The sequence below is a fragment of the Zootoca vivipara genome, chromosome 3 (genome assembly GCF_963506605.1).
Source record: "Zootoca vivipara chromosome 3, rZooViv1.1, whole genome shotgun sequence".
NCBI lineage: Eukaryota > Metazoa > Chordata > Lepidosauria > Squamata > Lacertidae > Zootoca > Zootoca vivipara.
In genome coordinates this window covers 58,308,513-58,379,866 of record NC_083278.1, presented here as the reverse complement: position 1 = coordinate 58,379,866, position 71,354 = coordinate 58,308,513, and the positions used below count along the sequence as shown (strand labels likewise).

Here is a 71,354-nt window from a genome sequence, read left to right as displayed (position 1 = left end):
CAATGTGGTGCCCTCCAGACAATTATTGGAGTACAATTCCCATCATCCTTGACAATTGGCCGTGGGAGTTTGAGTCCAACAACATATGGAGGATGCCATGTTAGCTTTTCCATGTTGGTTATAAATAGGTGAGGCCAGATATACTCCCTCCAATTAGGATTTTAGTTTAGGAGTGAGCCAAAGCTGATACAAGGGTCAGAACATCTCTATCCACATCAGCAGATTCATCAGCCAACAGCATCTGCATCTTACCCAGATTGCTTTTCCATTTATTTGTCCTCATCTACACCACAAGTGCCACCAGACACTAATTCAGGGTTTCCACAGCTTCCATAGAATCAAGAGTATGGAAACGAGCTATGTGTGATCAGAATACCAGTGACACTTCAGCACAAACTTCTGCATGAATTCCCCCAGCTGTTTCATTATAGGCATTGAAGTGCATGTGGGACAAGGTGAAACCCTCTGACACCCAGTAAACCAAATGCCATGGGATAGAGGACTAGTCCTCCTCCTACAAGGAACAACCTTCCTGATCAAGTTTGCAGATGACACCAAATTGGGAGGGGTGGCTAATACCCCAGAGGACAGGATCACACTTCAAAATGACCTTAACAGATTAGACAACTGGGCCAAAGCAAACAAGATGAATTTTAACAGGGAGAAATGTAAAGTACTATACTTGGGCAAAAAAAATGAAAGGCACAAATACAGGATGGGTGACACCTGGCTTGATAGCAGTACATGTGAAAAGGATCTAGGAGTCTTGGTAGACCACAAACTTGACATGAGTCAACAGTGTGATGCAGCAGCTAAAAAAGCCAATGGAATTCTCGGCTGCATCAATAGGAGTATAGCATCTAGATCAGGCATCCCCAAACTGCGGCCCTCCAGATGTTTTGGCCTATAACTCCCATGATACCTAGCTAGGAGGACCAGTGGTCGGGGATGATGGGAATTATAGCCCAAAACATCTGGAGGGCCGAAGTTTGGGGATGCCTGATCTAGATCAAGGGAAGTAATAGTACCACTGTATTCTGCTCTGGTCAGACCTCACCTGGAGTACTGTGTCCAGTTGTGGGCACCACAGTTCAAGAAGGATACTGAAAAGCTGGAACGTGTCCAGAGGAGGGCAACCAAAATGGTCAAAGGCCTGGAAACGATGCCTTATGAGGAACTGCTTAGGGAGCTGGGTATGTTTAGCCTGGAGAAGAGAAGGTTAAGGGGTGATATGATAGCCATGTTCAAATATATAAAAGGGTGTCATATAGAGGAGGGAGAAAGGTTGTTTTCTGCTGCTCTAGAGAAGCGGACATGGAGCAATGGATTCAAACTACAAGAAAGAAGATTCCACTAAACATTAGGAAAAACTTCCTGACAGTAAGAGCTGTTCGGCAATGGAATTTGCTGCCAAGGAGTGTGGTGGAGTCTCCTTCTTTGGAGGTCTTTAAGCAGAGGCTTAACAGCCATCTTTCAGGAATGCTTTGATGGTATTTCCTGCTTGTCAGGGGGTTGGAGTGGATGGCCCCTGTGGTCTCTTCCAACTCTGATTCTACATTGAGGAACCAATGCCACCATAAAACAATACTCCCAGCCCAACCTTGGGAAGGTTTTGGTAGTACTGAATGCTGTTTAGGGGTCCATAAGTAACAATGGGGTCACACATCTACTAGGGTGAGCAGGGTCCGCCCCCCGCCCCCCCGTTTTGGAATCAGGTTGGAATATAGAGTGGAATGGATCTAGTTAATTGGTTTCATCCTGTTAAGCTGTAGTTTAATACATGAAATTGAGATGCCACTGAATGCATATAACATGCATTTCTTAGAATACCAGATGTTTGTAAAAGACTGGGGGCTGTCATTTGTTCAAGTCAAGTTTAGAGGACTGAAGTCACAATAGCTTGTTCCCTTGTGTACTGTAACATTGCATTTCAGACTCCTCTGCATGCTTAATATTCTAGGTCTCTAGAGTTGCTGGTGGTGATGTTCTCATTTCATTTCTCTTTTTTTCCTTTACACAAAATCTCTCGTCATCTTCAGGTTTTGAAAGTAAATAGTCTAGCGTGCCATCATGCTATGTATCGGAGAGAGCTGAGCAGTAGCCAAGATCTGGATGCTCGTTTGGAAGGCATTGTTAACTATTAATTTGACATTGTGGACACTGAAGACAGAAATAACACTTCACATAAACACCATACTGATGTGGCTGTAATCAAAGGCACAGCACCTCCTTTCATGCTAGCAAACTGGGACTCCAATTATGTTCACTGCTCTGAAGCTGAATAGAGCTGCTTTGCCACACTTTCCAAATTGAGAGTGGAGATGCAGCAGCAGTCTCTTCTAAGGCACTGTTCCAAATAACAATTAAGGAGAGAAATCAGATAAAAGGCCCAACATGAAGATTTATGGAGCTGAAAACATTCTCTTTAAAACAGTGTTGTTGCTATTGTCATTACAAACAAAAGCATAGGTTTTATTTGCATTCCCCTTCCTTTCCACACATGGGAGTTAAAGTTTTCTACTGCTTTGCATTCTTAGGTGCGGAATTAATAGCTATCCGCCTTTCTTTGTTAAGCAAAGTGCACAGATATGTATTCAACAAAATGGTGCACAAGTGATTTTCTAATGCCTAGCATTAATATCTAATCTCTCTCAATATGAATAAGTATCAGCACATCACAAAACTATTTTGCATTTTGCATCATTATTCTCTTTGCAGAATTCTAACCATCAAACCATACAAAATCTTCTGTTACCTTTTCAGAGAGGATTTCCCCCAATAAAAATTATATGTAGTGGGGGGTGTCTTTTGTTCAAGGATGTGGAGAAAAGTTCATTTATGGATCTGAAAAGTGTTCATTGGTGGAATGGGTTTCTCCCTGTCAACAGGGAGTGTGTATGTGGTGAGGGTGGAATCAACTGAGTAGATTGATATTGGAACTGAATCCGAGAATCTCTTTGGTTGCAACTTTGGTTGCAACAGCTTCTGCCCTCACCTGTTGAAGCTTGAAGCACAAATGCCTATCTGAATGTGGTCTTTATCTGCACCCTGCAGCATGTTGTGCAACTGCACACATGCACACATACATGCTAAATTCTTAAGAATTGGGTCGTTGTATTTTCTCAAACTTGGCTTCATCTTAATTGGTACCACTTCAATTCTGCACAATTTCTTAGCTGCCACTCAAAATCTTCCTCCCTCCACCCTTAATAGGAACATCCACATATGTGGAAGACACATTTCTAGTTGCCACCTCATATCCCATCTGGATCACATATAAGAAAATTGTTCTATTTATTGGAAGCTCACTTGGATACTTTTATAAAATGGTTCTGTTGAAAGAAAAAATGTTTTATTCCAAAGCAAACGCCTTTGTGTTGTTGTTTTATTGCGGTTGCAAAGTTAATTGAAAAATAATAATAATTTGGCATTGCATGATTTATTGGGCAAAACTTTCCTGGCTGGAGAGGGTTTCCTAAAAAGTCTCCATATAACTCAAGTTATATTACAAGAATTAATTTTGAAGTGAAGAAGGCTAAGCTATATGGGCACAACACCAACCAGGAAGTTTCAAACATGAGTTCTATTAAAACAATGGAGCTCTGGAAGAACCTGCTGCAAGCTTTTGTGCATTTAGGGGATTTAGATACTGGGCATGATCTGTCGTCGGTTTTCCTTTACTTTAAGTTATAGCCCATCTTTTTGAAAAATCAAAATAGCTTTTAAAGTCTGTTTGCTCCTCGTTTAACATGTATAAATAGTTCAGCAGAGGCACAGTGAACAGCATACAGACAAACCATTGAAAGGAAAAGAAGATGACACAAGTTGCCCTTGCCAGCTCCCACAACCATCATGTTGCATTTGGGTTTTGCCTTAAAGTCTTTTTAAGAAACAGACATCACGAATCAGAGCAGTGTACTTGTAGCATCACTTAATTCAAAAGGCAAAAGGGGATCACAATCAAACAAGGGCTAATGAGAACACAGAGGAACATGACAATTGAGAGTCTCCGTTGACTAGCGAACTAAGTCTGCCGGCTGGACCCAATTGTCTACCAAAGAATTGAATGTCAGGATCATTTAGGGTTAACAATGGTCCAACACAAGAAAAAGCAGACAGCTATGAAAAATAGCCGGCATGGTAGCCATTCTGCAGAGACCAGGGATACAAACTTGATAATGAGGCAGTGCATTCACTGCATCCTTCTGCTCCAATTACTAAGGTGAATAGGAAATACTTAATCGAAGACGGGAAGAGGATAAAGAAGGGGGACAAAACACTTGTTTTGTAAACACAAATAGGAGGAATATTATTTAAAGAAACCTTTTCTACTATATGTGAAATAGTAGCCACAACTCTGCAGTAACTGCAGCATACATTAGCAGGTGCTGTTTATGAAACACTTGTAGTAAGTAACCAAATTCTTTTTGTAGAAGGGGAACTGTTCAGTAGGTGGTTTTTAAGTAAGCAGATATAATTCTGAAATCCTAATGTGTATTCTATGGAACTGTTTTGTTTGTTTGTTTTAAAAAAAGAAAATAGCTTGCCTCTAATAATAAATACACTTTCATCATTTAAAAAAATAAATGAATCAACATTGTACAGTACAGGCAAAAAAGTAGAATTTGTGTGTTAGAACAAAGATTGGCAAAACATGGATGGGTGCTGTGTCTTAAAGTATTTTGGTCATAAAATATATCGTTTGGTAGCTCTGAAGGGAAACAATAGCTGGTGGTTAAAAAAACTTTCTAGTTCAATTATTTCCTCTACAATGATTTGAAAATGATAATTATAAATGTTCCACATCAATTCAAAGTTCCTTTGGGTTTCAGCTATTAAAGTATACATTTAGAAATGAACTATGTAGCATGCAGGAAGTATGACTGAGAAACATCTATACAAGAAAGAGAGCTCACTCTGTTTTGAGGGATAAGCAGAAAAGTGACAAGAAACCAGAGCATTGTAGTTTGTGGGATAACTTCCTTTCACAAGGATGGGAAGTTTTAGCCTTGTCCTCTGCTTGAGGTAACCCTTTTACTTTTCAACTCTTTCCCTTATTCTGAGGTAAATATGCGGCATTTCTTAACATACATTTTGTGTATCTGGGTTCTTCTTTTGGCACTCTTTTGCCATTGCTATTACAGGATAATGTCAGACGCTAATAGGACTGGGCATTCCTCCTTTTGCTAAAGATTGATCAGGAATACTCAGTTTTGTGACTGCCATTCAGCTGCTACTGTTGTTATTTCAAGGACCTGCAGTTAAGTGGAGAAAACCTACTAAGAATACTTTTCCAGTGTATGAAGAAAACACACTAATCAGGGTCTTGATCAAATGGCCTACATCAAATGACACCTGAGCAAATAATATCATCACCATTTGTTCAAATGTTTAATGACTCATTTTTATTGCATTTGTGGTACATTTCACAGGTCTGAACAGAACGAAGATGGAAGACAACTTTAGGACACTACACTGCCTTGAGTCCAATGGAAGAAATTTGATATATGAACAAAATAAATTATCTAACCAACAGCCAACATCCCTATTAACTGCTCTCTGGGGACTCCATTTGAGGCAATACAGACCTCCATATTATTCTGAGATAACTGTCCTGTCCAAGACTACAACTCACCCTGTACTGACTGGGGCTGATGGGAGTTTGAGTCCAGCAACTTTTGGAGGAACACAGCAACGCCAGATTTAGAGTGGTGCAGGCAGTCTCCCCCCCCCCCCACAGGGTACTAAGCTGAGGGGATGCAAAACTGAAACCCATAACTGAAAATATCCAGTGGGGGGAGGGGATTTAGGCCTCACACAGGGCCCCATATTACAAAAGTTTACCCAAGTTCACTCCTAACACATGTTCCCTATCCCTATTGTAGGCCAAGGTTGTGGTTACGAATTAAAAGCAGAGCTATTGTGGAGGTGAAGGGAGCAATATCTGCGGCTCCAGGCAGCTTTGGGAAATCTTGGTTGGATATATTGGCCTAGCTGAAAGACCAGTCAGCTTTTTGAAATTTTCAAGCTCAAACTGCAAAAAAGGAACAGGTTATTTCTTAAGGTTCTTTTCTAATTTTATACCTGCTAATAACCTGTTGGTGATATCAATGCAGGTTGCTACTTTTTATATTCTTTTTCTTCTTTAATTAAAAATGTGTTGGTTTAGCATGTTGATACAGTAGTTGCTCTTTGCATAACACCAGTCAGCTGACCAGGGTTATAAGGGTTAGCTGGTAACAGATGATGCAGGTGGTCTTAAAATATAAGGCAGTGTAGAATTGCCCTCCCTAAATGACTGCTCCTGGCTAAAAGGCTTAGGGTAAATGGGAACGGAGGCAAACCCATTTAGCCTAATGCTTGAGCAGGTTTTTAGTGTTCAGAGCCAACTGGCAAGGCTCACCGTTCACTAGACCCTCCTCCGAAGCAAAATCTGGCCTGGTACTCTGACCTATCAATGCCAACTAGTCATGAGGCTTCATCCAGGACACGGGGCAGCATGTCACTAAATAGCAATTGCTGAGAAACGAGAGCAGGAGAGGGCTATTGGCCTTGTGTCCTGCTTGTTCTGCTTTCTGGTGCAAATGTGCAAAACAAGATGCTAGTCTTAATAATAATAATAACAACAACAAAACATTATTCCAACAAAACATTAAAATACAGTAATCCATCAAACATTAAAAGCTTCCCTAAACAGGGCTGCCTTCAGATGTCTTCTAAAAGTCTGGTAGTTGTTCTCTCTGACATCTGGTGGGAGGGCGTTCCACGGGGCAGGTGCCACTACCGAGAAGGCCCTCTACCTGGTCCCCTGTAACTTGGCTTTTCACAGTGAGGGAACCGCCAGAAGGCCCTCAGCGCTGGACCTGTGTCCGGGTAGAATGATGGGGGTGGAGATGCTCCTTCAGGTATACTGGACCGAGGCCGTTTAAGGCTTTAAAGGTCAGCACCAACACTTTGAATTGTGCTGACCTTTAAAGCCCTAAACGTCCTCGTTCCAATAGGCTTTTGGTCTGACCCAGCAAGACTCTCATCTTTTTATGGGCAGAGCCTCATGGTGGAGCCTCGCTGTCATTTTAACTTCCCAAATGCACCCAAAGGAACGAGAGTGTAGGGCACTGTGTGGCCACTCAGTACTCCGCAGGGCACTACTGCTTCCCAACATGACTGCCAGGTCAGGCCACCTGGTCCCACCAACAGAGGACAGTGAGCACCTTTGCTCACTTTGCTCAGGCCTTCATTGTGATAGCCTGTGGCACTCAGTTGGTTGCAGCTTTGCACCTCAAAGGAGTTATTTTCCTTCTTCCCTAGTCTAGCTGTATTTATGTGCTGTGAATATCCCCCTCGAGTGAGGAAAGTTAAAATAACAACAACGGCAGTGTATTCAACTGAAGCAGCATTTTCACTGTCATTGTCTCGGGGGCTGACCAATTCCCTTTTCATTTCCTTGATGCCAATACTTTTCTTTTTTAGCTTGCAAATGCTTCTTTTAATGGAACAATGTATCTTAACAGTAAAGACATACATGAATGCATGAAAAAAAGCAGGCCAATTTTTAGTTACACTTCTATAGTTACACAGGCTGGAAGCGCAGAAAGCTAGCTGCAGCAGCTGTAACTTTTCTGAGGATTTATCTAACCACAAATACAATGAAATGGGGAAATGGGGCTATATTAAACTGTGCAAGAGAAGCTGCTGGAACTCAGCCATTTCTGCAACATCCTGTAATTAATTTATTATGACAGGTCTGGCAAACTGAAACACCCAATTCACTTGCGACAGACTTGCGACAATATAGATATTTCAAACTCTGTAATAATCACATAAAGGGCAGGTACGTCTGACCAAATGTGGCAGTCTGGGGTAAGGACAAGACTGTAAAATGAACTGAACAAGTTGCTTCTCCAAGATGGCTGCTACCAAGACACTTTTTTGCTGTTTGAAGCAGTGCCCAAGTGGTACCTGCCCCCCAACTTGGGCCAACACTTTTCCTATCCCTGCTTTCATTTATCCCTCCCTCATGGTGTTGCCTAAAGGAAGTCCCTTGGCCTTGCAGAATCAACAGGGCCTCCTCTGTCCTTCCGACCTTAGAAAAAAAGAAAGCCTATCTGATGAAGAGTGCATTCTTCTTTCAGGGTGAATTTCAGTATAGATTTCACAATGCCCCAGTGTTTGTCACCCTCAACTTCAAGTTATGTTATTATACCACATCAAGTTATGTAAAGAAGATGAAGAGTTTCCATTATTTATCTGGAACATCCAGAAATGCAGACAAATAATATTCCTTCAGCTCAGCAGGATGAGGAAAACGAAACTGCATTTTTGAGGGTTTGAACACAAAACAAAAGTAATTCGGCAACATTCTGAAAAACATTAAACAAAATGGCTGTGCTTATGTCACAGCTGACATAGGAAGCCTAGACTATTGTGTTCAAAATCCTCTGTCACTCAAAAATGAGCCACGTGGTATATTCAGACACACACACATAATTACTCTGCAATGTCAGCGGGGTGGGGGGGTGGGTTATGTATACAATTTAAGAAATGTTTTCCCTATATTTGTTTACAGTGTTTTGGATATGCCAATGGGAAACTAGAGCGGAAATCCATCATAGCTTACCTTGTAGTTCTTCACCTCTAGAGGCAGAATATACCATTCTAAAGCCATTCCTAAAAACAGAGCAGCCCATGAAGTAGCATAGTTCAGGCTTTGATGATCAAATCTCTTTAAAATATGCCATAAATATAGAACAGGAGGAGCAAAACAAGGCATGGAGGTAGGGCGAGTAAGTTCTGTAAATGTCCAAATGTTTTGTTTTGATACTTCAACACTCCCCATTTGTATCTATCTGCTTAGGGATTTGCAGAGCTAGCATGAGTCACTACAAATGAAACAGGAGCAGAAAAAAGGTGCAATAATAATAATAATAATAATAATAATAATAATAATAATAATAATAAACACTTACTACCCGTGTTTAAATATTTATCTTCATAGAGGTGGCAAGGTTCATTAGATCCCATAAGTACAAGGGCATTATATTGGATGTCATGCATTTATTTAACTGGAAGACTTTCAGCCATTCATACAAACTGTTCTGCGTGCCGTCTAGAGAATTTTAATAAGAAGCTTTAATTTTGTATTTGGGGCTTATTGTTGTATGTGTGGAAGGAGTTACTCTAACCTGTCCTGTCACAACACACAATTGTGTGCCTATGATGATTGTGAATGACATCAGCCTCTAAAAATGCTTCCTATAGCTGAGTTATAGCAATGTGCATAAGCCTTTAATAGGCTTATGAAAGACGGGGAAGGGAAACAGGGGGTTAATCCTCATTATGGTTTAGTAATATGACATAATGAGAAAGTGACATTTGAAAAGTACACACAATGAAGAACAAATGGATCAAGAGTGTGCCATGGGCGCTAGAAGAGCCACTCCCAATCCTCTCTCGTTAGCAAGTACATGCTGAAGGCATCCCTCGGCATCTGCAGGATTTAACTGGTGGCAGCTCAGTTTCTGGGCCAGTCTATACACAAGCTGCTGGTTCCTCTCTGTTCAGTCCCTCCTATGCACATGGGTGCATGACGAAACCTCAGTGTGCATCATGGTTTAGGCTCCTATAGCCCAAAGGCATACCAATCATCACAGTGGTCTTCCGATTTCCTGCAGCTTGTACTTGTGTAGAATCTGACTCGGGGCTTATCCACACTTAACCTTTGCTCCGCTCTTTCCAGGCACGGTCTGCGATTTAAAGAGCCGTGTTCAAGCAGCTTATTTTTATTTTTTTTATTTTGCTTCAGAGCTTTCCCCATGAAAACTCAGTCTTTAAAGCTCAATCGGAGCACATGTCAATCTGTGGACAACCTGAGTTAGTGTTTGCTCCAATTTAACTTTAAAGTGTGGGTTTTCACTGGGAAATCTTGGGGCAAGAAAACACCCTCCGCCCATACTCTTGACATTGAACATTAGAGCGTGGCCCTCCCTGCAAAGAGCAGGCTTTAAAGGCAAGTATGGCTAAGCCCTTATTCTGAGGTTCCTCTGTGATAGTCCCAATTGCAATACACTTGAGCTGAAATGTGAGAATTGTCTTTTTTCAGTCTGTTTAAAAATTGTTGGAGACTTTCAGGGGTGGATAATATCCAGCAGACTTTCCACCCTGCTTTTTCACAAAAGGATTGATAATTTTGCATCACATATGGCTCCAATCCAAGTTGATATTGTTGAAGAGATCAAGGGGTGGCGGCTCCTCCTCCCTCTCTTTACCCATTGCTTGTTCCACTCACCAGTATGTTCAAACAATCTAGGTCCTTTCGGCTGAGATTTTTCAGAAGGTAAATGGGGATTTTTGTTTTCATGCTTCTGCTAACTGTTTGGAAAATATTCAGCAGAAACCCCTGCCCCTTTTTGACACTCACAAAAAGGGTAGATCAAAAAGGCACCAGGCAAGCCACTGTGGACCAGGCATTCCATAAAAAACGGGGTGGCGACACTGGAAAAGTGCTTCCTCTGGTTGCTATTTAAGCTATATTACTTTGTAAAGCGCCATGCTTTGATTCTACTAGTACCATATAAAATTAATAAAATAATGATGATAAACCAATAAAAAGCATGGCTACTCTGTGAAGCAATTCCTGACATAACTGGGGGGGGGGGACCCTAGTTTTACAAAGATGGAAAAAACTATCTCAATCACAGCAAACACTGCAGCTGTTGTTGAGCCTGTGGTAGCCACTGGTGGCAATGCTAGTACCGTAAATCTAGCCCTTTTTCTCTGGCACTCTCTCCAGAGCTATGGGCAGCAACATAGGTGCAGCACTGTGCATAAGAGCAGAAGAGCATTCTATAGCCATGACCTTATGATGTAAACGTTAGAGGGCATGCGCTTTCAGGAAAGGAAGTGCTAAAGAAACTGAGGAAGTTCATAAAAGGATGGAATCTGGTTCCTATGTGTAGAAGAGATTCCTGTTTGATCAGCAGCCTAAAATTTAATAAATAATAGGAAGCATGTTCTGCAGTGCTGGACTTTATCTTCCAACATCAGGCAACCAACCTCGGCTAAGCATCCACGGCCTCTGCATCAGCATTTCCATGCTTCTTTACTTGGCTGTATGTTTTCAGTCTGCATGTAAAAGAGCAGGCCATGAATTACTAAGCAATGGTATGCTCAGATGCAGCTTGACGTGGCAGGCTGGGCACCTTATCCTCAAGAGCATAAGAGGCCTGCCCACCTAGGCCAGTACTGTACACTGTTCTCACAACTAACTAGAAGTTCATGGGAAACTCAGAAGCAGGACTTGGCCGCAGCTGCATTCTCTCCACTTGTGATTCCCAGCAACTGCTGTTCAGATGGATCTACGCACATGTAAACATTCACAGATAACTTGTGGGAGACTCTGCCCCAGGTACCTAACTGGGCACAGTGACTCTAGTTTGAAACAGATTCTAGAAAGGGAGAGAAATGTTGCAAGACAGGATTTCGATGGTAACATTAGGTGACCCTGGAAACACCAGCCTCTAATTACGCTCAGCTTAGTTTAAGTCAAGAAACTTTTGCCTTTTAGGGTTTTTTTGTTTTTTTGTTTTGAATATCTCTCTCTCTCTTTCTCACGGCAACTATTGTCTTTCCCCTTAAGAGCTGGGCCCTCTTTGCTGAGGTGGAGCATGGCCAGAACAGCTGAAAGCCTTGCAGTCTTTGTTCTCTTGGAAAGGGGAAAGGCTCTCTTCCCCCCCTAGGCTTTATAGTACTCTTAAATGAAGATATAATTATGATCCAGAGATAAGAGGTACATGTTGGAGGTACTGGAATGAAGAAAGAAAGGCAGCCCCACCTCCGCAGTCATCACGAAATGAGAGTGTTTGTCTATGGGATGGGATGGAGTTAAGTCAGGAAAAACACTTGCCTCACAAGTTGTATAACCCACTCCCTTGCATGAATCATTAAAGCAGTAATAAACATTTCCCCGGTTTTGTTTGTTCCTCCGTCCTCCGGTTTCTCTCTAGCAAGGAACTGGGGAAGGGGTCACCAACCTTGGGGACCTGTGGGCAGTGCTTTCTTCTTCTTCTTCTAGAAAAATAGGTGCTGGTACTCACCATGAAGTTGTTAGAGTAAGTGCCACAGTTTATAACAAAGCAGAGAAACTGTTGTGGATACACGCACATATGCACACACACCACAATCTGTTTTATTGGCTATGCTTCTGTAAACTATTTCAGCTGGGGAAGTAGATCCCATGGGCATCAGGGAAGGCTTTGGCTGGGCCATGTGCACCTGTGGGCACCATGATGGCAACTTATGAAACAGAACAAGACATGGTGGTCCAAGACCTTACCAAATGTTGCAGCTCTGCATTGTGAGTTGGTGCCAGCAAGTTGCAGTCTTTCAGGTTATGGACAACAAGCACATTGACCAAATATGAGGCAGCTTCCTCAGACTGCAAACCCGTACACCATGTGTGGGGAACCTTTGGCCCTCCAGATGTTGCTGGCCCATAACTACCAGCATCCCCAGCAAGCGTAGCTGATGGCCAGGGATGCTGGGAATTGCAAGTCTGCAAAAGCTGGAGGGGCAGGGCTCCTGCTTCCCTAAGATCTGTATGGAAGAGTTCATTGGAGCAAATGTAGTTTGTCATGCTTGTCCTTCCACTCCCAACTTTCAAAGGCACAGGAGCTCTGCTCACTTTCGTATCCAACCACTCTAGTGTGTTCATATGTTGCAACAGCACCAATCCTTGTGACACTTCATAGAACAAAAGGTGGTCGCTGCCCTGGGAAATGACTTCTGACAGTGAGTGAGACCAATTTGCATCCTTAACATTTTTTGTTCATTTCTTAACAGTGAAAGTCATATTGAGCAAACAGGTGCTTAAGATCTAATCACAGGCAATAGTTTTGCCATTGCAGGGCAAAACAGAGCTTTCCTGTTGCACAGGTCCTTATTTGTTAACTTCCCCATATATAAAACATTGACTGAATAATGAGACACAATGCTCAACAGCAAGAGAGAACACGGGAAGGAACGAGAGTTATGTGCAGCCCTAGTTTGTCATTTGTTAGGAACTACCTATGTTGGGCTGACAGCACCTATTGTTCTGATACAATTGAAGGGTGTCCAAGTTCTTTGCATCATTAGATTATCACCATGGTGCTAAAGCTTCAGTTCCTGCACAATCTAGGAGTTTCAAGGCATCGTGAAGCTTTTATCTGTCTCTCTGATCTAATCTCTGAATGAAGGAGCAAAGCATTTTTTTTTCAACCTGAATGGAATCTTGGCCACACCTGTATATGCAAAATGACCCTGACTTATAATCACAAGAGGGAATGGCATGATAAGTTCCTGTTTTCCTATATAATAGTCAATGTCATGTAAGTAACGAAAACAACTTGTTCAGATAGAAAAGATATTGAGAAATTATGGTAATGTGAAATGTAAAACCAGACAGTTCAAATAAAAGGGTGCTTTGGATAGTAACAGCAAGACTGTTGTTACTCTTTATCTGCACAGTAGTTACTAAGATTTATACTCTGTCCTTCACATACATCATCAGGGTGAATATATTCTTTCCTGACTGTATGAGAATGCTATTATTTTCTGAAATGCCTGCTCAGTTTATGGTTCCTAGAGGGTGTATTAAAAGGCTACAGATTAATTCATGTGCACTACAACTTTCATCACTCCCAGCCTCTTGTAGGCAATAACCAAGGATGTTGGGAATTGCAGTCGGAATATATGGAGGATTCCATGTTAGCCAACCCTAACGTTTATAACCTGGTCCACACACACACACACAAATATATGTTAGCCTTCATATCACTACACATCGGAGGACAGCTCCCACACAATGTATCTAATTTGGCATTTCTACTGACCCACATCAACACCAAATGCTCCAAAAGTCACAAATTTGTCAGATTGGGCTTTTTAAAAGGTCTTGTCATGCATGTTCTGAGACCTCTGGAGCATAACATGACAACTCATTACATCATGGATTGCTGTGCCACCCTCAGCCATAATGGTTTCTGTACATCTGTGGTGAGATATACTGTGTCCTCAAAGTATTTTAACACCTTAAAAGACCTGTAATCTCCCTGGTATATATCACAATTCTGTGATGAGTGGGACTGAGGTTTCAGTACCAAATTACACTGCTGCAATCCTATACATACTGAGCTGGGAGAGTAAGCTCCACTGAAAACAGTAAGATACACCTCTGAATAGACATGTATAGGATTGCACTATAAATCACTTATGTACTCTGTGTAGCAAAAATATCAGCATAGTTTATAGGCAAAAAAGCGTGAATCAATCCTGAACAAAACTATTTACTTGCCAATAAACCTTAATGAAATAATAGGGAAACACTACTAACTAATTCTAATTCTGTTGAGGACTCTAGTGTTAGAAATTAAAGCCACAACAATCCTGAAGTTCATACATAAATAAGTGGAAATTATGTATCTTTGGACTGAAGAATCTAGGAACTTCACATATGCACAGTCATCACTAGTTAACAGCAGTATGAAGTAGCCACGTAGGGTAGCTTTCTCTTAAGATCTGCCTTTGAAGTCCTAAGGTCCAGTTTAAAGATGAAGACACATAAGGAGGGAGAGCAGCAGGGGCCTTGAAGTTGCCCATGAAGAGTTGGCACTTGGGCAGGAGCCTGACTGAGCAGCAGACACATGGAGGCAAAATATGTACTTAGAACTACTCGTGTGGGGGGTTTAAAAATAGACAGGAAGTGAAGCTGCAGGCCTGAAGTCATGGATAGCAAATGTGGTACCTTTCAGATGTTGGCCTACAACTCCCATCAGCCCCAGCCAGCATGGCCAGTAGTTTATAAGAGTTGCAGTCTAACCATATTTGCTACCCTTACCTTAAATTGCAGAGGCCTGTCTTAAATAATCTCCCAGACACAAAAGCAGTGCAGCCATCTGAAAAGCAATGGCTTTTAGCAACCAGCTGTGAGTCATGGTAGACCTGTGCAGAGAGCCTGCGTGCCAGGGGAAGTCAACATACAACAGGAAGCAGGTTTGGCCTTTCGGCTCTGCACCTAGGCGCAACACATAGACCCCCCCCCACCCTGTACACATTAAAGCTGCAGACATTGTCATCTGTACCTTAAAAATCTTGAGTATTTCAGATTCTTTGGGGGTGACTTACTATATACATTAGGAATGGGCCAGATAGAGGGGTCAGAGGGGAGCTGCATTTGGCCCCCAAGGCTTTGGTTCCCCACCCCCAACTTACACAAAGACACACAGTTTCTATAGAAGACATCATTCTGTGGATGTTAAGAACATAAAAAGAGCCTGTTGCATCAAGCCAACCATACATACATAATTTTATTTGTATGCCACCTTTCCACAGTTCAAACCATGCTCAAGGTGGCTTACTGCATGGGGAAAATCATAGTCATAAACAACAGAACATTGAAAATATGCAACCAAACTGAGCAATTGCCACACAAATCACAAGATCTAAAATGAAGATGCAGAAAACCAACAGCAACGATGGCAAACTCCCTGCCACAACAAAAAAAAACCCCTAACAACACCCCAGCCCTAGAGTCTGTTCACCAGCCTCAGCTTTTGTAGCTGGAGTCAGTCATGGTCCTGCCCTCCCAGGCCTGTGGAAAACTAGCAAACACAATCCTAGCACAATAGGTTCAGAGCAGGGCCAGAAGGTGCAATAATGCCTCCATGCTGCTTATCTGAGGCATTAAGGCCATCAGCATAAAGCTGAATAGCAGCATAACCAGGGGGTGAGTAATCGACTATTGCACATGTGTTCTGGAAAAACTGTCACCCCATTTTTCTCGTCATGCTCACGCAATTTCACACTGCAACCTTTCCTCCACCACCACCCCCAAAAGTACTTTGTCCTGAATCCCTGGCCTACCTAGTGTCAAGTCAGTATGTCAAGTCCCCAGTTGAGGGTCAATCCACATGTCCAAAGTCCAAACTGAAGGACAGTGCTGCAGAGATCCTGGCGCATCCAGGGTGAGGCCCATCAACATGGGCAGTTGAGCAGACACAGCACCTCAGCTCTGCTGCCCTTTTATAATGTGAACAATCACAGGCAACATGGAGCTAATAATGTTCTGACAAAATATTTGTAACATACATTATTTCACAATTCTTAAAAAAAACTGTTTAAGAATTGTGAAATAATACATGTTACAAATATTTTGTTAGAACATTATTAGCCGTATGTTGCCTGTGATTGTTCAGAGTTCTGTTTTGCAACACAGCGGATTTCCTTTGTTGTAGCCCTTTTATACTGTAGCATCTGGGCTTGACGAGACATGTGACCCTCACCTGTTCTGAGCCTACTCCAGCTGAGGAATCACACACCTCCTCCCAGAGCTAACAAGCCCCACCTGACAAGCTGGTGAGCTGGACTGTGGGCCCTTGCCTGCCTCAGCCTCCTAGACCAGCCACCCCACTGATCCCTACATCTCAGAGCCCACCATGTTTGTGGAGAAGGGCTCCTCTGGCTCTGGTGATGGGTCCTGCTGCTCTGTTTCCTGTGCACTGTGCCATCCTCTCATGAGTACTTCCTACACCAACCTCTCCTTCCCCATCCCCAGCTTGCCCTGGTGTGTCCCAATTCTGGCTATACCACTCACTGGGATCCTCTTCCTCCCCTTTCTTGTCCAACCAGTTTATAACATGCTTTTTCCAGGGCCGTGATCTTGCACAGCACCCCAAAGTGTGTGCCTGAAAAAGTGCTTTTGGGGGAGGGAAAATTGCAGCATGAAATTGTGAGAGATCACGGCATCCAAAATGGCTGCTATTCTCTCGTGAGAAAAAAACAGGACAATGGCATCGTGGAAGATTGTGTCTGGATTTTGCTGTCGATGTGTTGGAGGGCATGATATGTGACCTGGGCCCAAGATTACCAAGGTTTGTGTACTACTATGACTGGCAATCATGTCACAGTTAGTCTGACACACCCTTATGTTTTGAAAACATCCCATAGTTATGATTTGATTCCACTCTTTAAGAAAACAATTAAAATAGCCTACCAATGTGTCTCAGGATAAGCAGAAAGAAAACAACACATGGGGTGGGTGGGATGTAGAGGACTGGTGCTAGGAATGTAAGGAGCAGAGGTACCATGTGGAGGAACACAGCCCTCACCAACCTGGTGCACTTGGCCGATCCTTTGGACTACAACTCCCACCAGCCCCAGTCATGGCACAAGTTGTGGGCCAATACATATGTGGGGTGCAACAGTTTTGAGGAAAGGATGGCATCGTGCATGCCTGACTCCAACTCACAGGCAGGGAGAGTTTGTGCATCCCAGCAGGGACGTTTCCATTGCTGGCCTCTACCGGGATTACCGCTTAATTAATTCCTTTCAAATAATTCAGCATATAGAATATGGCTCACAGGAGGCAGATCAAGTCTTTTAAGGCTGGAGTCAGGCTTCTGCCTCCCACTGTAACAATGCTGTCCTTCCTTATTTCTGTCAAGCAGAAACACCATCAAGTTGAGCAACTGGCTTTCGGAAGAAGAAGCTGACCAGGCTGCTATGGCTGAATTAGTGATCTTGGAAAACTAGGCCAGGCCATGAGGTAATCATTTGGCAGCAACATTCTGGCATGAGCCTTTTCCTGACTGCTTTTTTCATTTTATTGTATTTATTATCAATATATAGGAATACTCACTTGCAAATTTGAAGTCATAATTTAGTTCAAATAAAAGAGGCATTATATTTACAGTAAATAGTTTCTGCCCAACTAAGCTGGTAAATCTGATACCAATTAAGAATTATTTGAAATAGGCCAGTAGATTAACTCCAAATGTTCCTTAAAAGGCCAAGATTTGTTAATTCCTTAATATAGTTTTAAGTGTTTACATGTCCAGATTTTCTCTATTCCTACTGCTCTTAAAAAGTAAAAAAAATCAGAAATTAAAATGTGCTTATTTTTATTTCTAATGTATTTTAAATGTTGTAGCAGAATCTCTAATGCCTCCACATGTACTCTTATTCCATGAATTACTAACACTTTTAACGTCCTGATGGATGTTACCAGTTTTCAAAATGTTAACGCAATAGTGGAATGGACCGCTTTGGAATATGGTGGACTCTCCTTCCTTCGAGGTTTTAAAACAGATGTTGGATGGCCATTGGTCAGAGGTCCCCTAGCTGTCGTTTTTGCATTGCAGGGGGTTGCACGAGGTGACCTGTTGGTTTCCTTCCAACTCTACAATTCTATGATTCCTGAAAAAACCCACCATTTGCATTTTATCAACTCCACAGCACCAACATTTGGCAGTATCTGATTGACATCTTTTGTTTAATTCTCAATGTGTGTGCCAAACTACATCTACTAAATCGCTGGCTTTCATTTCAATTGGTGTTTTATTTTTATCAAAGTGACGGGAAGACCAATAATATGGATATGTGTGCTGTGTGCGCACACAAATATACTGCCCGTTCCTAAGCCCTGAGGCCAGGGGAAGAGGTGACTTTTTCTTACCTCCCCCTCATTTCACCCCTTCCCATAATTAAATATGCCAACTCAGGGGCTGGCATAGTTGGAAGCTTCTTTTGGGGGAGTTCCAGGGAATGAGAGGATTTGAAATCCTCAGCTGCCACTGGCATACCCTCGCCATTGGTGGGACACTTCCATCAGCAGGATATTTGTGCCTGTGGAGCTTTCTGTGTGTCACTTCAGCAGTGCGGCTTCCAACTGCACTTATCCACCATTTCCTACAGACTCAGTTGATTCAGGTTGTGGGGCTGCACCCTAGTTGATGTTAACGATGGCCATATAATGAAACGGAGCACAAATGGAATATATTGCTGTTTCAGTGAGTAATAGCATTTGACACATTTGATGACATAATATGATTCCTAGAAAGATAATCACTGCCTAGAAAAGATTCCAATGAAAGCTATGAGGAACAAATAAAAGATTTTGGAAGCCTGTCATATGAAGACTGGAGGAAGGAGAAGGAGAAGGTTTAGAGAAAGGACAACACTCTGATGTTTGAAAATGTTAGAAAGAAGAGGGAGAACAATGATGTCCGAGAATGGGGAAGAAAGGAATGGATTTTTGAGAGATTGTAAGAAATATTGCCTTGCTGGATCACCCTGAGGTCCATCCAGTTCATCATTATGGTCAAGCCAAAGCCTCCAGAAGCTCACAAAAAGGCTATGAGGTAAAAGAATCATTGAGCTGGAGGCAAATGGTAGAAGCATTGCTTGAACAGCAACAACTAGTACTACTCTTCCTCTTCCTCCCTCCCACCGTTCGACTGTTTATAGCTGCTTCCTCCTCCTCCTCCTCCAGTTCCTTTGTTAGTTCACTTCCCATGACGCATCCCAAAGCAATTTATAACATAATAAAGACATGTATAATAAAATTGTTGCACATATATAAAACTATTAAAACAATTGCATCTACAAATTCATATTTTTTATTTTTAAAAAAACCCCCAACAAATATAGATTTGTAAAAATAGCAACAACATGTAAATAACTAGGGCTTTTTTTCTGGGGATATTCAAAGGTAGAGTCTTACTGGCACCTACCCCCCCCCCAACAGGTTAAAAGTATGGCACTTACTGTAACTTTTTTTCCTTAAAAAAAGCACTGTGTAAATAACTGACCAAAAAAAAATCACTAAAAACCAACCAATCGACTGCTAAAGTTTTGCTTAAACAAGCAGAGGGGCTGGAAAATGAATGTTGCTCCCATTAGCTGTACTTTAGCCAAGGAAGATTGGAGCATTATGTTTATTTTGTGTGACTGTCAAATGAAAACACGTCCTTAGCAACCTCTCTTGGATAAGGAAGGGTTAATGAGACTCAGTAAAACATTGACAACCAGGAGGGGCTCCCTCAAGTGAGATGATAAAAACAAGGCTGCACCTGGATGCTGGCAATTTGCAGACAGACACATTCTGGTCAGCCCTTTTGCTCACCCGCTTTGTTCTGCCAGCTGCCTTGGTGCTTTGGGTGCAGGTGCAAGGGTGGACTTTGCTATCTATAAAAATGTTTAATAGTGAAAACCAACTTCCGCTTCACCTCTCAAGGGATCAAGGTTAGGCGTGTATTGCTATGCCAGACAGCACAGCAAAGCAGCACAGGGCAGGTGGGCAAGAGCCGCTCTAAGATGGAAGCCTCTCTGTGACAGAAAGTACACAGTGAGAGTTTTGCATCTTTGGGGGTGAAAGGCAAGGAGCGGGGAGGCAGCCAGCTTCCCTAGATGGGGCAACAGTGCACAGAAGGGCCAAGCATCCAATTCAAATGAATTAATTTCCACCCAGGAGGAGTGTGGTGCGCCCGTTCTACCAGGGAGCTATTGTTTTTGCTCATGTATGCTAATGTGAAGAGATGGATCGCTCCACAGGACCAGGGATGCCCAAGAAAGTGTGGCTGGCAGAGCAGCCCTCACAAAGAACCTGAGAATTTATGCCTTGCTCTTTGCTGGTTAATGTGGAAATAAAAGGGCCCACCTGCTACTTGAAGTCATGATCATTGGCAGAGTGCAAGCGGGGGGGGGGGGCTCTCGGTAAAGCTTTATAAAAGGGCAATAGAGCTGCAGTCAGTTTCTGTGGTCCTTGTCTTTTGAATTACGGGAATCACACCATGTTCCGTTGTGATGGAGAAGGGCTAAGGTTCAAAGAGCTGCTCTTGAATACCCTTTTTTAAAATAAAAAAGTACAGTATTGTATTTTAAGTACATTTGCTTTTAGTCACCTGATAAGGAATGGCATGTGGTCAGGAATACAAGCGTGAGGAAATGATCTCTCCTCCCTAGAGTGGTGTTGGGCTAAGACCTGGGACACCACTTCAGCCATAAAGCTCATTGAGTGACCCAGGGCCAGTCACTGCCTCTCAGTCTAACTTACCTCACAAGGTTGTTGTGGGGTTTAAATGAGGAGGGAGAGACCCATGCTTACCACCTTGAATTCCTTGGAGAAAAAGGTGGGATTTAAATGCAATTAAGCAAGCAGTAAAGGCACCCTTTTATGAATGTATTTTACTGTCAAACTAGGCATAGCCTTAACTGTACAGCAATTTTAAAATATTCCTCCTTGTCTTGTAATGATTTCTTGATTTTCTATATATATTTTTCACAAAAAAAAATCCTGTAACATCTGCCTGCCCCCCAGTTAGTATGTCATATGAGTCATTGCTACTTCCCACCCCAATTTCAAGTTCTACTATTGTATTGCAGGGAGTGTATTTTACTTCACAAGATTTATATACTAAAGGTAAAGGTAAAGGGACCCCTGACCATTAGGTCCAGTCATGACCGACTCTGGGGTTGCGCGCTCATCTCGCATTATTGGCCGAGGGAGCCGGCGTATAGCTTCCAGGTCATGTGGCCAGCATGACAAAGCCGCTTCTGGCAAACCAGAGCAGCACATGGAAACGCCGTTTACCTTCCTGCTGTAGCGGTTCCTATTTATCTACTTGCATTTTGACGTGCTTTCGAACTGCTAGGTTGGCAGGAGCTGGGACCAAGCAACGGGAGCTCACCCCGTCACAGGGATTCGAACCGCCGACCTTCTGATCGGCAAGCCCTAGGCTCAGTGGTCTAACCACAGCGCCACGTGGGTCCCTCACATCAGTTTACAAAAAACAATAAAGGAATAAAATAAAATAATCAGTAAAAAATAAAGTTATAAACAATAAATAATTCAAAGATAGTTAAAATCGACTAAAATCAGCTGGACTGGATATATTGCACTGTGTCTTTCAATTGGGATTTGCAGGCTTCACATACATTGAATGGACAGTGTATGCAGTGAATGTACAGGATGCACAAACATTGAAAACACAGCCTGGCTAAGTCCTTCCTTGCACTGCAGGGGAATTACCATATTGAACTGGAAAAACACATTTCAAGAATCATTCCTGCTCCCTCCAAAAGCCTTTTTCAATTAGCCATACATTTTTGAATAATCAAAACAAACATTTTTTGAGTGGCTGCCAGCAGATGGCATCTCCCTGTCCGTTCTCCAAAGAGAAGCAAAAACTTTTCCGTGTAGGGCAGCCAATTCAGCACTTTGCAAAAAAATGACAGGAAAGACAGATTGGGTTGGAACCATCATAAGGAAGCAGGATAAACACAATGTTTCTTAAATAAATACTCTTGCATGATTTACCCACTACTGGTTGAAAACAGAATATTAAAGCATTGGGATTCCTTCTCAGGAATTCCACAGGTTCTACAGAATTTTGCATGTGTGCCTCATATGAGACTTTCGCTGTTTGATCTACTGTTTTGGTTTCTTTTGGTGCATGTAATGCATTTTATAATTTTCATTGCATTGTTAGATTTCATATATGAAAGTGGAAGCTGCCACTGGAGCCATATATTTTGACTAGTTGGTTACAGGAAAAATAAATGATGCAACTGAGGATCAATACAATTAATACAACTCCACCTGAGTATAATCTCTAGCCCTACGTTAAGTTAATGGACTGAAGAGTGCACAGATCTGTGTTGGAGCAGGCCAGACACTGGTGATCTTCATCAGAGACCCTTCTCCATGTGTCCCACAGAAGATGTGTGGAGGGTGGTCGCATGAGGACAGGCCTTTCACTGGTGGCCCCCATCTGTGGAATGCTCTTTCCAGGGAGATATGGCTAGCACTTTGTTTTCCAGTCTACATGCTACATCATAATACTTTTATGAGCACAGCTAGTAAAACTTCAAAATTACATCTGAATGAGGCTTTAGTTTGTTGTGAGTTTATTCTTCAATAAAGTGTTACGCATGCTTTCAAAGCTGGTTTAAGAAATCAGTTGGTGTCTTAGCACTAGAGAGCAGTATATATTTTTGGCAAGAAATTACATTCTACTGGGAAAACGTTTGTTGATGAAACAGATTGTATTATAACGGCTTGCACACACCTACCGTACATTGTGCTGGTCCAAGGATAAACCAAGAGGCGAGGTCCAGGGCCAGTCCAAAGTCAAGAGAGTCCACAAGAGGTCAGTCCAATGAAGCTGAGGCAGGAAGCAGGACAGGAAATTAGGCAAGGTCAGGAGCTGGAACACAGGCAGGAATCCAGGGCAGGTCAGGAGCAGGAACACAGGCAGGAATCCAGGGCAGGTCAGAAGCATGGAGACAAGCAGGAACTTAGGGCAGGTCAGACACAGGAACTTAGGGCAGGTCAGGAACTGGAGCATGCTCCCGCAACCTGGGGCAAGGTCTGACCGCCTTTTATCTCTGCTGAGGTAATGGCCGGTCCCAGTCCCCCAATGAATCACCACCCTGCCTTGCATGAATGCGAGCACTCCTCCTGCACATACTTAGGTCTCTTCTCCTCTCAGCCCTGAACCTCTGTAGCTCAGGAGACCCCGGAGGGTTACTGGACCCAGGAGCTGCCTCAGCTCCAGCTGGCAGTGGGCCAGCTGGTGATGAGGTCTCTCCTGCACCTGGAACCAAGGCAGGCTCAGGCCCGAGATTCGGCTCAGCTGATGCTGGTTGCAGGGGAGGCTGAGTAAACTGAGGATCCTCAGGATCAGGTCCCAATCTCAGTTCAGCCGACATCCCAGGCAAAGGGTTTGGTGCAGGCTATGATTCCTCCGGCTCCGAGTCTGAACCCGAGTCCCAGGCCATCACATACATGAACAATTTTGGGTAACTTTCAAACATGCGAATTTCAATAACTTGAATTGGTCTAACAAAAAAATTGCTATTCTACCTGGTTGCTTACATGTATTTCTTCAAAAGAAGAAATATAAATATAGGCTGTATTTCTTTATGCAAAATAGAAGTCATATTATTGCAACAAGGAATGCAACTAAGAGTCTCTGCTAAGCCTTAAACACTTTCTGGGACTAAGTAAAGATCTGAAAATATTTTAAAATATTTTTTGTGATATATGTAAAATTGCTTCTGCCAGATCATAGCTGCCAAGTTTTCCCTTTTCTCGCAAGGAAGCCTATTCAGCATAAAGGAAAATCCCTTTAAAAAAAGGGATAACTTGGCAGCTATGTGCCAGATTGTATTCTTTGGGGATTAGTTGATTGGTTTCTTTCTTCATAGTCTCAATGAGTCTATGTGTAAATTTTATCCCAATTTGGATGGCTTTCCATTTTCGTATAAGTAAATATTTCTTCCTTTCAACTGCTACCTGCCAAATAACTTATAAATTATCTCTTTCGAAGTGGAAAGAGATAAAGACAATTAAGATGCACCTGACCTAACCTTCTCCCTTTAAGTATTTTTTAAAGTAGCAATTATGTCAGCAGGATATGTGATGTACAGAATATTTGTTTGGAATGTTCCTCTCGGTACCACTTCAGAGCCAAAAGTAAATGCACCTCAAGCAATATTAATATAGTTGATACTTAATTCATTGCAACATTTTAACAAGCAACTTTATGATTAGAGCGTGCGTTCCCACTCACGCATGCTGTAGTCTTAAAAGTGATGGAAATTAGATAAGAGTAATCAAAGCAGGAAAAAGGTGTTCCTGGAGAGCAAAGCTCCCTTGAGCTGTAATACTTTGTCCCGCCCTCTGATTTTCACATTTGGATTCTGAATGGCTGTGAAGATGCTTGCTCTGTGACAGCACAACTCAATTTCGTGTCGGATCAGCATGGACAGCTGTGGCTTTCAACAATGGGAGCCATTGTTAGGTCCTGAAAGTTAATGTGATTATGCAAATGTCGCTCTAACTACCCGGGCTCTCTTATACTCTTCACAAATGAGCACATTGTCACATTTCATTATGTGCATCCAGTCCTGCTGGTTTGGTGGTATCATTATATCTCTCGGAAATGGACCACATCAGGACTGCTCACTGCTGGTATTAGGCAGAGAAAACCAACTCTGACCCACAAACAAGGATTTGTGTGTGTTGTGTTGTGCTTGACTGAATCTCTATATTAGTTCTGACTGACTTTCGAGGGCCAAGAGTAGTAGATAGAATTACAGGACAGAATCTGGTCCAGGAATAGACTTTGAACCATTTCTGGCTCCCAAGAACGTACGTATATACGTGAACAGGTTTCCCTTCATTTGTACACCTCATCATTTGTACAATTCTGTTAACAGGAGACGGATTCCTGAATAGCTCTGATTCAACAGATTGATTGCTGATGTGCAAGTTCTGCGGTTGTCCATTTCTGACAGTTTGCTGCCATGCATTTGCAGCCCTTGGAATCACTCCCCACAATTATACCATAAAATGTGAAACCCCGCCTTATAAATGTGTCGTTTCTTTCTAAGAGCTGAACCTTCCATTCAAAACATGGATTCAGTGCCGGCCCTGTTTAGGGAAGCTTTTAATGTTTAATAGATTGTTGTATTTTAATATTCTGTTGCAAGCCGCCCAGAGTGGCTGGGGAAACCCAGCCAGATGGGTGTGGTATAAATAAATATTATTATTATTATTATTATTATTATTATTATTACAGTGGTACCTCGGTTTACAAACACAATTGGTTCCGGAAGTCTGTACTTAACCTGAAGCGTACTTAACCTGAAGCGAACTTCCCCATTGAAATTAATGGAAAGTGGATTAATTCGTTTCCAGACAGGTCCGCGGAGTACTTAAACTGAAAACACTCAAACCGAGGCGTACTTAAACTGAGGTATGACTGTATGAAGATGAAGATGATGATGATGATGATGATGATGATGATGATGATTACTTCTAGTGGTAAAGACTTGAAAATGGTTTCACGTTGAGTTGGGGGAGAGAAGCAGGGCTTTTGTTCTAGCTCTTGTTGGTGTTGTTCCATTTGTTCATATATCAATGCACACAGTGCTTTACAAAGTATAGGAGGGCAAGCCCCTGTGCAGAAGACCTTATGATATAAAATTATAAAATGTGACACAGGGATAGAAAACAAGAAGGGGAAAGAGATGGAAATGGAGATGAGACAAAGGGGGGGGGGAATACACACTTGTTTCAGGTATACATCCTAAGGCTTAGGGCATAATCCAAAAGCTGTTGGAAACCTGGCTGAGGGGAGGTGGCTTAGGTGTTGCTCCACTGGCAATATATTTGTTTATTACCCACACTTCATGCTAAGGTCCCAGGGCAGGTTAAAGTGTTAGAACACGATAGAAAACTACTTCCATGTTTCAAAAGCCAGGGTAGAGACTGAGGTGCGTCTTCAGCATTCTTTGAAAGCTGTACAATGGAGGTGCCAGACACACCTCTGTGGGCAGGGAGTTCTGCAATTGGGGCTGCCACAGATAATGCCCTCCTTCAGGGCAGTACCCCCTGAGCCTCTGAGGGACAAGAACCGCTGGTCTCTGCACCTGAGAGGTTCTGTAGGGAAGGAGGCAGTCCTTCAGATATTTGGGGCATGAATCATTTAGGGCTTTAAACACCAACATCAACACCTTGAACTGGGCCTAGATGATGCCAACACACACACATACACAACCCCCAAAAGAGCCTACAGTTATGCTAGTTGGGACTGATGTAGTTAATTTTCTCTCATTCATGAAAGTGGGAAGGGAAACATGGTTCGAAAAAATGCGGAGTGGGGGAAAGCTACCTCACACAAACTGACTTCAGGAAGCTGGAAGCATTTTGGAAGTGGTGGTAGCCCCCCCCACTATAGGATTGCTGTGCCTGCTACAATGGGACATGGAACTTGATGTGTTATGCCTAGTGATGCTGCTGAAAGTCCAGTTTGGAGGGCTGAAAAGGCCAAGGTGTGTGCCAAGCCATGTTCTCTTCCTAATAAACTTAAATATTCTTAAATATTCCCGCAGGACCAATTGCAGTCATCAGCAGTCGTTAACAGCCACCTACAGGTTTACCAGTCCCATCAGCCCATCACCCATTCCCCCCCCCCACCCTCTGTATATACATAAGGGTCTGACTTCTGTTTCAAGTGTATCTGAAGAAGTGTGCATGCACACGAAAGCTCATACCAAAATAAAAACTTAGTTGGTCTTTAAGGTACTACTGAAGGATTTTTTTTTATTTTGCTTTGACTCAGACCAACACGGCTACCTACCTGTAACTAAATATTCTTGTAATTCTAACGGAAATTGATTACAAGTTAATTTGATGTTTCTGTGCATTTTGCACAACTAAACATTAATTATTACCATCTTTGTACATGTTAAAATGTTGTAACTGGGGAAAGAAGAGAAATTTGATGCATCTTACATTCAAGGGTCAGCTTACTTACCTAATTCACAGTCCAAAGCAATACATGAACAAAAACACAGCCACTGTTCAAAATTCACACTTCTCCGAATTTTGCAATGCAGTTCTCCAGCCGCCTAATGTATACAAAAAGGCATATAGTGCATATCATTGCATAAATTAGTGGAAGTAACCTAAACATATATTATATTAGTGGAAATGTTTTGCAAAAAATGTGTATATTGGGAGAAAGCCACACTAAAATGCTAGTGAATTTTCATGAGGACATTAGAAAAAATCTCAAACTGATGTGGAAATGTGAAGAATGGACCTGAAGATTGGGAAAAAATGAGAAACCAGAACCGACCAATTTGCCCATCTGTACCTGCTACTCAGGTTTGCCATTTCAGATGTAGTTCTGAAACAGAACAGGTCCCTTTCCTGGAGGAAATCGATCACTTTCATCTTTATGAACTGCAAATCTCAAAAGTGGCACTTTAGTAGTAAGAGTCCCAGCATACTGTTGTAAGTATGTATATTTTTAAAAAGTTGAAGTGCCTGAGTCAAAAATGTAGGGCACAGGTGTTTGGGGGTCACTCATTTCTCAGCGCTGTTTATGAGAAAATCCCAGATACATTCAGAGAATGCAGGTTTGGTGCAGTGCCAGCCATCAAAAGCTGACAGGAAAAAACAGGTGTACTTGGTGATGACATGCACAGTGTACAATAAGAATCAGACAGTAGAAACATTTGTGTTCATTAAAGGAGCTGCCATTACATTTTTCTTCAAAAGGCATGGTGAAGAATAGACTGCACAATTAGGCAATTTTCACAAATGGGACGTTTTCAGCACCCAGCTGAGAGACAACTGGTAAATTGAGGGAAGGCAAGAGGTCAAAAAAACACTATGGCTGTTTGTGTATGCTGAAACACCAAAACCTGGATGACAGTGGGGCCCATAATGCAAAATTGCAGCCTTGTTAATAAAAATAAAAGTCTGCACAAGTTTATAGCTGGCAGCAAAGAAAAATCCTAGACTGCTGGAAGCTAGCAGAAGAGAGAAGGTGTGTGTGAGAGAGAAACCTTTGCCTTCCTTCAGCAGGTTCCTGCATTTCAATATTGGGAGAGATGCTTTTCACTTTTCCTCACCTAAATAATATTCCATATTTCTGTATTAGCTCATAGGCTAATACAAAGCTTCAATACAGAGCTGGAAGCTAGGAGAGCTGGATAAATCCAGGCTCTGTAGAGCAGGGTGAGTTGCAACAAGCACATATCAAGTGTTTTTGTATCCAGAGGTATCAAGAAGAGCCTGTAACTCAAAAGCAATAATAAAATAAAATAAAGGCAAAGAGAAGCATAGGAAACGGTATGTTATCATTCGGAAGAATTTTAATTGTTTTAATGTCGTCCCCCCCACCCCTGAATTATTCTTTTTCTTTTTTTCTCTTTTTTCCTTTTCTTCTGTTTTTTTTTTACTCCCCCCCTTTCAGATAGGAATTAAAGTTGATGTTGTACGCGAATCTTCCTTTTTTCTTTTTGTATTCTTTTTTTGTAATTGCTGATTGATGTATCTGGAATGTTATGTTATTTTTTAATGAAGGACAAATAAAGATTTTTTTAAACAAAAAAAATAATAAAAATAAAATAAAGGCAACATCTTTGCTCCTTGAAAATTGTAAATATTGATGTCAAATTGAACACATGCACCACAATCTAAAGTTTAATGAGTGTGTATCTAACTGTGCACCTCTTACTGCTATATAACATCCCCGTTGGTTTGTGTCTGCTGATGTTCCTAGACTGAAATGAATGGGGATGTTCCATGGGTCGGTATATGCGCAATGTGCATGCAGAGTGGTCTCTCCAAAGAACAGCACTCTGACAGGGGAGCTCTGTACATGCATCAGAGTGCTTGCCTCCCAAACAGATTGCTAATACACAAACACATATTGCAGGCTCATTTGGGTGTTTTTATGAATGTCAGTTGCATAGGCACATTACTAAATAAATCTGAATATGCAGCTACTTGATTTCCATGTCACATACTTTATTATGTATGTATGTATGTATGTATGTATGTATGTATGTATGCATGCATGCATGCATACAATAACAGTATGTATATGGCAAATAACCAGTTCTGTACATGATTGGGCTAGCATTGTAACGGCTTAATTTGTGAGTTCTCCAGGGCAACTGAAACAATCAGGATTAAAAATTTCTGATGTAATGCTGAGAGCATTGCTTCACTGGGAGCTCTGTAAAAGCATGCCTGATTAAGATTAATTATCATAAATATATATGGAAAGTAGTGACATCACACTTCACACACACCATCATTCTCCGTAGGCATAGATCCAGAAAAGTTAATATGAAACCACCTGGGTGATTTATCATGAATTAAGATACCAGGTACCTCCTTTACTATTTATGTTAACTTTATTGCTTTGTGTAGTTTTGCAGTTGTGAATTTGACTGGAACTGTTGTACAATGGACCTGTATATGATCTGCAGAAGTCCTGCAATGTATCCTGCACACCTATTGGGTTGCTCTTGTAGTTTAACATTGTCTTCAACCTTTGCAGACCCAGGACCACCTTTAACCCAAATGTGCATTTGGGCACCCACTTCACTTTTTTTTACCATATTTTTATATGGAGGTAGGGTTGTTGCAACTCAGTACTGGGTCCATTAATCTAGTGGATTGTTGACTGCCAGGGCCACTGCTGGACCAGCCCAGTCATAAACCAGGGACATTCCTACATATTTAAAAGAGGACAAAAGACTATGAAACAAATCTGCATGACAAATGCATCAGCTCTGCAAGTGAAGTGTGTATGTCTGTAGATTATTTATATATGTGATGGGACATGAGATATGGGGCCCAGTCCAAAAGACAAGGGGCATAGGCCCCTCTCCAACAATGCCCTTACATAGAATTATAGAGTTGAAAATGACCTCAACAGTCCTGAGCCCCTCCCCCTCCTAATTCAGGAAGCCTGTTACTACACAGCGCCCATTGTAGTTTGCCATCCAGGAGCTAAGTTCTATCCAGAGTAGACTTATAGAAATTAATTGACCTAGCTCGGTCATGTTCATTAATTTCAGTGGCTCTACTCTGAGTAAAACAGCTGAATGCAACCTTTCCACCAGCCTCTGCTTCAGTGACAAAGTGTCCATCTCCTTCTGTTCTATCAACTGATGGCTCAAACTTGACATCAAGTTCTTCCTAATATTTTGTCTACATTCTTTTACTTTTATTTATGGAACTGTCTCCCTAAGTATAGCTTCTATATATTTGATATGTACAATACGGTATATTGCTTGTGCTAATTAAATAATACAGGTTTGTTTCTTTGACAATTTGTTCGGCATTGAACCATATTATGAGTGGAGTAATTTCTGGAATAGCCTCCTCAGAGACTTGACTGGTGCTTACGTTATGAATTTTTAGCTGCCAGTGAAGGCATTTTTCACTTCCCCAAACCTTTCAACTTATGACAGGTATGGCCTTCTAAACTTGAAGCATGGGAAGTCCTTTTTATTATTTATTTTTTACAATTTGGCAGAATATTTGGATTATTTTATGCATATGTACAGTTTGGAATATTTCACGTGATTTGATTGAATTGTTAAAGTGGAAAATTTAATAAAAATGATTTATCTTAAAAAAACTTATGACAGGTATGCATTATTGCTGTTCTGAAAAGACTTGCACCAAATATCTTTTCCATTTGCAAGTTCTTATGATAGCTTTATATTGATTTTATTGTGCTGGCTTTGGGGTAGGCGAGATGTGTGCTGATTTGTATTTTAGATTCATTTCTCGTTTAAAAGGGAACCTCCCTAACAAAAGAAAAACACGGTCATCTTTGAAAAGGTGCACTTCTCTGAATTTTGCAATGCAGCTCTCAAGCTGAGATGTGTTTTAAAAAATGCATATTCTGAGGTAAAGTGTGCATTAAACTATATATGTTAGTGGAAGCAAAATTAAAAAAATGAATTGCACTGGGGGAATTGGTCTTTAAAATGTGCATTAGGAGAAATTTGTACTCAAATGCTGATAAATTTCCATGAAGACTCCCCCTCTTCTGAAAAACAACAACGAACTGGTGTGAAAATGTGGGAAACTTAAGATTAGAAAAATGAGAAACTTCCGTCCCTACTTGCAAGTCAATCAGCGAGCGATGCCTGGCCTCCATGTTCTTTTCAAACAAAAGGTCTCCATGAGGGCTACTTTCTCTTTGGGAATTGGCAGGAGCCGCCTCAAAGCATCCTGTCGGGCCCAAAGCATATTGGAAGTTAAAAGCCAGCAGCCAGGCCTTCTGTTAGGGAGGGCAGAACCTTAGTCAGCTATGTATTTTTATTGATTTTTATTGATTTAGGAGGGTGGGCAGCTGTGCCTATGTTTCTGTGGCATTTTGGAACAGGGGCTTTTGAGAAGCTGTGAAAAGCAACACACACCCCCCGAACAGGGTGTTGCAGTGCCTCAAAGTGGGAAAGGTGAAGCAGCACCCCCCTCCCCCCGGCGTGCCCCTCAGGGCAAAAGAGGAAGTTGGGCAAAGCTGTGAAAGTGAGGACAGGTTGATGCTGGATGTGAAATAGAAAAGGAAATCAAGAAACTGAAATACTGAGGCAGCACGGTAAACGTCTAGTCAAGAAAAGGAGGGAGACATTGTATCTGTGGACAACCCTCCCCACGACTGACTTACAAACAAAAAATTGACTGACCCCCCCCCAAAAGAGAGCTCCTATTAACGTAGCTTATTTTATAACCCTGATTACTGCCATGTTGGGGCATGATGAGGTGATTTTGGAGGCAAGGGATGGGGAGGCACCCATGGAAGGGTTGGAAAGGTCCATCGAGGGTGAGAAAGGTCCACTTCTCACCATTAAATTGTGTCCCCCTCACCATTTTTTTGGGGGGGGTAGAGCCTTGGGGGTTTGCTGAGCATGCCTGTCCACCTCCAATGCCTTGCTTGTGAAATGATTTCCTTCCCAGGGTTGTTGTGAGGATACAGAATATATTATTAAAGTGTTTTGTGCCATGAAAGGGCTTTAAATAAATAAATAAATAAATAAATAAATAAATAAATAAATAAAGTGAGGACATGTGTGTCATATGGCATGTGATAACTTTCTTTCAAAGTATGGGATATATCCTTGGCTGTTCAGAAGATTATGGCATGCCAATATGCTGGTCATAAGGCACCTCAAACTTGACTTCAATTAAAAGTTGAGCCATATGGGGAAAGAAGCAATTTTGAGGTTCAAAGTACAGCTCGTATCACCTTTTGGCTTTCGTTTTTTTTGTATTCTTTGGCCTGGGGGCAAACAGAACCTACTCAGTAGTGGGGGAGGTATACAGGCCCAACTACAAAATACGCCATGAAACGCACTTGAGTCGATTTTTCCTTGTTACACTCTTGTGTTGAGATGCTGATTGGACTTTTGTTTAAAATGTTGTGCAAAATACACACATGGGCCTTCTGTTCCTGAGTGTATATCCATTTTTGAACTAGGATAAGCACATTCCATTCAACATGCATTTTTAATTATTCAGGGAAATGAATCGCTAGCATGCAGGCAGAAGTTCCTCCCAGCAGAACCCGAAACCTGGAAAGATGCAAGGACTCGGGCATCATGCCATATTTTGTTGTTCTGCACTATATGAGCCCCATCCTGTTCTACACAGATACACCCACACTGAATGGAAAGAATGTTCTGAATGGTATAGAATAATTTATTTAAACAACAGGATCTAACTCAAATATCCATTGTAGATATCCACTGTAGAACGGGACTCTCCCAACTTGATGGGCAATTTGAAGCCTTGATACAGGTCTATTGGTTCCCAGAGTTTTGAGTTCTGGGTAGAAGGGCATCTTGTTACTTTGCAAGACCTACTCAATGAACAGATGGATGTGGCAAGATTACTCCCCCCCCCACTCCTCTCCCCCAAATATGCTAAAACAAGTGCATTCAAACAAACAGTAGGTTTTTTTTTTTTACAAAACGGCACGCTTTATTTATCTACAAGGCAGTAAGTACAGTGTCATATAAAAAAAAGTTAAGTGCAGGAAAAGCTGCACCTAATTCTATTAAGGCAGCAAGTTCAGAATCCATTATAAGAAAAAGAAGCAACCTTCTCTTAGTACTGGGAAAAGTTTGATATGGCAGTCCAAAAGACATACATTTATTTATTTATTTATTTATTTTAAAAAATGTTTTTGTGTATGGAATCCATGTTAGGGACTATTTAGACTACACATGAAACAAGAGTAGAAGCAGCAAGCAAGACTAAGATCTCCCAAATAGCTGGAGTTTGCATTCTATGTTGTTGCAAACCCACGAGCACACATACAGGCACATAAAATCTCCCAAGAACAGTGTTTTAAACTTTAAATATTGCTTGCAAAAAGAAAAAGAAGAAGAGGAGGGCCAGGTAGGGGGTTAAAAAGCAATGTTTCCAAAGTCAGAAATGCTAGTGCATAGTTAAGTTAGCTACCCCCCCCCCCCCCCGGTTTCTCTTTCGTTTATAAAGCTCTATGGCCTTAAGCCCATCTACATGTTGTAAATCTGCACCAGGGAAAAAAACCCGACCCCCCCCCCCCGCAAAACAAAAACCAACCAAACCAAAAATAGAACAAAACCCATTTGGCATTTACAAAATTAAATTACTGGATAAAAAATATAATTTCTTCTCATAAAACTATGTTTCATACCGTAATAATTTTTTAAAAGCAAGCTAATTAAAAAAACACAACAACATACACACGTAAACAGTCTACAGTTCTAATGAGTGGAACAGTTCTTCAAACAGTATAGCTGTGTGACCACCTTCAGATCAGCATTTGCAGTAATGCTTTTTCTTGCAGTATTTCATACCGAGACATTTGGTTCAGTGATTGACGCTACTGATGGGAGTGCCAGCTCTTCAAAGAAAAAAAGGAAACCTCAGCAAGCATCCTCAATGGTATGGGAACTCATGTGGCAACTCCTCACTGAATTAATACTGGTCCATTTGATCTCCCAAAAAGGTTTTTTTTAATATATAAAAAATAATCATTTAAAAATCACTTTTTAAAAAAGAGAGAAAGAAATCGGCATTCACATTATTAATAATTAATTGCATAAAATTCAATACCTAGGAATTTAGGTAAGCATCATCAACAAACATAATTATTTTCTTCTTTTCTTTTTTTAAGTTGGGTGAGATCCAACATGAACAATATATACACATATATGCTTTTGTGACTGAATGCACTTTGTGCTGCTCCCAAATGTTGTACCACAACAACAACAACAACAACAACAACAACAACAACAACAACAACAACAACAACAACAACGAAAAAGGTTTTTCTCCCATGTAGAGGAATGGTAAGTCCAAATCAAGTGGAAGTGTTTTGAAAAGAAAACATAATGCTTATTGGAAGACTCTTTTTCACATGACCAGAGTTCGAGTCGAGAATGCGTTCATATGCTTGCGTGCAGGATCTGAGAAGGTCAGCTGATCTTCTGTCTTCCCACAGAATGCTGAATCCCATGTGTTGCTAAAATGCTAGAAACAAAAATAAAAAGGAGGGAGAATTTTAGAAGCTGTGGCACAATCCAGTCCTTCCTGTAAACCTGCTCCTTCCCAGGGTTGGCGCTGCAGAATTGTCCTCTGTGCTTGAGTCATTTGCAAGCGTGGCAGTACAGAGGAGTGAAGTCATGGGGACAGCGTACACACCAGACCTTTAAAGCACATTCAAAGTGCATACCCCCCCCCCCGAAACTGCAGTTTATCCCCTTACAGAGCTACAATTCTCAGGACCTTCAAGAAAGCACCATTGCCACGATTCTTTTTTGGAGGGGTGCTTTGAAAACTTTGGTGGCTACACAGCGTCTACAAAAGGGACTTGCCACTGGAAGCAACGTCTAGGAATGTTGTGCTGAAGCCAATCCTAGTGGTTCTGAGAACCCCTGAGATGTAAATAGGCTTAAGAAGGGAATGAAGGAATGATGCTAAAAATATTTTCAAGCAACCCAACAGCAATAGGCTTTTGGAAGCATGTTAAAAGGGGTTTAACTGGCAGCAAGTACTATGTGAGGAGCAGCCCACCCCAGTGGGGCAGAGCCACAGCAATAGCCTCCTGGCAGTGGCATGGCTGCTTACCAGGAGGAAAAGAGGGCGACAGTGAGGCAGGGGCTGTTTGGGTTCACTAGCAGGACTGCCAGATTGGTTCCACCCGCAACCTCACTAGCCTCTCACCCAGTAAGCAGCATGGATATTGCTGTCAAGGGGTTGTTGCCTGGCTCTGCCCCACCAGGCAAGTTGCTCTTGCACAATGTAGAACCGGAGCCGTCTTCCATTTGTCACTTGCCTACAGCTTTCATAACAACAGTGGCCATTGGGCTACGCCACCTAGGGCTGGTGGGAGATGAATTCATAGAACATCTGGAGGGCCACAAGTTCCCCAGCCCTGGTGTAGATAGTTGCTGGACTTGTGAGCTGAAAGCACAGTGACTGTGCCCAACTTGCATAGCCTAGTCCAAAGTGAAGGTTCACATAGACAGCTCTGGACTCAAGTTAATAACTAGCTCAGTTTTCTCAGGTAACTTCAAAAGTATGTTAGCACATAGCCAGAGGTAAATGTTCCACTGAGAAACAAGTTTTTAAGGCATAATTTAATATTGTTTTGTTTTTGTGGTATTTGCAAAGATTGGAAGCCCTCCTCAGTGCTGTGCTGCCCAGAGATAAACATATCTGTAACCAGGGTGGCATCTCAGTCATTTGCTTGTTCTTGAGACATGCAAAATGTCTTGGTGCCCCAAGCCAATAGGAGGGCAAAAATTTCAGCACTCTATGGAATGTGTAAATACAGATATATTTTTCTTCTTCTCCACCTATAGTACTATATTGCTACCAGAACTTGCAGTTTTGATGCAGCAATTCACTCTCCTCTATGTATAAACTACCACACAACACGCAATCTCTTTCAAAATTCTAAGCACACTTATGTCAGATCACTATTCTCAGGGTGGTAATTTACACGACAGCAGAGAGGGAACAAAGGACAAGATCTTTGTGGAAGAGGAATGGGGTGGGTGGGAAGAACTGTTCGAAATCCCTTGTCTTTTTGAAGAGCTTCTGTGAGCATAAGAACATCATAAGAAGATTCTTGCTAGACCAGGTCATCCATTTATTAAGTTCAATTGTCAAGTGCCAAATTGAGGCATTTCTGATGCGTATTCCACACTATTTCTCCTAAACTTGAACTACTGAAATTCAGATTAAAACATTTGAAGGCTGGGAGTGGTCATTTTGGTTCCATAACCAATACATTCTAAAGGAGATTAAGAAGCTGCTGTCTGAGCAAACAGGGGATTTATTTGTATTTCTTTTTAAAATATTACATCCCTTACACCTACTGGATAGCTCAAAGGCAAATGCCTAATATGTGATATAGCTGGAGTGTCAGATATGGCCAAGCTTCCGCTCAAGACAAATGGATTCTAATATAATCAAGTTTCTTGCCAAAAACAAGTGAACTCCTCCTCAAAGAAAAGAAATGATTTGTGGGGCAAATATATTTCCTATCAAGATGATGCTAAGGGGAAAGGCAAGTGAATGGCTAAAAGTCATTTTTCTGAATATACAACTTTTTAATATTCTTTGTCTTTTGCCTTTTAGTTCCAGCAGTCCTGACTATGAAATCCACCTTTTGCATTCCCACATGATACACACTTTGGTATTCAAGCAGTTCAGTAAAGCGTGACACAGGGCACCCCATTTATTTTGCTTTCTCTGCAACATGGGCTTCTGTCTCTTCAAACCGCAGCCAAGGGCAGGTGTGACATACTTTTCACATCACAGATATGCCACCACATTGCTGCTGTTTCCTCTGCTACGATTTCAATGAACAATCTCCACCCCTTTGGGGAACTTGGCATGCCTCGGGCAATTTCAGCCTTTGTTGTAAGCCCAACAACTCAGATCCACTCAGGGGAGAAAGGAGCCACTGCTGGAATGATGGAGGTATTTTTGTAGAACAGTACATAGGCAAAAAATGGATCTTACTGTTGAAGGGTGTCTAGGTTAGGCATGGGGATGTCTGAAGTCGCTCAAGCTCTGTGGAAGGGAATAACAACATTTGCCTTACACTATGGGTTCTTTGCAACCCTTTAACTTTTCTCTTTGTTGTTGTTTAGTTGTTTAGTCGTGTCTGACTCCTCGTGACCCCATGGACCAGAGCACGCCAGGCACTCCTGCCTTCCACTGCCTCCCGCAGTTTGGTCAGACTCATGTTCGTAGCTTCGAGAACACTGTCCAGCCATCTCGTCCTCTGTCGTCCCCTTCTCCTTGTGCCTTCCATCTTTCCCAACATCAGGGTCTTTTCCAGGGAGTCTTCTCTTCTCATGAGGTGGCCAAAGTATTGGAGCCTCAGCTTCAGGATCTGCCCTTCCAGTGAGCACTCAGGGCTGATTTCCTTCAGAATGGATAGGTTTGATCTTCTTGCAGTTAATGAGAGTACATTAAAGTGTGTTAGGAATACATTATTCTCTGGAATATTTTGAACAGTTTGACTGTTTTCCATGTAGTGTATGTGCTCTGCAGTCTGCATTGGGTCCATTGTTCTGGTGGAAGGTGGAAACTTCATATAAAATAAATAAATTATATTCTGAAGTAAAACAGAAAGTGATAGGCAGATGCTCTTGTCTGGCTGCTTCTTCTCATGATAAGGGACCATATGAACAGTAACTCTCTTCCATTATCTTAAACATGCAGAAGTGGGTAGGGATCAGAATTCATTGAAACCATACAGTGACCTGATAGTAACCAGAGACAGTCACACCCTATGGTTGACCACAATTCTCTCTCTGTGTGTAAACAAAGGCTGGGCAGTCACCTCAGAAAATACTCTGGATGGTGCTCTCCCTTACATGGTACCTGTGCATAGCGGTGGAGGGAGATAATCCCTTTCCAATCTGCCTGAGAGCACCTCCCCTACTTCCAACACCCTTGAATGTGTCTATGCATCAGCTAGTCTTTGAACAGGGTTACATGCATCAAATCCAACACACATAGGCCCAAATGGCACCTCTAGTGCCATACAAGAACATATGACCTCTGGTTTGCCAGTTTTAGAAGGTGGTTTCATAGACATACACAAAAGTTTTCGGAAATGAAAAAGCTCCACTTCCATACTTGGTACATATGCACAAACACAAAACAGGCACACATTTCTGGACAGGGGTGTGTAAGGCTAGTGCTGAGCAGCAGCAGCAGCATCTTTCATCGTATCTCATCCCCTTGCAAGCACTTTTGTGGGATGTGAGTCTTAATAACCCAGCTGCCCCTCTGCCTCCCCCTCAAGATGCTCCACTCATCAGTAACGGTCACTTCCCACATGCTGTACCTCTCACAAGCTGCCACAGGACAAATTTCTCATTACCAGCCGTGCACGAAACACCAATGTACAGCCCAACAATGCTTGCCATGTGACTCCTGTTCCATTGGTTTTCATGTATAGCTATTTTTTGCTAGGTTGTGCCAGCGGGCTCTGAGTGCATTACTGAAGGCAATTTAGCCCCAAACCAGGAAAAATCATTGGCTGGCTATATGTTTCGGATCAAGACTTTGGATTATATGAGTCTGTTATGTATGGTACTAATCCACTGCAAATATTGCTAAAGCAATCAATTTGTTCTTTCACATCAGATTTTAAAAGTTAACAATTTCCAAAGCTACTTCAAAAGTTAAAATTGTGGACAAGAAAGGCAATTTCCATACAGTATGTTTATGCCACGTTAATATATAATTATCAAGCCATGGTGTATTTTCAGCTGTGTCACTCTTGGTTCATTTTGCCACATCAGTAATCCTACAAGAACATCCTTCTTCTAGCAAGGCAATTATCTCACTTATCCTGTAACCTGCCTTCTGTTGCCCCAGGGAAGAGTGAACAGTAAACAGATTGTCAAAGCTTAAACTGGGCTATCCAGTTAAAGCACTTTAAAGAAAAGTGACCCCTCTAGGGAAAAGAGAGAAACAAGGCAAGGCTGTGCCAAGGTGCTTTCCTTCACTCACACACTGTAAAGACTGATTCACACATTATGCTTTCCTGTAAGTAGGAAGCACTCAAGGGAAGAAAAGTGGGAATAAGTAATACAACGAACTCTCTTATGCCTCAAGCCAAAATCACATATAGTCAAAACACATTTGGTGGGTGGGATTGCCAATGTGTGTTTTTTCCCTAGGACACCTGACCCCTTTATAATAGCAAAGTGCATAAAGGTGAAGGTTTGGTTTCTGAATCCCAAAAGAAAAGCTCACATATTATACAATTTATACCAATTGTTGTGAATTCCCCATTCAAGATGGTGGTTTCCACTTGGATTGAAATTTAGGAATCACTTTTTAATTGGAGTTGGATTTTACCTCAGGCCAACATAAACATTTGGTTCACTGAAGTCTGCTGTGATTAGTGCATTGTCTTCAGCCACTCTGTACTTGAACAGATGCAAATGAGCAGAACACTGACCTGATTGTTTTACAATGAAGCACTCTTCTGAAAACAAAATGGTTGCCGACTAGGCTTCCTGAAGTCAACAGCAAGGCTACTAATAAACGTTCAGGGTTGTATTCATAGTGAGACTGATACCTATCCTTTCTCCTCAGTAATTTTTAAGGGGCCACAGCCTACAATCCATTTATTAACTCAGGGCTTGTTCTGCAGTAGTATTTCCAAGTTTTAGGTGGGGGGAAAATGATCTGTAGTTTCATGGAAGCTTTACCCAGGGAAGAATCCCACCACGCACCACAATATGATTACTCTGATGTCAAAATGACCCCTGCACAAAGAGCGTTCTAAATGCAACAGACACAACCAGGAACTCAAAGCTAGCAACCATTATCGTTCAGCATAGTGATGCTGAAGCAGACCACACAGTCATATGGTCAGAATACACCCCCCCCCTTGCTGTTACAGGGTTAATTTGAATGGGCCTACTGGAGCAAGTGGGAGGACAAACCTACAAAATGAGAAAGAGAAAGTGTTCTTATGCTCTTCCTTTGCTCTTGCCTCCTGAATGACAATCTCCAATTGCCTCTTTGAGTAAAAGGTGAGTTCTCCCGGTGTACATAAAATCTTTTACTGAGTTTGCACATCTAAGAATCAGAACAACTTTTGAAAAGTGACAACCCCAAGGTTCATGACTGGAACAGGGAGAAAGCTCGTTCATCAGCCATTTATCAATTCTGTGGTAATAAAAGTATATTGCAAAATTCTAGTTAGGTAATAAGCCAATTCTACTTCATTTACTCAGAGCAAATGCTATTTGCTGAAGGAGTAATAAAAGATTCTAAATATTTTGTTGGCTCAGCTCTATAGAAATAGATGCTCTAATGCTCTTGTCCAGAGGGGATTATTACCATATGAGCAACTGCTGTACTATTTATCTTTGCAGCTTCACAAGACAGTGGAAAGGTACCGTGCTTTATGTCTACAAGTCACATATTCACAATTGTGGTGTGTTTTTTCCTGGCGTGTGGAGCTGTCCCCCATTATTTCATAGATAATGTCGTAAACCCAAGAAACTGATCTGCAGGGAACTAGGCAGAGGGCCTTCTCGGTAGTGGTGCCTGCCCTGTGGAACGCCCTCCCATCTTATGTCAAAGAGAACAACTACCACCAGACTTTTAGAAGACATCTGAAGGCAGCCCTGTTTAGGGAGGCTTTTAATGTTTAATAGATTACTGTATTTTATTTTTCTGTTGGAAGCCGCCCAGAGTGGCTGGGGAAACCCAGCCAGATGGGCGGGGTATAAATAATAAATAATAATAAATAAAGAGTGCACTTCTGCTGGGAAACAATAGCTGGAGAGGGCTGGTGCACTTTTGCTCTCTGCTTGTGGGCTTCCCGTGGGTTTTTGGTTCGCCACGGCTGGGAACAGAATGCAGGCCAAGGAGAATCTTTGGCAAGATCCAGCAGGGCTCTACTTAGGTTCTTACGGCTAAAAACCTTTTACATTAGTAACTAACCTTACCTTTTCCATAGCTAAACACAGGAAACAGCCTTACATTGGGCCAGACCATTGAACCTTCTAGCTGTTTTGTCTATTCTGCAATGGCTCTCCAGGGTTTCAGAGAGATGCCTTTCCCAGCCGTATCCCACCTTTTTCATGGGAGATAAAGGGGTCTGAACTTGGGATCTTCTGCATGCAAAGCACATAAATGCCCTACCCCTGAAATCAAGGCCCTTCTCTAGACTTGGCAACTTTCCCTTCCTGCCATTCTGTTAAAATATTGACTTTCCATTGAACTGCCTTGTGGAACTTTGCTGAAGTTCATACTTACGATAGCCAATTATAATGATTAGTCCAAGGAAACCAATACATAAAAGAGCATGCTTCACCGCTATAAAAATGAAGTCTGTAATGGCAATAGGAGGGAATAACATCTGTGTCTTCCATTCTGTTTACATTTTGACAAACCATTTTTTTCCAGGTTGCAGAAAAAAGAATGCCACCTTTGAACCAGCATACCAAAATGTCAGGTCAGCTATTTTGCTTTCCTTAACAGCTTTTTTCATTGAATTTTATAGTCAGCAAACAATACTGCATCCAATAGTAATCTAAAAATAAGTTCTATTATTGTGCAAGGAATCATCATATACTGCAAATAATTTTTAAAGGTGAATTTTACCTGAAGTGGGCTAACTGATGACCTATTTCTATGTAATGCAAATAATTTATGAGTATTGTCCTCTTCTTCTGATGCAGGCATCTTTAAACCAGAACTGGTAAGTAGATTCTGATGAAACAGTAAAAAAAAAAAAGGTGATTGAAAAGGCAGAATGAATGAATATGCTGAATATGTTATTTCAACGATTTAATTTCAGTAATTTAAAACAGTAACTTGGGTACAAGATGTTGCTATGCATTGTCACAGCCTGATCCTAGAACAATCACTTGGAAGGAAGTTCCAATGTGATTTTGTTCTGTGTGTATTTCTGAGTTGGCTATTGTGGTGAGGTCATATAACCAAGTCTGATTGGTTATACCGAGTCATGACATTACATACACAACATGAAAAAGAGACAGTTAAAAGGGAAATACTCTTATGGAGCAGCTGCTGAGAGAGACAATAAGTATCAGTGAACAGGCAGAAATGATAAATAATGGGCTGGGAGTTTTCAGAGAACATCTCACCCTCCAGAAACACCAAACTGCAGGCCCTTGTTGAGCATTAAGCCCCTTTCAACTCAGCAGAATGTGGGAAATTGTAGTCAAATATAACTGGCAAGCTTAAGTGGTAGTTAATGCGTGAAGGGGTTGAGACCATAGAACTCTATTTGTAGACTCAGGTCATGCTCCCTCACCTCCAGTGAAGAAGGGAGTGACCATTCGTTCGGCCTCTTCCACCATGTGAAGCTGACCAGGCAGCACATCCAGACTTGACCAATTAGAGCCCAGACTGTGTGCTCAGAAATATTTTTCTTTATTTTGTAACCTAATAATTTTCTACCTGTGTTCTTCTTGCTGCTGCATGGAATAACACATGAATCTGACCTTTGGAGTTTGTAAGTAAAGCATTTAAATTTACTAACAGTGTGGTCTGTTCATTGTGAGAGGGTTAGAGAAGGGAAGCGCTGTAAGAGGACTAAACAGGATATTGAAAGGGTCTAACAGCTTATATTCCTCACACTTCACTGAGCTGCATGGTTCTGTGATTTTAAGACTCTCTTGCTGGAGAGTGTGTTTAGTTCTGTGCTTTGGATCTAGGGATCCAGCTAATTCTTTATTAACTCACCCCACAAAGGTGATTTATCTATATCTATATTCTTCACACACAGAACTTGCTTAGTTCTGATTAAAGAAGCATAGGATAGGGCTGTCATATTCTTGAAAGAGAAATCATAGTGATATTAAATGAAAGTTAAGGTTTATTTTCAGCAAACTACTTAAGCTAAGCTTAACGTAAACAGCTAAACAGCACATTGCATTGAAAGGATCAGAATGACATGCATACTAAAGTGGGAATTTCCTTGTCCTTTAGTTGACAGTATTAACGTGCAGTCTGACTCACACAGCCCAGTAAAACTGAAAACACGCAAGGCTAAATCTGGTACCAGTCACTTTAAGGGAACAGTGAGAAATAAAATTTAAATAGCAGTAAATCAGCTTAAGTACAAGTATGTAGCGATTGGACTATATTGTGTTCTAATCCCATTTATATTAAAAATGAAATTATGCCATTTGCAAAGGGTGTTGGGCAAAGAAAGTAAATATTTCACTGATTCCACTGACTTCAGCAAACACTTCAGCGATCCAATTATGAGCAGAACTTTGGCTCAGGTTTTTACACAACCTAAAGTGCACTCTGTACCAGCACAGTGCTTTTATACATACAATATAAAGAAAAACTGGTGAACTTAAGGTGAAAAATGTTTTGGCACAATCCAGCCCATTTTTATTTTTATTTTGCATGTGTGTGTCTGTGTGCACGCACGCACGCACGCACGCGCGCGCACACACACACAATGATTTTCAAACCAAAGCTGAGCATTTTAGTGTCCTGTTCATGATAATGGGAGTATTAAACATGCTTTAAGTTAAAAACAAGCTTTCCACGTGCGTATCTTAGGCTGTGCATTGTTTTCTTACTTGAATTTCAGAAGGGGGTGTGGGGGAATAAGGTACAGTGGTGCCTCGCTAGACAAATTTAATCCGTTCCACGGGTCTTTTCTTATAATGAAAAATTTGTCTAGCGAATCCCATAGGAATGCATTGAAATTTTTTTGAATTTTTCTTTGCCCATAGGAACGCATTAATTGAATTTCAATGCATTCCTATGGGAAACCGTGATTTGCTAGACGAATTTTTCATAAAACGAATTCGTCTAGCGAGGCAACCTCCGCTAGAAAAAACCTTTCGTTAAGCGGAAATTTCGTTAAGCAGGGCATTCGTTAAGCAAGGCACCAATGTATTAGCAACAAGTGGCTCTACCGAGGGACTTTTCTCTGGGGAAAGTTTTCTACCTCTTTCCTGCAGAATTTACCCATCTTGCAGACAAATCAGCCCACAACAGCAGCCTGGTGACATGGTCAGAGGAAACATCTTGGTGAGACAGATGTGGCTCCTGAGCTGTATCTGCTTGTTTACCACAGCTTCCAAATACGCCACGTCACAAAAAACAAAACCAAAATAACAAATAACACAAGATTCATAGCTTAATACATACTGGCACATCTTCCCCAGCGGACACAGGTGTGAAGAGCTGTGTGTTCAGCCCTTCCCCTTCCCAATGATTCGAGGAAAAGAAGTTTCCTGCTTTGCCTGTTGGAGACTCTACCTAGAAGCAGAAAGCAGAGCTATGTTTCAAATACAACAAATGACTTACTATATCCCTATTTAGCAGTAATGTTATTTCCAGATGAATTTGGCCTACATCGCAAGTTAGCTTGGTCAGTGTACATTACTTCTTGAAAAGTCACTCTCTGTATGACATAACATTAAGTTCTGACATTCAGGATTGATTCAATTAAAAAAACCAATTTGAACAATAATTTAAGCTCCTGGAAATCTTGTTGTTGTTTAGTCGTGTCCGACTCTTCGTGACCCCATGGACCAGAGCACGTCAGGCACTCCTGTCTTGCACCGCCTCCCGCAGTTTGGTCAGACTCATGTTGGTAGCTTCGAGAACACTGTCCAACCATCTCGAAAAATCTGGAAATCTAGACTGCAACTAAGTTCTTAGAGGGGCCATCAATGAGAAATGGTAGTCTTTTTACATTATGTAAAAGATTTGCAAGGCTTCATTGATTAACTTTCTTGTTCCTGAGAGTTCCACTGAAGCCAGTGGGTCATCCCATGCCATAGAATATGAAATTTTTGAAATTAATGGTTTACAAGGCTCAACATAAGTTTGTTGTATGTAAAGACCAGGATAATCTATTCTCAACATATAAAAATCAGGCACCAATTGTATACTTTTTGCTGTGGAAGCAATGACCTTCTCTGAATGACAGAAATGACAGGACAGTAGGCCCACAACTTACGCAGGGGTTTCATTCCAAGGATTGCACCCCAAACCAAAACTGTGTATAGTCAAACCCCATTAAGTTCAAAGGCGGATGGATGGCCAAAGTCACTCCCTTTTTATTATTTGCCATGCGCATGAAGCTGAATGTGCACAAGTTAAATGCATGCAAGTGGCAGGCTTACTGTACTGTTTCTGTGACATATTACGGTTCACCTAATTAATATGTTTGCTTACAAAAATTTATGACTGAGGAAATATTTGAACAATCTGATCCAGCTCCTGATGATCTCGAAAAATAAAACATGGCAAAATTGGCTTCTTGCCAGAGCAAGTGAATCAATTTAAGACACTTCTGGGCAAAGTTACCCCAGTTTTAAGTGGTCTTAAGATAAATATTGTTTAACTTGCCTCCTGTTTGATTTTCTTCAACAAAGGGGATCCATTTTCACATATGCCAGAAGCAATGTCAGTTTCATCAGACTCTTGTTTGATAACATCTTGCAGATCGTCTACAAGGTGAGCTGGTGTCAGAGGCTAAAAAGGAAAAATAAGTATGCAATGAAACAACACAACACAAAACTCTTTGTATCATCCTCATAGAAATCCAATTTTTATCACGGTCTCCTCCCGTTCTTACCAGCATTTTCAAGGGTCCATATTTGAATTCTTGAGCTGCGAGTGCATTTTTAAATGGAGTTGGTGTTCTTGGAGAGCTCTCCAATATTGATCTTTTGATAGCTGGAGTTCTGAAGCTGAGTCCACAAAAGGGGGGTGGGGGGAGAGAAATTAGGAAGTAGTTTTAATCTTTTTGCTGAAATCCTAGTTTAGAGTAGCGTCAAATTAAAAGGTTGACTTGTGCACTGCAAAGTTCTAAGTTCCAAACAGCCATGTGCACTATGGGGATAATAATGAGGGCATGTATTTCAGGGGTGCTGTAAGGACTGCTGAAATAATGTCCACAAACCGCTTCAAGCACTTAGAAGTAATGATGGTGGACACAGAGTGCAATTTGGTTGGCTTTAAAAGAGGACTGGACAAATTCATGGATGATATGGCTAATAGTGGTTATAGCTGGAGGCAGAATTCTTATGAACATGTTGGTGGAAACTAGAGGAAGTAAGAGTGGTCTTCTGCTTAGGTCCCACTTGTGAGGGTGGCCACTGTGAGAACAAGATACTGGGCCACTGGCCTAACCTAGCAGGCTTTGCTTTTGTTCTAATTATATGTGCCCAGAAGCAGTTCCACTATAAGATGGTAGGAACAATTGACGTAGTGGCCACCATACTAGTTCAAAAGCTACCCTACACATCTGGCCCCCTCATTCTTGTCAATGGAAGGAGCAGCTGTGAATGTACAATACTGAGCTTCCCTCCACTGAAACGAATGGGATGCTTATTTACAGAGAATCTCTGTGTACCCAACCAAAACCCAACAAACTCTGGATCAGGGTGAAAGAAATCAATATGCATGTTCATAGCCAATTTTAGCTGTTATAGTAATATGGCCAAAGTGCATTAAAAAAAATAAAGCAAGAGAAATTACATATTATTCTCCTTCTGTATCTTAAATGCTTGGTCTCTGTGAAGAGGTGCTGTAACAGCGAGTTTATGAGCACAGAGGGGAGTGGAAGTTAAAGTTGGATTGTCCAGGTCCAGGCTTTCTTGGCTTGATGAGGTGTTCAAGAACTGCAAATATTAAAAATAGAGAGGGAATCTCAGTTAACAGGAGTGCTTCTTCTACGAACTTACAGTGAAACTATCAACAACAGCGTCCTGTGGCAGTGAGTATTTTGGTTGCAATACTCCCAAAGTAAAGTTTCACATTTCTGGTGTTTGACCTACACAAATATATTCCTTTGGTTTTGTTACAAGATTATTTATAGAAACAAGTATTTGTTTTACCTCGCTGAGTTTATTTGCCATTGCAAAGAATGTCTAATAATATGAAAGAACCTTGGAGCTTGGTTAATGAGAAGTACTGGGTGACGTCTGCCTAGGTCATGAGCAGAGTACAGCCAATGAAATCTCTGGACTTGACTTCAATTATTTCAATGGGTCCACTCCAAATAAGTAAAGATATCACCCACTGAACCCTGTGGCATGAAATAAGGCAACTAGATTTTTTAAATTAAATGTTCCTATTTTATCCATTAAAAGTGATTGTTTTACTTTCACAGAATATAAAGTAAAAGATGCACAGAGCTTTTCAAAATTACTGTTTTGATGTAAATATTTAATTTGCTGAAAAAGGGCTGCTACTGCAGAATTTAGGAAATAAACTTCATTAGCAGTAATGACTGTCATTAACTCAACATGTTGTTGTTTCAAACTCTACATGTTTAAGCAGATGTCCACAAGCCACTTAAACCAATTCACATACTCTTAATCTGTTTAGCCCAATCAATGATATGCGTATACATTAAGTATATCAAGTAGTTTGTAACTCACACCTTACTGTTCAAAAATGTTTTCAAATAATCATTTATTTTTATCTTTATTTTAAATCACTTGTTAGTTTGCAGCATAATTTGGACACCATCGTCTGTTATTGCAAATTTAGGGGGGGTCAGTGAACCCAAATGTGCAAAGTATGGGGTAAAAAAAATGGTTACAGGAAACAGAAATGTTAAAATTCTGATAGCTGAAGGAATGACAAGCAAGAGCAAAGCAAACAAACCGCTAACCCCTTGAAAACCACCAAGAATGAGACACACAGAGAAAAGCAAATTTATCAGTTAGATTGTTGGCAGTCTAAACTCCATGGTGAAGAGTAAGCTATGAGTAAATTCAAAATTGGAGAGCAATCAGTGAATGCAACAGGAATTAGTCATTCGTTCCAATGATTAGTTCTCCTACGTTGTTAACACCTTGCTGACTTTTGAGGATTAGTAAAATCTGTGCAGAAATCTTGCTCTACCTGCGAGGGAGAGAATGGCAGGCTTTTGACAGGGGAGCGCTTAGGAGTTGAGCTCCTGACATCAGCAAGTATGAAGGACTTATGGCCACTGGCTAAGTGGCTGGGATGCCCTCTCTTTGTGCGCAGAAACACCAACGGAGCTGTGCCACATTTTGAGCCAGCCAAGGACTTGGGCAAGGCAAGGGAATCCTGACTCAACATGGCTTTGCTCAGGTTTGAGAGAGGGTGTCCTTCAGGCCTAAATGCACTGGCCTCTGTTTGCTGAAGCTGTGGGGCTTTGCCTGAGGGAGCTCGGCTAGGCGAGGTGTCTGCTTCTTCAGAGAATTCAAAACTGCTGAGATCACCCCATGATGAAGGATCCTAAAAACAATGGGGGAAGTCACGAATCTATGAGACAGTGTACGATGCCCTCTCATTAAAATAATAATAATTATGTATAGCACTAACATAACTTTAATAAAAGGGAAACAAAGTAAAGGAGCTATTGTTCCTCATTTTTAAGTCATTTTGACCCAGTTTCAGTCTTTCCCGAGTGAAAACTATCCTAATGGTGGATTCCTAAAAGAAGCAACTCTCCCCCTCCCTTACCAGTCAGTCTGTTACAGTCTGTGACTCATCTGCTTTATTAAGGAGGCAGGATTCTTAAGTGAAAAGGATACAGTTGAGCAGGTGATGCTGTCATAATTAATTTGTTTTGCCAAATGTTTGGTTTCAGCCTATACAGTGGTACCTCTGGTTAAGAACTTAATTCATTCCGGAGGTCCGTTCTTAACCTGAAACACCACTTTAGCTAATGGGGCCTCCTGCTGCCACTGCGCCGCTGGAGCACGATTTCTGTTCTCATCCTGAAGCAAAGTTCTTAACCCAAGGTACTATTTCTGGATTAGCAGAGTCTGTAACCTGAAGCATTTGTAACCTGAAGCATTTGTAACTCGAGGTACCACTGTACCTCTTAAAGAGCCCTATGCCAATCTTAAAATTTCTACATGAAAGTCTTAGAATCTTCAAAAATGACATGTGATTTCTCGAAGTTTTCATAGAAGAAAATAATTAATGCAATGTGTGTTTCACAAAAAAGGAGGGATCCAGGAAGGTATGCAGAAGCGTACAGTCACTTGAAATGGAATTAAAAATACACATAGAGTTGTGTTTTTTGTAATGTGCAGTATTATTTCTCTGTTAAAAGGCACAACATATTTAGAAATAATTTTAAATATGCCAGCTCACTTAGAATAAATTTATCCTTTGCAGGTTAATATGCAAGCAACCTGAAAACACTAACATGCATGTTACAGGCAATTGTTTACCTGTGCTTGATAAATATTGGGAGCCTACAAACAACAAGCTAGGGCTAAATGCTCGGATCCTGCCATGTTTATTCAGAAATAAGAGCCCACCTATTTCAATGAGACTTACTTCCAAGTAAGCTTGCATAGGATTGGGTTGTAAGTTGTAAATGTGCAGCAACCCCCCCCCCCAACTGTACTCAGGTAGCCATGGTGAAAGTTTACCCTGGATATTGGATTATTCAGTAACAAAGTGAACAAGAAAGTCAGAATGTAAGAAAACAAACTGATATAGAAATAGCATATGACTCCAGTCCTTATACCAGCCACACCTTAGAAGGTGACCATTCTACTTACGGAATCTATCAGCTGAAGTGTTTCCGCAAATTCTAAGAGATTCTTAACATTATCCAGGAAGTTACTCTGGTGGACAATCATGCACCTTGCAGGGGATGCACTTTCTTCAGGCAAGCAGCCATGGTCCACTGGTGGAGACGGAATACAATGATGATGCTCGCCCAAAGAGGAAATGGGCGCACTGTTACCACTAGTTCTGGTACTGTCTGCAATTGCGGTGCTGTGCCATCCTGGGTAATCTGACGTGTTGTTCTGTGTCTAAAGGAAGGGGGAAGGGCGGTAAAGAGGGTGCGAGAAAAAAGAGGCAGAAGGAATTTAGCCAAGAAATTGCACAAGGTATCGGATGGCTGTTGAAGGAAAAGATAAAAGTAGTTGCATCATCTAAGCACTTAATGCCTATGAAACAGTTGTCAAGATGTTTCCTTTCATCAGTGCAGCAAGAGCTTGTTTGAAAGGGTAATAGATTTATAGCTTTCATTTTGGCATTACCTCATCTTGTGCAATAACTCTGCATCCTGGGCCAGTGTCTATAGTATATCGAGCAATACAGCTACATGCCTACACTCTTCTTCCAAAGTCCGTGAGTGCACAAATCTGTTTTTCCTTCCCTGTGCAAAGTAATGAAATTGCAAGATCTCCCTAGTGCAAAACTCAGTCTAATCTGTAACTTGTGGATTTAGATTGTGAATTCCACATCACGTTTGAAGTCACTGGCAACTTTTCCATTGGTCTTTGCAGATTTAGATTAATACCAGTTACTTATTTTTAATACACCTCCCCTCATCTTTGCCCTATCTCTGACTAGCGCTACAGCTTACACCAATGCAATGAAAAGGCTGTAAAATCAACGCGGTTAGGAAAGCAGAAGAGCAAATTAACAGAAGTCTCTTTGCAGCATAACCATGCAAGAGAAGACGTTGCAAAACTTCAACTAAAAATTAGAAGTGGCCAAACTAGCATTTCATGCACACGGTTGTGTTTCCCCCCCATTAACTAGAAAAATGAATTAATTATTAATATGGATTAATTAGACGTAGATGTTTCCTGCTGGCTATCACCCAGGTTTTTGTTTTTCTGCAGTTCCCATATTAATTTTTTATTACATATACAAATTCAGTAATAGCCAGCTCTGGGTTTCATACATGCAGTTATAGAATCTAACTTTCCTCAACGAAACATTACCAAACATGCATAAAAATAAATAAAATAAAATAAAATAGACCTTATTTGGGCTGTGATTCCCAAACCATTCAGTCTGGAGCAATAGTCCTGTCTCCCCAACGCCAATTAAAGACTATGTTGTTTTCCACCTGGGAGGAGGATTCTGTGGCATTCTGAAACAGAGGAGACAGGCCCAGCGGTGTGGCCAGTGCAGAGAGACATACTCTGCCTGCCCCCTTCCATGCAGCATTGCTCACTGACTTTGCAAGCTAGAGGGGAAACCACTCCAAGCTTTGGGGCAGGGGTGAGGTTTTGAATACATACAAGCAGCACTCTTTAGAGCAGCGGTACGTGTCGTACTCTGGATTTGACTTGTGCCACATTTGCCCCAAAGAGTGAGCAAAACCACCTACAATGGCTTGAGGATCACAGGCCAGGAGTGCAACATATAGCTGAAGGTAAGGAATATAGTGCAGAGAGAAAGAGAAGAAAACCAAGAACCAGGCACTACATTTTCATTACGCGGAGTGTTCGGAAGTTCTCAGAAACAAAGATTTCCCCTCAGGATAAAACCTGACTGGAACTGATTGTTGCTGTTCTTTTTTAAATAGCAGTCCATTTACACATAAAAGCAAACATGGTGGTATTAGTGTACCACTGTAATTTGGAGATGGGGGGGGGAAGAGAAGCAAATGCTTATGGGGGGGTGGAGAGCGATGTGATGTCTCGTCCTCTTCAAATGGAAATATAGAGCCTTGATTAGTGTCAGAAGAAGAGGGGGAGGGAAAAGGCGGGGAAAAGAGAAGCACTGGGGTAAAGCTGCTATCCCTCCGTCCAAGCACACAGTGACATTCTTACTGGTAATGCCTGTTGCCCTTTCAGTTCATTCTCAGTCGACATTAGTAGCAACTCTAATTCCTTTATTCGTTTTTCTTTCTCAGGGTCTTCATCATTATAGTGTCTCTGCAATTAAGAGTTAAGGGGAAAGAGAAGGTAAAGGCCGGGTTGGATGCTGCAGTTTACAACGATGACGATGGCTTGCGGCCTTGCAGAATCGCAGGCAATTTAGCCTGACAGGCTCCTCCACTGGACACAAAAACGGCATCTCTGCTTAATTATAATTTTTTTTACACAGGTATTAAAGTGCAAAACACAATACCTATTTTCTGGATGCCTAGGGAACCTAAGAAACCAGATCACTTTCCCTGGCCACCTTTTTAAAGAAATGAGTAAACCTCCTCGCCCTGATACAACTTTTCTTTCTGCCAGTGCGCCAACAAAAGCACTGGGCAGCCGCTAACAGTGGTTAGCAAACTGGAAGCCTGTCTCAGGAACGTGCGCGCTTACTCCCTTTCCTGGAGCAATTGATACCCTCTCCTCCTAAACTGCAAGTTCACCTTCACCTTCACCAATGTTGACTCTGGTGAAAGCTAACCAGGGGTTACTCTAAAACCAGGATCTGAAATCCACGCCAATCTGCCGCCTTCACATTTTGAGAAAGGGAAAACCCTGTTTAGCCCTAAGCTGAAAACCATGACAATCTGCTCAGTCACCAAAGTGGGGAGAATTTGCTCTAGGAAGTGAAGGAGCTGTGAGGAGAGTGTGTATCTTCTCAAGGCTGGCAGCCAAATTGCTGGAAACATGGTTGCCCAGGCCCTTCTCCATCATTTACAGTGGTACCTCTACTTATGTTTCTACTTACGAATGGAGCTCCGTCCGCCATCTTGGATGCGGTTTAGATAGGATTTTTTCTACTTACGATTTTTTTCTCCCAATGCATTCCTATAGGATTTGATGTACATTTTTTTTTCGACTTACAAATGTGCGTTCGGAACGCATTAAATTCGTAAGTAGAATTTGTACTTTGTTAAAGAGCTGTGACTTTGTCTGATTTTATTTTTTGGCAGGTTAAGGTATTTGCATCTAACTTGCATATGAAATGTATGGCAAATGGACCCCTGAAATGGTTTTTAAATTTATCTACCTGAATAGCTGCAGCAGCTGGCTGGGGAACATTAACAATATTTACATGAAGTGCTACTGGATATGGGATCTGAGAAGAGACCTAGACCAAAAGACAAAGAGAGCCCAAATTAATCATGCTGTTCACACACTTCTCAATAATGTGATGGGCTTAAGTAACACACACACACACACACACACACACACACACACACACAATGTACTTCTTATGCCAATCTTTCTACCTCCTTGAAATAAAAGAGGTATCTCATTTTAACTGCAACAAGTTCAGTAACCCTTTTAGGAATTCTCAAACTATAACGATCCATTGATCAATCAATAACACACACACACACACCCCAACCATCTATTGCTGTTTTATTAATTACTAATTTTTAATTTGTTTTTGGTTACTGGATTATTTTGCAGGCCTGGATTGTATTGATTTTTATGAGGTTGTGAGATTTTCTGTATTGCATTAATGAATGATTGTGTCTTTTGTACTCCTGGCTGCTCCTTGAGAAATGTGCCTAATTAATTTCATAAACAACAACAAAATAGACAGATGGCATCAAGGCCGCTTGTGTTGGGTCGAAGGCTAAGCATCTCAAAGTAAAAGGGGGTAACAGGCCCACAGCATGATTTTTTTATTCCCCAGAAAAGGAAAAGAAGTCTTGTTTATGGGCTTCCCAGGAGCAACTGAATGGCCACTGTTGAAAACTGGATTAGATGGACCTTTGGTTCAATCCAGCAGGCATCTAACAAGACATGTTTCCCCACCCTTTACAACTACTTGGTGGATTGTAACACAGACAGACCATCAGATCCATTACATGTATGGCTTCCGCATACATCTAAACATGAGGAAGAATACAGAGAATGCAGTCTGTGTTATGATCCACCAATCAATAACAAACCATGACAAAAATTGGATACCAAGTTATCGTACATGTGCTTCCACTTAATTAATTAATTAATTAAATTAATCAATTATCTGCCCCTTATCTGTAGATCTCAGGGCAGTCCACAATGTAAAATTACAATATGTCTCATGTAAGAAAGTCACTGTGAGTTCTTGTTATCAAGAAAAGCTAAATACTGTGAAGCAGACACCTCAGATGCTGTGACAAATAAAAAAATTAAAAAGATAAGGAAGAAGTGTTTAAATTGCAACCAAATAGTCCAATGTTTGACATTTTGTATTTACTGGCAAAATTATGAGTGGGTTCTCTCTGTACTGTATTATTGATTTTTGCCATATATCATATGGACTGTTATATTCTGTAGTAGTAATAGTAGTAGTAATAATAATAATAATAATAATAATAATAATAATAATAATAATAATATATTTATACCCCGCCCATCTGGCTTGGTTTCCCCAGTCATTCTGGGTGGCTTCCAACAGAATATTAAAATACAATAATCTATTAAACATTAAAAGCTTCCCTAAACAGGGCTGCCTTCACATGTCTTCTGTAATAAAATAATAACATTACAAACATAATAGAATCATAGAATTGTAGAGTTGGAAGGGATCCTGAGGGCCATCTAGTCCAAACTAGAGCCATATAATTCATATAAATCTTAGATTCCTATAATCTAGTTAATAATGACTATGAGTTTACAATTACTTATAACTATATAACTTATCAGCTATAACTACTTACTTCACCTGCAGCCAAATTGTAAACCAGTGGAAGTCTAGAACAGGAGAATGCTACAGGTTTAGACCCCACAGAGGAAGGACAACTTCTCAATGATTACTTTCTACTTGTCAAAATTAAGACATTAAAAATGCTTTCACACAAAAATATGAGAATAGGCGTGTCCATCTATCTTACATATGCATATCACTGTTATCTGAATTCCATTTTTTTAATGGAGCGCATAGTTGTAAAATTAAAAACATTGAATGATATCTAATGTAACTATACTGAAGAGTAGAGCCATTGAAATAAATGCATTTACATTACTCAAGTCCACTGACTTCAGTGGGTCTAATTCCAAGTAGTCGTGCCTTACCCATTGTTTTAAAAAAGAGCGAGGCCAAGCCTATGGCTGCAATTCTAACCATGCCTACTCAAAGGAGCTTACCACCAGGTAAGTGGGGTTACCACCGCAGCCATTACGCCTCTTACAGACAATTGCTAACTAGCATCCTTCCCAGCCCTTGCAGGTGGTCTGGGAACTGCTGATGCTGCAATGTGGCTAAAGCTACGTAAATGTGGACCTGATTAGATCCTCAGATGAGAGACCACAAGGAACCTCGTGCAAAAGCAAGATATAGCAATATATCAATCATATTAGCCTTCCTTTCTCCATTCCCACCATGGTCATGCATGGCAGTTACAATATCTCAATTATGGGGAGACCTAGCTGTCAACCGATTGAATTGTTCCCATCAGCTTACATTCTGTGTCTCAGAAATGTGGTAATAGGAGTAGTCACTGGTAGCCGGGGTCGGGGTGGAGGTTGGCAGCTGCACAGAAGGTGGAGTGTGGGTAAAGCCCATTAAATGGTTGTTCTTTGGAAAACTTGTGGCTACTGAAGGCTGGCTGACTTTGGAAGACTCCTGAAGATAACCTTCCTGTTCAACCTTTCGCCGCATCGTAGAATTCCAGTGGTTCTTGATAGCATTATCAGTTCTGCACAAGGACACAGGCATATAAAGAAGAAAGAACAACATGAAATCGGAATGCTCAGGCATGGCAGGAGAGAGCAGTTAACATATAACATTTCCATTCCATTCACCTAGGAATCTCCTTTGTACTTTAATAGATAGTGCTTATATTGGAATACAGTCATACCTCGGTTTAAGTATGCCTCGGTTTGAGTATTTTCAGTTTAAGTACTCCGCGGACCCGCCTGGAACAGATTAATCCACTTTCCATTACTTTCAATAGGAAAGTTCGCTTCAGGTTAAGTACGCTTCAGGTTAAGTACAGACTTCCGGAACCAATTGTGTTTGTAAACCGAGGTACCACTGTATGCTATTCAGCTGACATGGGCTGAACTTCTGCTACAAGCTTGCAACAGACGGGTTTTTACTGTTGTCAAAATATGCAACGATTCACACTGCATTTCATTAGTGCCCTGCTTCTGTAACTGGCAGCAAAAATTAAATAGGTAAAGCAGTGACATAAAAAACAAACAATCTCCCTGAATTCCTGATTTCAGTTCTGAAGTCAACTCCTCCTGCCCCTTCTCTTCCACTTTGTTCCACCTGGATAAATTAATCACTCCAGTTGCACCTCATCCTCTAACTTGTGATGCAACAGGCACAACCTCCTGATTCTGTGACGCACTAGGCCCATCAAGCTTGTGAAATACAGCCAGTCCAAAAGGAACTCTGTAGCATTCCATTGCTGCATGGAGGCAATGCAAAGCGGTCATCCTCCAAGCAAACATACTAGAAAATCGAAACCCGTTCTACAGTCAATGAAGCAAACATTTTCGCTCTTTTTGGGTTTGGGCTTTATTTGTGGTTACCCCAAGATGATTGGAGTTCATCCAAGAGATGTATGACAAGTCCTTGATCCTGGGAAGTTCTGCGGGCCTAAAAAGCACGAGAGGGTAATGTTCTATCCTGACCTACCCTGGTGGATCTAATAAGTTTAGGGAGTGAGGGCGTATAGATTTGGGAAAGGGCAAGATTAAAGAGCACCATTTCCCTTATCTACAAGGGATGTCCAAGGCCGGTAGTGGGAGATCCTGATCACAGATCTCCTGTGTCATATTTAGTTTGCACCTCAGGTATCTTCCAGTCTTGGGACACAGCATGCTAGGGCTTATGTGACCATGTGGACAGTGTTCTCGAAGCTACCAACATGAGTTTGACCAAACTGCGGGAGGCAGTAGAAGACAGGAGTGCCTGGCGTGCTATGGTCCATGGGGTCACAAAGAGTCAGACACGACTAAACGACTAAACAACAACAACAATGTGACCATGGTGTTCATACTCAGTGAAGGGAAGAAGATGCTGTTACTCAAAGAAAAGAAAAAACAGATGTGTGTCTGTGTATGATATTCTCCAAAAGCTGTTTAGGTGCTTGAGAAATAATTATAAAAATTATCTTACTACATTATTAATTTAGAATGGTTTCATAATTATGCTTTAATATTCTCTAAAATAAAGTTTCTGTTCATTGCAAAACTGTAAAAAGAAGAAGTGCCAGGTCAGTTGGGTTTCCTCTTTCCTCACTTCTACAGGAGTAGTAGGACATGGATCTCCATAGAGGGATCATAGAACTCTCCATATGGGAGCTCAGCAAGTCCCACGCCCCACACAATTCATACTATGGTAGAAATGAGACGAACACATATTTCCTTCCGTCTTTGTAACATATGAAGACGTCGTAACATTATCAGGCAAGGTCTTCTGTGTCACTGGAGACGCACACAGGCTAAAATCACCTGAGACGTTATTTTACAGAGGACCCCCAGTAGCTTCGTGAGACTGCCTGTTCTATTGACCAGATAAAATTTATAAAACTTCCCCTACAATTAAAGCTAATAGTTGGTTGCTGTAGCTTTGTATCAACTTATAAAATAATGCACAACACTTTGATCTCATCAGCTTGGCCATGCGCTCACTTATATTCATTTGGAGCAAAATTTGACTTTTGACATGCATTGCATTTGTTCTTCTAAGGCGACAAAATACAGAGTTTCATCTACTCATCTCCCATCTCCACCCCAGTCTTTCCTTTAAAGTGCTACTCTCTGTCATTACCGTCCAGGAAGCAACTTTGCAATTTCTGCCCATCTGTTTCCCAGTCTCTTGTGTGCTTGGTAAATAATTCTATCTTCTTCCTCTGTCCAGGAGGTTTTTTTAACTTCTGGATTCAAATGGTTGTGCCACCGCTCTCTGCATTGTTTCCCGATCCTTCCTTTCAAGTGCTTAGCGATGACAGACCAGCGCTTGGGACCGTATTTCTGCACCAGCTCTATCACCTTCAAACAAGCACAAAAACAAATAAAGTGCCACCTCTATTTTTTACGGTGTTATGCTATGGGAACAAATCACATTCATTCTCTTATGTTTCATGGAAGATCAGGGCTGTGATGTGCATCAGGAATTTAGATAGGCCAGCATTATTATCCGGGAAGAAAAATGGGGATAAAAACAGGTGCAAAATTTATCAGGGAATAAAGAAAGCAGGTGAGTAGGAAAAGATGGCATCCCATTTATTGTCTTGCCATTACAGCTGCCCCATGGCATTTCCAGACTATCACAAATTTTGGGTGAGATTCTTGCACAACAAATCCACTCCCCCACAAAAAAAACAGACTTTTGTGATAAGGAAAGTAAAGGGGGAAAGCACAGTGGACAAAACATACAACGTTCCAACAAACAGATCAGAATTAGTTATCAATCAATATTCCACATAATCTAACCTCCCCACAAACTTTGTGCAAACAAATCAGGATGCCTGGAATCACCTCTTGTATAATTATTCCCAAAATATTCCCCAAAGATGGGAGGGAGGATTTGGGCTCAAAAACACGAGGCTTGCCTAAGGCCATCTAATGAGATAATAACCGAGACTCAAGTCAAGGACTTCCTGGTTCACAGCGCAGTCTCTCAACCATTCTGTATTACACCACCTCTCAAGTGGACAGTTAAGCAATTATTTAAAGTGCTGCTGGAGGAAATGTTAGGGGCTGTAAAGATCAATTATTAAATAACTGAAGATACAGGTATTATTTCATCAAAGTTGATGTAGGTTGGCTGGTCCCAACATTTAATGCTGATGGAATGATTAGATTAAAATAATATTGCTAACTTACTCGCTGATCTTCTTCTTTAGTCCACGGGCCCTTAATAAGTTCCGGATTTAGTACCTTCTGCCACCGATGCTGGCACTGTACATCTGTCCGATTCTAACAGGCCAAAAAAAACCCCAACAAATTATTACCGGTACATAATTGCTACGGCTGCATGAAAAAATGCAACTTTGTTAACAAATGCCCCACAGATGCAATTCTGAGTCATGATATTGCAGTATTTACACTGTGATTCAGCACACATGCTGGCTCTGTAAGTAAAATCTTCTCTACATTTTATTGCTTACATCACCATCAAAAGAAGCAAGGATCAGGCCACCGATAGAGGTAAAACTGAGATGCGGATCTTCCAAAGGATGAATTGGACACTATGACAGCTTCAGCTACAAAAACCTTGCAGCACCTTCTCATATTAATTTTTGATTGTAGACAGCAGACAGATACCATAGTTGCATACTAAATGAATATATAATAAACTTCACCTGCTGCTTCTCAACAAGTGTGTCAAAAATTACCAGCAGAACCACATACTTAATAAGCAATAGCAACTACGGATCAAAGCCAGTTTCCATTCTGCATTGATGCTTTTTTGTTCCATTGAGAGACAGATAGATAGATGATGTACCAACCATCTGTTTGTATATAAAATCCCCCCAAAGGCTTTTAACATTTCTCCTTCCTCCATTTCATGAGAAGTGAAAGAAAGACATTTAAATGTTGGGTATACATGGTGAAGTTCTGCAAGCCTCCCAAATTGCTATAATTGTATTAAGTCCCCATCTGTAATTATGAAACAACCTCCCCTGCTTTCACCCACTGATAAATGTGTGGTTATAAACAGAAAACGAGGCCTACTTACAGGAAGGAAATTGGCAATAACTTTCCAATCTTCTGTGCCATTCTGCTCCACCAGTTTCTTTAGCTTCTCATCCTAGTACATTTCAAGAAAAGGTGGTTTAAGTTCATCTGACGTGTGTGTGCATGTGCATGTTTTAAAAGTCAATACTATGCATTGCTGATTGTCATAACATCTTTCAACAAAGAAAAGGAAATCTCCAGTTTGGTTGTTCTAGACATCTTGCACACTTTTTACGAGCTAGATTTTAGCAAGATTTTGCAACTTCACTGAAATAGTGTGTCATTTGCTATTTTGGAAGTGTGAGCCCGCACCAGAAGACTAAACAGTCAGTATACTGTATGGAAGACAAGGCAAAGTTGAATTACAGTACTTTGGTTCTCGAATGGCTTAGCTGATGAACAAATTGGCTCCCAAACGCCGAAAACCCGGAAGTGTTCCGGTTTTTGAATGTTTTTTGGAAGCCAAATGTCCAATGTGGCTTCTGCTTGAGTGCAGGAAGCTTCTGCAGCTGTGCCTTGGTTTTTGAACGGTTTCGGGTCTCGAAAACCAAGAGTCCACTGTAATTGATCAGCGTTATTTAAAAGTCCCTTCCTAGTAGCTTAATAAAATGAGGTCACAATCCTACGTACATCTATCCAGCATCACAGGCTAATACAGCCAATTCCACCACATTTTTGAATCTAATGTATGATCTACTATACTCTTCACTTAAAATTGCTTAGTGCACCACCCAACCACTGAAGTGTCATTATTGGCCATGCCGTGAATGAACACAAAGCATTATCTTGGATAACATTATTGTTATATAGGAACCTTACACAACAAATAGGAAAATTCTGCACAGCAACATTCTGTTCCATCCTTCCTTCAACTAGCACATACTGATGTACATTTTGAATTCACAACACAGCAAACTAAGCTAGGCTGAGAACGACACATTGCAATGACACTGAAAAGAGCAGCCCTGTGTTGAGTTTGTCCTTTCCTTTGCATGCAATAAAATGTACCTCACGTTCTGATGTTACTAATTCCCTACCCTGTATGATGGGCTAAAGGTGGCAGGGAAACACACAGTGAGATAATGCAAGTTTCACTAAATGTCCTGTAAAGGGGGGGGATTCAATGTATGCGTGGTCTTGGCAGCAGCCCCATCATTATTGTAACATGCAGTTTCACCCACAGCGACTTGCCAAATGAACTCCATGGCCGAACAGGAATTCAAATGCAGCTTTCACCATTGAAGTTCAACACTCTTTGTAATTGGGCCAGTGGGGTTTTCAACATTATGCCAACCAACCGCATGGAGCACTACCACGAAGGAACACTTTGCAGTTGCAGTAGGGGTGTAATGTTTTAATTGACACCCACCCGCCACTGCCATTATATTCAAGTACTGGCTTAATTAATCTGTTGATTGGGCAGCAAGACAGCAATCTCCATACTCTTTCTGAGTATTCTCACTGACAAATGCATTAATCTAGCAAAATTATTTGAGAGCTGCTGTCTTGTCTCAATAACCTTTACTGAAAGTTTAGGAAGCATAACACTAGGCGCAAAAGGCTATTTAGGAGGAATGAGAGTTCTGCAACAAACAGCCTAAGCTTTTACAAAAGCATTTGGGATATGACCTGCTAATGTTTACATAGCAACATCAGTACATGATGTTAATCAAGCCAAAACAGCTTTATGAAAATTGAAATGCACAGAAATAATGGAAGCTTAAATAATGATTCTCGATACTGCCAAGTGATTCTTTTCCCCAGTACAGAAGCTTATGCTGAAAATAAATATATGAGTGACAAGTGTGAAAAAATAACTGAGGCTTATATCCACTTACCTGGGATAAAGCCCACCCAGTGGGAGTTAGTTCTGAGTATTCAACTCTCACATTTAGACTGCTATCCTATTCACATTTACCTGTTAGTAATCTCTATTGAAAGTAATGAGACCGGGTTGCACTGTGCTTGATGGCTTTCCAAAAAGGAGATAACATATTGAAAACTAGACAGGGTGGTAGATAGTCATAGTTCTTCTGTTTCTTAAGAGCTGCTGTTCTAGAATGCAGTTCAGTTGTTCAGAAACTCCAGTGGGTCCTACTGGTTTGGAGTGTATTAAACAAATGGTTCTGAGGTCTTTCATAAGGGATCGGTCTTTCAACACCATTTGCTTTTGTTTAGTAGCTCCTGACTAAATTAGTAGTTCCCAACTCTTTAACAGTCTCATTATATATTCCTTTCTCATCGGTGACCACAGAAAGAGTAAGAGAATGTAAGCAACCCCCCTATCACTTCTCTTGCAAAGCCTGGAGGTTGGTGGCCCATCTAGAAAGGACCCATAGTTTCTGCTCATCTATCTGCTATAAGGCATTGCTATCTTGGTTCTTTATGCAGCAACCATTAGAAACATGAAGCGATGACACTGATATCAACCAAAGAGAGCCAAAGGGCAACTTTAATATGTCCACACTTCATTACTGTATGACCTGACCTTATGAAACAGTGCAACCCACCCATTTATAAATTTATAGAGCAAATAATGTTCAGTGATGTTTTCAATGGCCTTGGAAAACTTCAGCTCAGGTGCATGCCAGTTTGCAAACTTGTATGGCATAGTTACAGGTAGGTAGCCGTGTTGGTCTGACGTAGTCGAAACAAAATAAAAAAAATCCTTCCAGTAGCACCTTAGAGACCAACTAAGTTTGTCATTGGTATGAGTTTTTGTGTGCACGTGAGGAAGTGTGCATGCATACGAAAGCTCATACCAATGACAAACTTAGTTGGTCTCTAAGGTGCTACTGGAAGGATTTTTTTTATTTATTTTTTTGTATGGCATAGTTGACCAGCTGGCCACATATAGGTCTTGTGCTACGGCTACAAATACAGCCTTACAACACAAAAGGCTGTGCCCCATCCCAGTACCTTCCCCATCCCAGTACCTTCCCCTTTACACATAAGTCAATGGAGTGTTTGCTGCTCTGTTGCCTTCAATGGAGAAGGGGTTGGCGCTTGTTAAGTGTGTGCACACTCCCTATTGCCTTTACCCCAGACTCCCAAGTGGGAGAGCAAATACAACTCTATTAATGCTTCTCAAACTTCTTTTTCCTACTTCCATTGCTCCTGGGTGTCCCTCATCTGTTCCAATTCCGTGCCATAATGGCTACATCAAAAGTATTTGATGGCCATATAAGAGCAACTACTGAGTAGCAAAGAATGAAGTAGACCAGAAGTGTCTTTCTCGGGAGTGGAGGAGAGAGGCTCAATGCTAGCTTCTCACCAGGTGTGTCACTGCTGCTTGCCAGGAGGTGGAGGGGTGAGGCAACTGGTGTGGATGCTCCAGCAGGAGAGTCCAATTGGCACCACTGGTGCACCTGCATTGCAATGAAACACCTGCCGGGAAGCTAGCATTGAGACTCCGCCGCACCAGGAAAGCTGCTTCGGAAGTTAACTAATTATACATGTCATAAGGATTTCCTTTCAAAATATGTTGCTTGTTTGTGCAAGCTTCCTTGGATATAACCCAAACAATCTCCCCCACCCCCCAGATGTCACCTATAAAGCCCCCTCCCCAAAAAGAAAACTTCAGGTGATTTAATTGGCTATTGTCCTTTGCTTTCAAATTTACTTTTTTAGAACAAAAAAACAAAGCTACCTTTCTAGGTACAGGCCTAGTCAAGGCAGTTGACAAGAAATTTTAACAGGCCTAGGCTCACATTTCTTAACAGCAAGCAGCTTCTATTCTTGTACTTAGGAGAAGCCCAAGACAACTGAGACGAGGGGTTTTATCCACACCTTTCATAAGAAACATAAGAGGAGTCTTCCTGGATCAGGCTGAAGGCCCTTCTAGACCAGCATTCTGTTCTCAGTGGCCAACCAGATGCCCATGGGAAACCCATAAGTAAAACCTGAGCACAATGGCACTCTCCCACTCATGTTCTCCAACAACTGCTATTCAGAAGTATAGTGCCTTCTGGAGATAATATAGCCATCCCAACTATATAGCCTTGATAACCCTATCCTCACTTAAGCTTGTTGTAATTCACATTTTAAAGAGTCATCCAGCTTAAGTGGTCATTGCTACATCCTGAAGTATTAAATTATATCATTCCATCTATGCATTGTGTGAAAGACTACTTCTATTTGTCTGCCCTGAACTTTTCAGCTGTTTACCTCTTCCCGGGTCCACCGTGTTTTCCCTAAATGGCGTTTTCCACCCTTGGGCAGCAGACCATCATAGTCATGATCATATACCTCCAGGTCTTCATCCTCATCATCGCTGCTGTATATGCTGGAGAAACAGAGCACAAAGACAAAACAGGGTAAAATGCGAAGCTGTTTAGAATGACAGGATTTACAAAAAAAACTAAAACTAAAACTAAAAGGTTATGAGGGTACCATTGGAAACTTGCACTGCAAGATTTTGTTCTACATTCTGTTCCTAGTATTCTGAACTGGTTCTGCTGTTTTTGGTATCCACAGATACAAGCAAAAGGCTGGCAACTTTCTTATTACTGTGCATGTTTAGACCTGCTCATACTGTTAGATCAGTGGCAAATTACACACTTGGCAGCTGTTCAACCAATGATGGTTTCAAATTAAAACGCAATGTTTAGGACAATAAAGAGAACGGAGGCTGTGTCCTTTGCCCAAGTACATACTCAAAATCCTTAACTTATGCCAGATCACTTGAAGAATGCTCTATGCTTTCACACAGTTGATAAAGAAGCTTGCATATTCAACTCCCAGGTGATAAATGCTGAAGGGCTGGGTATTTTAAAAAGGAAATACATTCAATACTAAACTTCATCAAATAATGAAAAGACTAATAGCCTGATCCTATGTACACTGATTCAGAGTTCAACTTGACTGATGCCAAGGAAAGCTGCATTCCCCCTGCACACTTACTTAGGTGTAAGGCTGCAACTCCAAACACCCTTACAAGGAAGTAAGTCCCAATGAATTCAGTGGTACTTGCTTCCAAATAAACATGCACAGGCTCAGGCTGCACAAATGCACAGAACAGCAACCTAAAGAACATCAGAGGGCAAAGGCTTCTCAAAACAAATGAAATGTACAGACATCAAGTGATCAGGCTGTTTTGTAAATGAAGAGCAGTACCAACAAGTCCACAATTCATGGCCAACTACAATTGTAACTTGAGGACAAATGCACAATCTAAAAACTTCACAGCACTGAAGTGAACAGTCACATTACTTAATTATAAATAGTTGTCTTGTTTTTAGTCCACCTGAGGTATTTTCAGCTGCTGATTGAAGGCAGATCTCTCCCAAGGCAGCAGTGAGTGGAAACAATCACAAACATCCAGTTTAACCCATCGAGTTCAGTAAAGTTAAAACAAAGTGTGTTGCAACACAAATGGCCTTACTTCATTTCTATTGTGCAATGTTTTATTTCTAACTTTATAACATAAACATAACTTTTGAAACCTCCGCATACTAGTTGTAAATGCAGTAGAAAAGAACACATGGATGATTTATGGCTAATTATGCTGATATGTTAATGGGATAAACCTCAGGTGCAGTTTAAGCATGTGTTTTGAGGAGGGGGAAAAAGCTTATTAAAGTAATCCTGACTAACACTGGAACAGAATCTAATGGCTAGAAGCCTCAGCTAGTTACACAGGTGGAGAGAAAATAGGATTACTCAGAAGCAATGCCTTGAGGGTTGCATGTTAGTTGCTGTAGTATCAAGCTTTCCTTTTCTGCTACCACACAGTTTCCAAATAAAGGTGAAAGGAATTTTCACTTTTAAGGATGTACCATACACCAGATGTTCTACAGATAAAAAAACTGTATCATTGTTTTTTATCAGTAGAACACATGGCATGTGGTGAATGCCAAAGACATTATACTATTATATGAAAAATCAGAAGTCGATTTTGAAAACTACAGAGATACATCTGCTTAAACTGAGAGTCATTCATGAAAACCTAAGTCACCTATTCAACTCATATCTCAGGACAGGGGTCACCAACCTTTTTGGACCAGTGAGCACATTTCAAATGTTGAGAGCTTCCTGGGGATGCCTAGCACAAAATAACTGCTATGGGTATGTGTGGCACAACACAAAATTAGAGCGATAGACATCCCCAATACCCTTATGCTTAACCAGAGGAAGTCAGCTATGTCCTGCAGATCCTGATTGTGGACGTCATACAATACTGATTTTACATACAGGCAAACAAACACACACCAGTGTTGTTGCAATGTTGCTGCAACAGGGAATATTACTCAGTACCAGGGAAAAGATAAAAGGTGGCCACACCACACTCACTTTCATTTCACAGAAATTGCTCAGAAAGCACCTGCACATTTTGCCCCACAACTTTCATTCTAGGAAGGCAAGAGACTTTAAATAAATAAATAAATAAATAAATGTTCAGAGTTTGGAGCAGCTTCCCAGGGGCACCATTAAAAGCATTTGTGGCACCATGGTTCCCACGGGTGCTAGGTTGGCGACCCCTGTCTTGGTATCTCCCGGCACTAAACTAACACATGCCATTCGTCAAGTAAGCCTTGCTAAGACTATGTTGTTTATGGAGGATTCACCTTAGGTGACCTTAAATTTGGATTCAAACTCGGGCACAGTATTGGAGACAAAACACACCATCAGCAGACTCACATAAATGTACCTGCTACCAGACTGCTCAATTTCAGAACGTAGGTACATCGAACATTATGTTTTCATGGGAGGGGAATCTGTGGCCCTCCAGATGTTGTTGGATTCCAACTCCTATCAATCCCAGGAAGGATGGCCAACGGTCAAGGAGGATGGGGGCTACACTCCAGCAACTTCTGAAGGGTCGCAGGTTCCCCATATCTAACCCTGGTGAATGTGTTCTATTAATCACTATCATACCCTAAAACAGTTGTGGGGAATCTTTGGCCCTCCAGATGCTGCTGAACTGCAACTCCCATCATCCCTAACCACCTGCAACACTCCCCATGCCTACCCTAGAACAGTGTTTCTCAACCAGTGTGCCTCCAAATGTTTTGGGACTACAACTCCCATCATTCCTGACCACTGGTCTTGCTAGCTAGGGATGATGGGAGTTGTAGTCCCAAAACATCTGGAGGCACACTGGTTGAGAAACACTGCCCTAGAAGAACCTTTCACGATGGCACATTAGCAGGGACAAAGTTATCTGGGTGAGCCCCGATATTAAATCTCTAACCATATAACTAAAGTGGCACATTTCTGCAACAGATACATCATGTAGGACTGCTGGTCATGCAGCTTGGCCATCACTCATAGCCGTGGGTAAGATGTCTGGTTCTCAGCCTCAATTTCCCATGCATAAAAATCAAATGATGGTGAGTCACTTTTACAGGGCTTTGAGAAATCTAAAAGTGCTAAGCAAGTAACTAAAAACTACAGCTTTAAAGGTACCTCCGTGCTACTAAGCCCCAACGATTGCGTCACCAATTACCAGAGGCCAGAACAGTCTGTCTTCCACAACACCAACACATATAGCCCTCCTCTTGACTGTGATCAGGAAACATGCCAAGGGATGAGCATGTTCAATCCCTGCACCTTTTAGAACCCTATTTTCTAGGGCTACAAGATACTCAAGGAACATATCTGAATATAGAAGGCTCCATGTTGCAGTCAGTCACCCTCCACAAGTTGGTCAACGAAACAGTGCTGGGGAAGGGGCAGAGCTAGCATGATTACAGGACACATCATGCAAAGCCATGGCTAATGTTAGGGCTGCCATTTCAAAGGCGGAATTGATGTCTGGGGGGAATTTCCGAAAGGCAGTGGTTTGTCCTGGATCTTAGGCAAGTCAATAAAAAAAAACCTCAACAAGATTCCCCCCCCCCCCAAGCTGAGGTAGCTGGTAGACAGTTGTTGAAACATATGCACTCTTCTGCCATTAAAGAAAACACAAGCCAGGAAGAGCAGCTCTTCACTTTAGATTTTGGGCAGTGGCAGCTCCTTAACTGTAGTTAATGTGAAGGTCTGAATTCACACATAATGCTATGGTTAACATTAACTACAGTTTATAAATCAGCCGCAAACCTTGGTCAGCATGCAACCTTGAATCGTACTTAATAAGCCCCATTAAGCTGCTGGACTGGGTTCATATGGAATACTAAGACATGAAGTTGGAATCTTATGAACACAGTGGGCATTGCTTCTGGATATGCAAACATAGGATGGTGCTGTTTGTCCCATTGAAACCCAGAGTACAGTTTAATTCAGCTTTGAGTATAGTTTCGCTGATTTCAATATAACTGTCATAACTACCATTATCTGGATCTTGGCCTTTATGGTCAGGTCACTATTTGAGAGACTAATAGCCCCATCCTATGTATATTAAGTAGCAGTTACTCCTATTGCTTTCAACTGGGAGTAAGCAATGAAACTTAATGTGCTTAATGAATAAACAGGGGCTTATTCATGTTGTAAGCCAACTTGAGCATTGTTTTAACTATGGAAAGGCAGCATACTAATAAAATTATGTATGTATGAATCATAGAACTGTAGAGCTGGAACGGACCACAAGGGTCATCTAGTCCAACCCCCTGGAATTGTAGGATTGGTTATCCACATGCATGCAAGTTTGTTTTTGTTTTGTTTTTGCAATGTTGTCATTGCAAGTCCATAACCCCCACACACCCTTTTGAAAGGAGAATGGAGTTATTCATTTATTTATGCCGCGTAATTCTTGACAGTCCCTAAAAAATTTACAAAATAAAAAATACAATATGTGTTTACAATAGAACTCAGAAACTGCACTGTATTTCAATACAGTATTAGAAAAACCTATTGCTAAGGCCCCATTTGCACCATCTCAATGGCCAGTTTACTGCAGCCTTGAATTTCAGACCAACTCTGCATCCTGTTTAGCAGCATTGCAGCTCCTCTTTTACATTTCAAGCAGAGTGGATCCAGCACCAGATCTGCCTCTCTCGTTTCCTTCCAGTGCAATAAACTGCTCAGTGTACCTTCCCTTGAGATGACGTGTCAGGCCGAAGGAAGCTAAAGAGTTAAGAGCACCCCACCTGCTAAGTTTTGCTGAAAGGCTCCACGCGCGAGCGCTACCCTTTTGCCAAGGAAACCAAATTGTGCAACCAATTCAAACGAGAGGAAGGGAGGAGAGAGGGGTGGAGGGGCGGGGAGGAAGTGATTTGTTGCTGGCGCTTTACTACTACTACTATTACTATTATCGCTGACACTGTGATTGAAGAAAAAAAAAGCGAGCACCGCGCTAGCCAACCGAAGGGTAGCCCCTGCCGTTGCTCTGACGCGTTTCACCACGCTAAGCCCTCCGACCAGGTGCTGCAAGGGGAAGCAAGCCCCGGGCTTTTTCTTCTTCTTTCTCTTTCGCCCTCCTTCGCCAACGGGGATCCATCATCGCCTGTTCTACCCGCCCGGAGTGCAAGAGATCGTAACTCCCCGCCTTGCAGTCCCATTCATGCTTCACACACGAATACAACTCCTTCCTGTACAGGATGTATTATTACCATCATTTTTTAAAAAAATGATCCGGCGCTGTGTGTGTGTGTTTTGTAAGACATGGTTCGAACTCTTCCCAACCCCAAACTGCGCTTTGCCAAGGCAAAGCTGGGAAGAAACCCCACGAGTTCCCCCCGCCCAGCGCTGCCGCTCTGCAGGAAGGAAGCGAACTGGTTGGGCGGTGCGGCGCGCGCGGCGGCGGCAATGCCCGGGCTCGGCAGAAGCGGGGCACCCCGGGTGCGTCACCGAGGGCCGCCAAAATCGCTTTTGTGACCCAGACTCGCAACTTCGACTGCACACAATCGCGAGCGCACGCATGCCCCGCGTCGATCCGTTTTCTCGCCGCCTGCCTATTATCTTTTCGAATTAGATTAGTAATAACCGAAAGAGAAAAGGGAAACTTCAGCGTGAGCCCCAGCAGCTAGGACTTTGCTTTCCGTGCCAAGGGGAAAGGAAGGGAGGAGGGGAGAGAGAGCGGGCAGAAAGGGAGGAGGGGAATAATCGCTGGCGCTACACGGCGAAAGAGAAAGGCAAGTTCTGGCTCCACGTGGAGCGACTGTCCCGAGATAATTGGAAAACAATCCTGCACTGTGTGAGCGTTTCTGCAGACCACGAGGCGCTGCTTGGCCCTTCCAGTTTGCTGCTGCTGCACGCCACGAACAGCGGAGGGTGAAAGGAGCAGCGCCGGGTAGCCAGAGTAACCTCCACCACCCCACAGCCACAACGTTTCCCAGCACAGGACGATTGAGGCTTCCTCCATAAGACACACAGGCGACCTTGTCTTTCTTGCCATGCAAGATCAGGGTCAACATTAGCAAAACGAGTGACAGTTCTTGACAAGCACCCCTAGCCCGTTCTCTCCTTCCCTCCCATTGCATCCTCCTCTGCAGCCAAAGTTGTTCCACACGTTGCTGCAAAGAACGCTCGGGCTTGCGGAGAACAGCGTGTGCATTAATGAATGCCACATTGCACAGCACTGCTTTTGGGATGCATATATAGCGCACACGCGAACACACTATATGCATTTTTAAAAAGAGGGGCTATCGGGAGGAAGCTGAGTTTGGAGTCCCGAAACACCACGCCGGGCAAATTCAAAAAAGAGAGCTGGGTCTCCCTTCCACGCAGCCTGTCATCCTCCTGACACAACCACAGAGAATGAATGAGACGAATGGACACAGGGATCAAATACCTGCAAGCTAAGCTGCTCCGACATTTATACACTCTTTTCTTACCTCCAGTAGGCTGCTTCCTCGCCTGCTCCGGCCACAAACGATCGCGGAACAGGGACGCCCGTCGCGATCGCCGGAGGCAGCGGGTCCCCTTGGCAAGCCACAAACGGGCCTGAACCTTTTTATTTAATTATTTGGGCCCATGCGTGCAACGCGTAGCCTGGGAGGAATACCCTCCCGCGCACGACACACAAAACACGCCTTTTACTGCACAAACCTGCACGACTCATTGCAAAGAATCGATTCTAAGTTACTCGCAACCGGGAGCGGAGGGATGTGGCTTGCAAAGGGGAAAGTAAGCTGCTAAACTTTGGCTGATGCAGCCTTGCGCTTTCTTGCAAGGCACCCGTTTTAATGCACGCTCTGACAGGTGTGCAAATGAACTGCCGCAGCTCTCGCCCTCCTAGAAGCTTAGGGAGTTTTTCTTCTCTGACACTGCGATAGTTTCCCCCCTCCCCAAAAAAGCAGCCCGACAAGACAAGACGTACACACAGAAAGAGGAGAGAGACAGACAGAAATGCATTGGCGTTGCGAAGAGGTTTGCTTTTCTGCCCCTTCTTGTTCTTATTACCTGTGCCTAGGTCTCCTGGCCATCCTTGCATTAGTCACTGAGGGCAAGGCGAAAAGTAGGTGGGCGGGTGGGGGAGGAGAGGGCTTTATGCTGCTGGAAGAGGTGCTTGGCGTTTCTTGCCGCTTAAGAGGAGCTCCTCCGCCGCAAAGTTCTCAGGAGCGGGAGAGGGGAGGAGGAAACAGGTTGAGATGAAAGACTAAACTCTGTAAACATAGATGCCATCAAACAAAGGGTTTTTGGACACTCCCCCTCCCGCCAAATCTGGCGCCCCTGCAGTGCGCAGGCGCTTCTCCAGCCGCTGGCCCTGGGTCTTACTGGCACGGAGGAAGTCCTTCCAGCCCATTCGGCTGTGTGTGGCTCGAAGCGCGCGCGGCTGAGGCGGCGCCGGCGGCGGCAGCCCGGAGCTGAACTCGAGGGGGAGAGCGGGCAGGCGCGAGAGGCGCCTTTTGCTGCACAGTCCCGCGCAGCCGAGACGTGTCCTGCTGACACACACAGGCACACAAACACACACCCCGCCAAAGCACACCCCCGCCGGACTGCCTGAGCACGGGCTTGCTCGGTGGAGCCGGGGTGGCTGTGAGTCGCCATGCTAGGCTCCGCGAGAGGAGCCCGCTTCG

At 41.9% G+C, this 71,354-nt stretch overlaps 1 protein-coding gene across 2 annotated transcripts; it reads right to left on the bottom strand.

Annotated features, from left to right (window-relative positions):
- Nucleotides 1-33,602: 33,602 nt before the first annotated feature.
- On the bottom strand, nt 33,603-70,949 carry MYB (MYB proto-oncogene, transcription factor). Of its 2 annotated transcripts, XM_060272701.1 has the most exons (16): nt 70,738-70,949; nt 63,625-63,742; nt 59,459-59,530; nt 58,603-58,695; nt 57,545-57,765; nt 55,223-55,457; nt 52,832-52,912; nt 51,706-51,810; nt 49,687-49,944; nt 48,044-48,403; nt 46,670-46,812; nt 45,765-45,879; nt 45,532-45,661; nt 44,327-44,433; nt 41,789-41,896; nt 33,603-34,660 (listed from the first exon to the last, which is right to left on the bottom strand). In XM_060272701.1, exons 1-16 carry the CDS (start codon nt 70,758-70,760, stop codon nt 34,544-34,546), a joined length of 2,286 nt encoding a protein of 761 aa, XP_060128684.1. In that variant the 5' UTR covers nt 70,761-70,949; the 3' UTR covers nt 33,603-34,543. The 2 variants fall into 2 exon arrangements, with proteins under 2 accessions (XP_060128684.1, XP_060128685.1); XM_060272702.1 differs by lacking the exon at nt 48,044-48,403 and having other exon boundaries at nt 70,738-70,947.
- Nucleotides 70,950-71,354: the final 405 nt, after the last annotated feature.

Bases quoted from the DNA above. Each gene is read 5' to 3' on its own strand.
- MYB (XM_060272701.1), bottom strand. From the start codon at position 70,760: ATGGCCAGGAGACCTAGGCACAG. The intron at 51,811-52,831 runs GTAGATAAATTT...TCTTAATTGCAG, and splicing joins CAGCTGCTGCAGCTATTCAG to AGACACTATAATGATGAAGA. The intron at 44,434-45,531 runs GTTAAACAATAT...GCTTCTAGGTAG, and splicing joins GAAAATCAAACAGGAGGCAA to AGTCTCCAACAGGCAAAGCA.